At 39.8% G+C, this 60,948-nt stretch overlaps 3 protein-coding genes across 3 annotated transcripts; 2 read left to right on the top strand and 1 right to left on the bottom strand.

Annotated features, from left to right (window-relative positions):
• Window positions 1-388: 388 nt before the first annotated feature.
• LOC129368411 (T-box transcription factor TBX2-B-like) lies at window positions 389-5,885 on the top strand. Its single transcript, XM_055043351.1, has 7 exons — window positions 389-968; window positions 1,859-2,126; window positions 2,205-2,351; window positions 2,434-2,510; window positions 2,599-2,735; window positions 3,612-4,144; window positions 5,475-5,885. The coding sequence occupies exons 1-7, from the start codon at window positions 709-711 to the stop codon at window positions 5,877-5,879; spliced, it is 1,827 nt and encodes a 608-aa protein (XP_054899326.1). The 5' UTR covers window positions 389-708; the 3' UTR covers window positions 5,880-5,885.
• Window positions 5,886-9,735: 3,850 nt separating this feature from the next.
• LOC129368413 (acetyl-CoA carboxylase-like) lies at window positions 9,736-45,274 on the top strand. Its single transcript, XM_055043355.1, is given in 56 exon segments — window positions 9,736-9,936; window positions 10,947-11,205; window positions 12,358-12,490; window positions 13,527-13,665; window positions 14,003-14,112; window positions 14,217-14,298; window positions 14,387-14,485; window positions 14,716-14,822; window positions 14,917-15,027; window positions 15,115-15,324; window positions 15,414-15,584; window positions 15,689-15,850; window positions 15,980-16,143; window positions 16,488-16,638; window positions 16,802-16,905; window positions 16,989-17,216; window positions 17,359-17,509; window positions 17,590-17,724; window positions 18,308-18,454; window positions 18,539-18,727; window positions 18,874-18,974; window positions 19,072-19,160; window positions 19,289-19,413; window positions 20,203-20,316; window positions 20,676-20,789; window positions 20,867-20,956; window positions 21,047-21,165; window positions 22,389-22,412; window positions 22,719-22,859; window positions 23,639-23,782; window positions 23,900-24,002; window positions 24,088-24,195; window positions 24,312-24,368; window positions 24,632-24,676; window positions 25,809-25,850; window positions 26,364-26,579; window positions 27,105-27,260; window positions 27,334-27,558; window positions 29,785-29,940; window positions 30,038-30,184; window positions 30,555-30,585; window positions 30,588-30,823; window positions 31,082-31,179; window positions 31,334-31,454; window positions 32,668-32,778; window positions 36,385-36,528; window positions 36,610-36,734; window positions 37,541-37,636; window positions 37,736-37,832; window positions 38,311-38,446; window positions 38,527-38,704; window positions 39,085-39,197; window positions 40,668-40,822; window positions 41,559-41,729; window positions 43,527-43,663; window positions 43,746-45,274. Coding segments are annotated over 55 exon segments (7,215 nt in total). The 5' UTR covers window positions 9,736-9,936; window positions 10,947-10,975; the 3' UTR covers window positions 43,873-45,274.
• An 8,459-nt stretch (window positions 45,275-53,733) lies between these two features.
• LOC129368407 (LIM/homeobox protein Lhx1-like) lies at window positions 53,734-58,857 on the bottom strand. Its single transcript, XM_055043345.1, has 5 exons — window positions 58,174-58,857; window positions 57,349-57,569; window positions 56,983-57,257; window positions 55,165-55,321; window positions 53,734-55,022 (listed from the first exon to the last, which is right to left on the bottom strand). Exons 1-5 carry the CDS (start codon window positions 58,341-58,343, stop codon window positions 54,622-54,624), a joined length of 1,224 nt encoding a protein of 407 aa, XP_054899320.1. The 5' UTR covers window positions 58,344-58,857; the 3' UTR covers window positions 53,734-54,621.
• Between the last annotated feature and the right edge of the window lie 2,091 nt (window positions 58,858-60,948).

Below are 60,948 nucleotides of genomic sequence, written 5' to 3'. Positions count from 1 at the left end.
GACATTGGCAAGGGACAAGAAAAAAAAAAGTGTTGAGAATACAGGAGTCACTTGTTTTGACATCAGGTGTTCTAAAAGACTCACAAGATGAAGCTTAAATAACACTTTTTTTTTTTTTTTTTGCTCCTCCAAATATGTTTTTTTTAAATCCCTAAATATGTCAATTTGGCTCGAGGAATTTTAATAAGAAGGGGAAGCAAATTACGCGGCTCCTTCAGGGACCACTTCCAAGCGGACCCTGGCTGGAGTCTCCTCCATCACCACTTGTGTGGTCCTTTCGTTCACTTCAAGGAGCGGGTACTTAGACCCGAAACGTTCGCAGCCGACCTGTCGTTTGAAATCAGCCGCGGGTCATTTACCTGCCGTTTCTTGTCTTTCCATCATGAGCCAGAGGGCTTAACACCGCCCCCACCTCTCCTCAGTTTGTCTAAAGACTGTGACGCGCTGTCCTCAGAGTTTGGATTTATCCAGCGAAGACTTACAAGACACTGCAGATACGCGAAAGTCCACGTCTCTGGGAAGAGTTAGTTCGGTTTATTTGTTTGTTTGTTTTTTCACCGGCTTTACGCATGGTCCTCATATGCGCCCTTCTCTGAGACGTTTTCTAATGGATCGATTCATCTGTAAATGCATACAAAGAAGTCGACGCACCCCTTCAACAGTTGCTGTTTCAATCGCACTCACTGAGTGTCTTCTGCTTCGATTCCCATGGCTTACCACGCCTTCCAAGTCGACGGAGCAGACGCATTTTCTCCCTTCATTCCCGTCGCAGAGTCCTCGCTCATCCCCTCCGTAGCCGCGGGCGCACGGCTCCGGGGCCGGCCAGCAGCACAGCCGCGCACCGCGAAGCGCCACGAACAGCCCGAACCATGGCTGGATGACGATCCGAGAGTCACGCTGGAGTCAAAGGATTTGTGGAGTGAATTTCACAAGATGGGGACCGAGATGGTTATCACGAAGTCTGGGAGGCAAGTAAAATCTGACACGCTGGGAAAAAAACAGGGGTCATTTTAATGTGGAAATTAAGTTCTGGCAAAATGAATGACTTTGAGGTTACCAAAACCTTGGCAGGGAAACGTACGAAATGTTTGTCACCCAATTGTACCTCTGTGGTGTAGCTAAGCTAACTGTCAAAGTATAAAATGTTGCCGATAAAAACAGCATTTAGAATCTGTTCTAACAAGGTGGCGATGTACACAATGTACAGCTTTTGTATTACACCGTGTAGATAAGTCGTCATTGGGCAAAACTAAAATAGTGACGAACTTTTTAATTTCCTTCTAAGAATACTAAATTCAAAGTTATTCCCTTATAACCGCGCAGAGATGTTTCAATCGTAATAACTGCTTCTGGGTTAAAAAGCCCGGGTTGCTAGCTCCACGTTAGCATTTGCACAGTTGCTAAACTAGTTTAGGCGTAAAATATTACTGAAAGAGTAATTCATTTTTTAAGTCCATTCAAAAGAGGTGTAGTTTCAACTTCGCCATTATAACTGCAGCTAATATGTATTATGAAGTGACAAAAATGGTATTGGGGACAGGAAGTCCAACTCACTACCAAGCTAAACTATGATATATGTTAGCACTTTTGCTAACATAGCTAAAACTGGGAACAAGCTTGATTTCAAGCTTGAATTTACTTTAATCGTCTTTCAAAACTGTAACAGTACTTACAATTTTGAAATTGTGCGACTTTATATTTTGAAATTGGTAGGCTATAGATTTATAATTTAAGTATGCAAATGTATTAGCTAATATTATTAGCATGTAACAGTTAGCTCATTGATAAAATATGCTTTCAAGACCTGCCCACTATTTTAATTCTTGCATCATTTTCCACACTCAATTGTCAACCACAGGAGGATGTTTCCACCCTTCAAGGTGTGTGTGGATGGGCTGAACGAAAGCGCAAAGTACATCCTGCTGATGGATATTGTTGCTGTTGACGACTGCCGTTACAAGTTTCACAACTCCCACTGGGCAGTTGTTGGAAAAGCCGACCCGGAGATGCCAAAGCGGATGTACATCCACCCCGACAGTCCGTCCAAAGGGGAGCAGTGGATGAGCAAGCCTGTTGCTTTTCATAAGCTCAAACTCACCAACAACATGTCGGATAGGCATGGATTTGTAAGTAGTATTCAGTTCCAAAGTTTAAGAAATTGTAGGTACTGGTAATTTTGCTTATGACCGTTGTTGATTTTCCAGACAATCCTAAATTCCATGCATAAGTATCAACCGAGGTTTCACATTGTAAGAGCCAATGACATTATGAAGCTCCCATACAGCACCTTCAGAACCTATGTTTTCCCGGAGACTGAGTTTATTGCTGTTACAGCCTATCAGAATGAAAAGGTAACTCTTAATTTTGGATATAGAAATGTCACTTGTGCTTATTTAAGGAATAAGTTACATATTGTTTTCCTTCACCATACAGATAACGCAGCTGAAAATTGACAACAATCCCTTTGCAAAAGGGTTCAGAAATACTGGAAATGGAAGACGGGAGAAAAGGTAGGTATCCTAACATTTTGTTTTGTGAACTTGGTACAACAGTTTTTCCACATTTTAACACATGGAGTTTTGGTTCTTATATTTACAGGGGGAAACAGCTTAGTAAATCAGACCAGGACGGTGACGATTCTGATGACTCATCTGGACAACTCAGTGCGAGCGAGCCATTTTATTCTCCTCTGGAACTGGTCAGCAGCCCTCTGATGTCCACACCAACCTGCCAAGGTGTGTTAACTTACAGAGTGACTGCGTGGTTTTAAGTAGACAAGCTTTTTTTTAAGAACTATCCTGCTAACTAGCTAGTTGTTGTGATGGACTCAAAAGCCAGCAGGAGCTTATGAAAAGCAACATTTGGTTGCTCATCCACTGCTCCCCTTTGGATGGCAAAATCCCCAAAAATGGTGTTTATATTAGATTGTCAATGAGCACAAATCCAGAAAATAAAAATACAGGAGAACTCAAAGTCCATGGTTTTATAACCATTTTTAGGAAGGTAAGAAAAACAAGAAACCAGGTCACTATGAATGGACATTTAGGTGGCTTGTATGTAGAAAATATTTATTTATTGTGTTTTTTACTGCTTGCGTGTTTTGATTTTAAAGGTGAAAAAAAAAAAAAAAAAAAATCAAAATGATGATTAAAAAACCAGTTGAAATTAACAAAAAGAAAGATTTGGAAAAGTATACAATCGAGTAAAAACCTGCAAATGCCATGCCTGGGTTGAACTAGTCAATTTAAACTTTAGAATAGGCTTTAATAGCAAATATATTCTTTCTCTTTTAGCAAATATGCTGTAAATGCACAGTGAGCACAAAGAGCATCCATATTAAATTTGTTTGGAAAGAAACTAGAAGTTTCAGCATTCAGCTTTTCAATATTTTAACTCCATTCTGTTACAGAAATTCACCAAAAACTCAAAACATTTTTTTTTCATGTCACCCCAATATTTGAATTTATTAAATCTTCTGATTCCAGTGTCTTGGCCACACCTTTGGATCTAATAAAAGCTCAAAAAGTTTCAGCTTGCTTACCCTATCACACAATGACACACATTACCAAAAAATGTCCTCGTCTAAAGCTTTTTTATGTGCTTCCTTACAGATGCAAAAGAAATTGAAAGCGATTCAGATATTTACCCTGAAGATGACGACGTCTTGGAAGTCGGCCTTCCCAACACTGCACCAACATTAACTATGAACCCGATGGATGAGGACGCTCCGCAAAACATGCCTGATTTTAGGCAAAGCAACAACAAAAAGGATGGCTCACGGGAGATAATTATGCAAAGAGCACATGATGACAACCGATACGTTATGAAAGTCGGTCACCAAAGGAGTGTAATCAAAGATAGAGGGCTACCTGCAATGTCTCGATCACAAAGCCTAACCTGCTTCAGTAATTGTCACGGTCCGGCTTTAGATTTCTCGAGTGGCTATAATCAACCACTTGTCACTCTACAAGAATCTTTTCAAGAAAAAAGACAGCTGCCACCGATGGGAAAGGCGTTTTCGTCTTTGTGTGTGGGACCTGGATTTACACCCTTGACTGGAATTAACAACTTTGAACAAGAAGAACTCTCAAGTCAAAGCATCCAGGCTTCATTTCCCTTCTCACAACACACATTGGGATCTCAGGTAGGCTTTCAGAAATGCACTCAATTCTGTCATTGCACACGATTTATTCCCAGATATCTAATATATTGTAAAATAATTCTTAGGCTGATAAAAGTAGAAAGCATTATCTTGTGGAATCATTTTCTTTAGACTTTCCCTTTAGCACCTCTAAATGCAACTACATAAGTTTGAATTTAGTGGGTTTTTTAATCTCCAACAAAAAGGTTCCCCAGTTTTATATCTATGTTAAAGTATCGTCTATCAGACTCATTGAGTTTTAGTCATAAGCATCTCAAATATAACAAAAAAACAGATTATGCCATGGATTCTTTCATAGAACATAAGTGACATTTCATAGAAAGTGAAAACCAGAACACCTAAAGTCTGGGTTATGTCATGGAGGGTGATAAGTTGATTTGTAAAGAGCGAAAATATGATTAACCAGACGTAACTGTTTCTAATGTTTCTCTGAGGTAGTTAGATCTTTTAAGTTATTAGATGCTCATATACTATATTTTCTATAGCTATCCCTGGCTAACTCTTCACTTTTCCAGGAAGATAGATAAGACAACTTTGTACTTTTATCACATCCTTGAGATGTATTCAAGACCATCATCATTGTGTTCAGACAGATTTAAATGAAAGACGTTGAAGGAGCACTTCAAAATGTCAAAAGGGTACAAGCCAGAAATGTCTGACATGTAGGAGGTAATAATCTTGTGACCTTTGTTTAGTTTAGATTCAGATTCGTTGGTCTCAGTAGATAAAGTTAACAACTAGTACGAGAGAGACCAAGGTTGAAGTGGACATCTACTGTGCTGAAAACGTTTTAACTCTTAGAAACATTTTAGTGGTGAATGCAGACACAACTTTATGAACCTCTAGCCTAAACCATTCTCACAGTTGACGGTTGTTCAACTTTAGTTTACAATTATTAGGACAAGGAATTGAGGAAGGATGTATTGTGCTACTAGTTATCTTCCTATTTGAATCAAGGATTCCAAAATATGTTAAAAAAAAAAAAAAACATCTTGAGTGAGTGAACAGCTAATGGAAAACTGGTCCTGCTCCCTCTCAGAATAGCCATTAGCTTCATCCTTTGAGACAAACTCATTTGGGTAAATAATGCCAAGAGAGGTTGTCTACTGATTCAAAATGTTTAACAGAACTCAAAATGTTAAACTATTCTTTAATCCTTGATAGCTTGTGGTCTATTTTTGATTTGGTATTTATGTCAATGTAAGGTGCAAGCAAAGCACAAGTCTGTAATCTGAAGAACGATTTTTACTGAGTCGCAGCACCATTCTGAGGTTATGACGCAGTTCTATTAATTAATTATTTTTCCAAACAGGGAGTCACTCTGTCATCTGTTGATGGAATGCCATCATATCCATACCACTGTGTGGTACCACTAGGAGCGAGTGTTTCGGCTCTCCCAACCAGCTCTGCCACGCCGTCACTTTCTGGAATCCATCATCACCGAAACCGTCAGCCTTGGTTGAGATTAAGTCCATATCAGATCCCACCATCTTTCAGTTCATGCCAAAATTTCCTAACAACCATCTTGCCTGGAAGGTCACCGTCCCAGCCTGTGCTGTCCAAATATGGAAACAAAGGCTGGAGTTTGTCATCTGGACACGACAGTTACCACCAAGCAAAGGCCACGCAAAAAACTGTTTCCCCAATTGTTATGGGGTTTGCTGATGAACTGCAGCACACTTTCAGGATTGGCAAGTTGCACACGAATAGCAACTAAAATAAATAACCATTGGAAAAACAACGGTTTTGTTTTTTTTATTTTTTTATTTCATGAGGATATCTGCATCCACTCAATTCCAAGTCAATATGATGCATTAAGATTTAAATAGCTGCTTTAAAGTTTTACATGATGACGTGATTACAAAGATTTTAAAATATTTAATATATCAACTTAATTGTTTCAGATGCATTCATGTAATACACTACAGAATTGAGAAGCCAGTAACAGACCTGATGATCATTTGGATCGATTAGATTAAGTTGTCGACATGCAGTCCTGTTCCAAGAGTTTTAATTGGATTTGGGAGGAAGATTCCGCTTCCCAGCCCGGATCAGAATGCCTCTGGATGTTAGGCCTAATCCTTTAAGTTAATTTGGGTAATTAATCTGTCTATTTCATTAGAAGACTTCCGTACAGTTTTTCAGTAAGGACAGCCTACGTGGTTGTCCCGGTCTCTCCATTTTCGTCTGAGTGGTGGCATTAAGGAGTACGGAAGATACGGAAGAGGATTAGGGATACTAAAAAAAAGTAATAAAATAAGCAGTTCTGACGAATTCTGAGGAAAAAAGTCAGAATTCTGACTTTGATCTTAGAATTCTGAGATTAACGTCAGAATCTTTGATTTATTTGTTTACTTTTTCTCCAGTGGCCCTAATCCTCTTCCGTAAAAGAGGCATTTTAAGTCAAATTCTTGGGCTGACTGCCTTAATTAGACTAAGACCTAATCTGAAATTTCCTTCACTCTGAAGGAAATTTCAGCCTTATCACTACAGTGTCCGTAGTGATAAGGCTGGGCGCTCCTTTTCTCCCTTTAACTGGACATCTGCTTACTGCGCACGTCACAAAGCACAACGAAATATCAACACAAGCTTCATGAATTAAGTTTGTCTTCCAAGCATAACAGGGACTTCAGAATCAAACAAGACAAGACACAAGCCACAATCTGCATGCTGCCAGTGTTTGGCACTTTATAAAACTTAAGCCGTCCTACACAGCTGTTCAGTATAAATTTACAGTAAAACTTTAGGGTTCAAACAGTTCTAACTTTTTATTGTCACTCAGATCTTTGTGCTTGCTCGGTTTTGCTTCCACTTACCCACTTGTGAGTTTGCACACGTCCCAGTGCGTCCCATCCATCCCTGGGCGGCTGCCACTGTAATGAAATAGTCAATGTTAATCACTTCGCTATTAAGTGGCTCAAATGTTGTGACGGATTGTTGCATGAGTACATGTTTGCAAACAGCTTGTTGGTGCTTACAGAACACACAGAGGATGAATTGAAGATTTAAAACCCATCTGAAGAGTCACGGGAATCACAAGTGCATGGAACCGGGGAAACGCGGGCCTCTATCTATCCCGGCAAAGGTGAAGAAAAGTCACAATGTGACAGTTTTATTCTGTCTCAGATACTGACACAAGCTAAATTATTAATTCATATTTTACAAGTAGCAGGCTGAAACCCAGCAGCTTCTTCCTGCCACCTGGATTGCAAACAGGATACAGCGAGAGCAAACAATGGCAGCCGAAGGGATGCGTTTCCAGGAAAATAAAAAATAAAAAGAAAAGTGACAATTATGTCATTTTATTCATTCAATTTGATTATGTGAGGATTTTTAAACTAAACTCGTTTTAGTTTAGTTTACCACTCACTAAACTGAGTTATTTATAATTGCCTATGAATACCACTGAGTTAGGTCCAAACATTAATGTTAGACCTGTACATTTAGTGTCCCAAATAGCTGAGTATTAACAGGAATCTTATTTTTCAAACTAAATGTGAGTCGAAGCAAAAGCAAATGAACAATTCTTATACTGCCCAGCCAGAGCTTAGAACTAAGTCTGTGTGGTCATCGGAAGAGGGGTTAATAGTCTAATAAATTTGGAGAAAAGGCATGGTAGGGCTAATACTACCAAGTTGTGTTGGGTGATGCCGATCATCTTCAATCAAAAATCTCTGAGTCCTGATGTCAACGCAAAGGAGAAAGTGAGGTAAGCATAGTATTATTTCCAGGGTGTGCAGGTCCATCCAGCCATCAAACATGGATCCATGGTCATATGTGGGAGTTTGTACCAATCTGCAGGACAATGCAGGTTTTCCATCTGCAAAGTACATATTGGGCATGTCACCAGTCCAGAACAGCAGCTTTTTCTCCTTTATCTAAGGGTTTTTTATTATTATTTTATTTTTTATTTTTTTTGCAGGGTGACCTAGGGTGAAAATGTAACCCCGAAAATTGTCTGACAAAAACAACAGCACAAATAGAAAAGTAGAAACGTTCTAAATAACTGAACGCTTCTGTTGCCATCTAGCGGCCCATAACTGCATTGACAAATATTTTATATTTAGGTCAAGGATTCAGTTCCTTAGGCTCCTTCTCAATGACATATATTACGTTATCGACAAAACATGAGCGTACACAATTATTTGCATAAAAATTTACTCATCATTAATCTGAATAAGATGAGTTAGCTAGTTAGGACATCTTGCTTATTTTCCGTGCATTTGTCGTTTTAACATGAATGAATAAGCAATACGAGCGATATGTTCTACATTTGACGCGATCCTCACAAAGAAAGTTAAAAGTAACTTGCTTCCCTGGACATAATACTGTGACGTATTTGGTGAATGGCAGGTACATTTTCACACCAACATGGGTTAAAACGGTTTAGCCCAGCTCGAGACTGAAACCAGATCACAACACAACCGGCACACGACGCACGTGCGACTGGCAGTTGACAGTCCGGCTCTTCCGGGTGCATCACCTCGTGCAACCGCTCGAACTCCGCCTACAAAAGCGTTTGTAATTTTGATTGGTCCGCCATGGAAGGGGCGTTTCTAGATGTAGTTGTAACAGATATGACACACTGGAAGGTACTGACTTATTTAGAACTCAGTTCAGTTTAAGAACACTGCACTGTTTCACATTTATAATGATAATAATAAGTTAGAGGAACCAAAATCGGCAAAGACTTAAGTGAGTTTCACAAATGATATTAACCATTATTTAGTTTAAAAGAAGGCATTCAGATCAACAATAACAAATGCAGTTCTTAGTGTAAATGTGGTCAAAGAGGAGATTTAAGAATGAAGCATGAAATCTAGTGCTTACGTAACTACAAACCATAAATTTCCAAGGGCGACTGAAAACGTTAATAAAAATAAACTCAACATAAATGGCACTATATTATATATTTCATTAGCTTTCAAAATTACTGTAGATTTAGAGCACTTCTTGTGAGATGTCTTGATTCTTAATTTTGAGGATACAACATTCCAAGAATGCTGTTTTTTTTTCTGAAATTATTCAACAGGAACTGGGAAGTCAAAGCAGTTTTATACACTTGTAAAATATGACCATATTTTATTATGCTTACCAAGAAAAAGCTATATTTTTAGCTAAAATTAGACAGTGACAGAATGAGTTTGACTTTTTTTAAATCTAAGATTTTAAAAGACATTTTATGGTTTGACATGATTTTAGTGTAGTTCGCCCTGATCACTTATTTCATTTAAACTAATCAACATCTTATGGCATTGAGAAAGGAGAAAAAAAATGTTCAAAGATTGCAGGTGCTTTTCTAAATTTGAGGTTAGTTTTTAAAGGTCTGACTTCATGAAAAATACTGATGTTCTTCTTTCTGTGTTTTTGATATGTGGTAAATGTAATCTTCACACTTAAAAAAAATACTAATAAAAATAAATAAATAAGGCTTAAATGATATTTTAAAAATTCTTTTAAAAAGGAACTTTAATTATTTCCCACGTTGAAAACCCGTTGGGAGCAACGTTATCTATCGGAACTAGTTCTACAGCGGAAGAAGTTGTCATAGGTCATTGTCCCGGAGTAACCTCCCTGCGCATCATCACATCACCCCACTCTCTGCTGTTGAAGCGGCTGCGAGAGCGGAGTGACCTCACCATGATGTGATTTCTCTCTCTCTTTGTGTTGTCGTTTAATATTTGCAGAAGAAAGACATGTCCAAAAGAAACCGCTAAGTTATTGATGTAATTCCGTCAACCTTTCCAGGATTACGTGTCGGTTTATCTCCACCGGTAGGTTTCATGCCGACTAGATGTTATCCCAGATTATGTTCTGACAGTCTACGCTGTGGGGGACTGGCGTTTTTACGCTATAGGATTCGCGTTCAGGCAGCACCGCTGTTCATTGTGAGGCATACAATAGCTTCAGCTGTCGCCTTGTGAGCTAGCCATGTTAGCATCCTCTCCTTGCTGCGATAGTAGAGGCAGCTAGCTTTGACAGGAGAAGTAAACTCGAAGCGAGGTTTTAATGAAGAGCTTTAGTGATGCCATATCGTTGTATCTGACTGGGAGCTAAGTTAGATAGCAAACTAAATGCAGCCGCCGTCGTCGTTTAGTGATGTTTCCCTGGCTCACCTTTACCGTGTGTCTGGCTGCTGTGTTCGGCTTGTTTTTCTGGTCCCGCAAGTACTTATCGATAGGTAAGGTGTGCCCTGAGAGACGCTCCTTCCCCCTTTTAAACGAACAAGAGGAGTTAGTGAGTTGAGCTTGTTTTCTCCGCTCGGTGTTTCATTTTAAGTTGGACATTCTTGGTAATTTAGACACCTAAAGCTTATTTTAATTTATTTTTTATGTATTTGTGTAAAACCGTTTGGAGTATGTACCACTGTAGATTTTTTTTTTTAGGTTCATGTCCCACTTTTGTTTAACATTTTATATAAATATAAGTTTTAAAAGCCAATTCTTAATTGGCAAGGTTTTAGTTGCGTTAGTTTGAATTAGGGCCTCTAATGTATTTGGTCTCCTAACTACTGTTGAATGCATTGCAGTAATTTTATACATACATTGTATCTAAGAGTGGCGTGTTCAATAAAGTGTATCTTTCCAGATGCTGTTGAGAATCTGGGTCACTTTCTGTTACCCAAGTGTTGCAATGTCAATAAAAGTTACGTTTATGCAATCCACTTTTGCAATTTAGCAAACAGCACCTTGCTGCGGCTTGATGTGATGCGAGATGTTATGAACTCTGACCCCACTCCTCCCTTTAAAACTCATTCTGCCTCTGCTTCGCTTCTCAATTTCAGTATTCGCAGCCTGCTCGGGTCGGCCGGCCATGGCGGAGCAGGACGAGGCCTCCAAGAAGAACCCGGCCGTCGGGTCCTTGCAGTCTCACTTTCTGGTGGGCTCCATATCGGAGGAGAACTCCGAGGATGAAATCCACGGGAGGGTAGACGGGTCGCTGGAGGACAAGGAGATCAGATCGCTGTCGCCGTCTTCCTGTAGCTCAGACAGCACGAATGAGATGGGTTTCGATCACATTGACGGCACCATGCACAATTTAAGGTTAGCATCGATTTGTGTTTTACTTTTTCTTACGTTTGTCTTCATTTAGAACTCTTTCTCCCATTGGAGTTAATGTGTAAGGCATGCAGATGTGAATAGTTCTGTGGTCCAGTGTGAGTTAGAGCATAGCTGTACTTTTCCATTCGTGCACAAGGCCTTTTTACAGTACATGTGAAAAATGCGGTCTCCATGTTTGCACAGGGGTTTCTGTGTGTGTGCTTTTCTAGGAGATGGCGCAAAAATTTCTGAGTGTGGGTTTGGAAAACATGAAATACTCGCACACAGAAATCTTTTAAGTAGGAGCCGGAAGGAGATGCTCAGCACCGATGGACATTTGTCAAAAAACTCCCTAAAAGAACAGAAGCTTCTTTTGACTTCATGTAACTCCAATTATTACAATAGTCAAAGCTGAGAACCAAAAACTTCAGTTTTTCTGAACATATCTTTTTTTGTTGAGATATTTTTTTTCACTGTTTTTCACTTAAATCTTATTTCTAACTAGTATTCAAACTCAAAACCTGGAGGATGAAAACTCTAGAAATGGTTGTACAAATACAACTTTAAACACTGGATGAGGATCCCTCAGGTAGCCATTTACATCTCAAACTGCCAAAATAGATGAAATTTATTCGCCTCATGCCGTGACTGCTGCAGTGATCCTGCCAGTGAGCCAATCAGGATCACGCCACAGAAAGCCAACCAGCCATACAAGCTCAGTCCTGCCACACCTGCTAGCTGATAGCAATTCCCCACTCATCTGTCATAGCTCTTATCCTGACTGATAATTCAAACTCGTAAATCTCACTGAGCCCATGTTGTTACGTCTGTGTTTTAATGCCGGTAAAAGAATTCCAGTTATTGTTTTGCACATTGTGCTTTCTCTGTTGCTTTGGTAGTCCCTTCCTGCGAGTGTTTTTCAGGTTTTTCGCACAGACATTTATGGCTGCTTGTGGAATTCACCCACAAGCAATTACCTGTGAGATACAGCAGTCAAGTATTTTGCAAATGCAGATAAATTCCTTATTAAAATGAGGTGATATGAATGCTGGGCTTTAAATAGATTTCTTTTGTACCCAAAAAGTGCACACTGAGGATTTGTCTGTTTCAGTTTATGATTTTGTGTATTTATTTTTCTTTTTTTTAAAAAAACAGACCAAGCATGTCAGGGCTCCACTTGGTGAAACAAGGCAGAGATCGCAGGAGGATTGATCTTCAGCGGGACTTCACTGTTGCTTCACCTGCTGAATTTGTCACCCGCTTTGGTGGAACCAAGGTCATTGAAAAGGTAATTCATGTGATTTGGTGCTTTTGAGAATAGTTTTTCAGTGTCTTCATGCCTTTTGGAACAACTGAACTTTTTATATGTTATACAAATCTCAGAGTTTATATTATGTTTTGATTGCTCTGTGATATACCAATGCTAAGATGCCCCAAGTTTTGAAATGGAAGAAAATGTGACATATGGTTAACAATTTGTCATTTATAAGTAAGAAAAATAAAACATATATTGTGTATACATGGATACAATTTTGGTTCTTATTTTGACAGTGAGCTTCATTCAGCAGCCCTCCTTTTTTGTCATAATCCCTCTAAACATTCTTTGCATTAGCCCTGAAACTTTTAAATTCTCCAGGCAATAATTTGTATCTCTCTGCAATCTCTGATTTATGTTTTTTTCAAAGAACCCAGTATGTCCTAATGGTATGTACTAGAGCCATTGTCAATCACAAAAAAAATGGCTCTGGAAAAGTAAATGTCGCCCAAAACATGTCCGACTTTACAATGTAGGAGAGTTTTTTCTTGTTTATCTCTCCTGCTCTAACCATGTAGCACTTTTTTTTTTTCTCCGGGACAGGCTTATATTCAGCTTTCACTCTTCTTTCCCTTTTTTGCTTACTTTTGCCAGTTCCTCAAAAACATAATACTGCTGCTACCACATGTTTGCTTAACACCACAGTTTGTGCATTGTTTTCTGTATATTTGCTGTGTCACCTACTAGGTTTTGTAGCCAACGTCATTCTGGTATTTATGTAGCATTCTTTCCACATCTAACAAATTCTCAGAAATGAACTGTGATACTCTCATTAAAAACAAACTATTGCTTCTTTTCCTCACAGTTACTTTAGATTTACCTGCCAGATATCCAAACAAAAAAACTTCTCAAGTTTTTGCTTGTAATGTGAAAAAGTTCAGTCAGTATGACAACTTTTTAAAGAATCTACGGTACTTAAATGTGCAATATTTTCATTCCATCATTTTTTTTTGTTTTTATCTCACTGACAAAATAAACTTTAGTTATCAAAATATTTTTGCTCATTCAGGTGCTGATTGCCAACAACGGGATTGCTGCAGTCAAATGCATGCGCTCCATCCGCCGCTGGGCCTACGAGATGTTTCGCAACGAAAGGGCAATTCGGTTTGTTGTCATGGTAACCCCAGAAGACCTGAAAGCCAATGCAGGTCAGCGTTTTTTTTTGTTGTTTTTGCTCACATGGAGCTCGTCAATAATTGAAGCCCACTAGTTATAGGTCATGACCTTGAATCATTAAGAAGTTAATAAACAGGTTTCTGAAACACTGAATTTGATGTATATCCAGCATAATCATTCAGTAAAAAACAGATTTGCACATTTACACATGCATGTTAATCCAGTTTTAGTAGTAATCTTTGCATCTAGTCTTGATTACCTTTTTGCAGTGGAATGAGTGCAGTTAGCGACCAGGAACTAGACTGCATCTGACTTGTTTGACTTGTACTTTTGAGTCATTTCACAAATCAGGTATTTTGTATTTCCCAGAATACATCAAAATGGCTGACCATTACGTTCCTGTACCTGGAGGAACTAACAACAACAACTATGCCAATGTCGAGCTCATTCTTGACATTGCAAAGCGCATACCTGTTCAGGTACAATGAGTTTGCTGATTTTTTTTTTTTTTTTCCACAGTTAACTAAAGATTTTCCTTTTAGCTGTGTGTCTTTTGTCACTGTTGTTTATTTACATGTTGCAGGCTGTGTGGGCAGGATGGGGTCATGCCTCAGAGAACCCAAAACTCCCAGAGCTTCTTCACAAGCATGGCATTGCTTTCATGGGTAAAGGAGTTTTGGGTTCCTATTTTTTCTACATTTTTTCCATCCACTTTTGTTCATTCAGATTTTCTTAACTTCTATGGTCTTCTAGGTCCACCAAGTCAAGCAATGTGGGCTCTTGGAGACAAGATTGCCTCTTCCATTGTAGCTCAAACCGCCGGTATTCCAACTTTACCCTGGAGTGGAACAGGTAACTAGATTTTATTTTTTATACTGTTAAAAAGATTTTTTGAGCCCAAACTAGAAGTAGTGAACTGAGTTTTCTTCACTCAGAAAAAACTTCCACACTTTCAGCAATTATAGATGTTTTTCACTGATTGCAGGGAAATAACTGCTACTCTCAGCTCATTTTCCTCTATCTTACTGGTGTTTTAAGGCTGTTTATGGTTTCACTTTAGCTGTTTGTCTGTATATTTTAAGGCCTGACAGTGGAATGGTCAGAAAACAATCAAAAGAAGAAAATCATCAATGTACCTAACGAGCTGTATGAGAGCGGCTGCATCCACGATGTAGAAGAGGGCCTTCAAGTAAGCACGGTTTCAACACCATACAGTTGTTTTATCTGTGCAGAGGTAGTGCATGCTCAGGGGGTTTCTTTAAACTCCCGTGTCCGATTACCAGGCTGCAGAAAAGATTGGCTATCCAATAATGGTGAAAGCCTCAGAGGGCGGTGGAGGAAAAGGTATTCGTAAAGTCAACTGCGCTGATGACTTCCCTAACCTCTTCAGACAGGTAAGCATTCATTTACATGTCTAATTTTAAGCCGAGGGGTGTTTTGTTTCACCTAATCAGGATCACACTCTCCCTCTGGCGTTCTAGGTCCAGGCTGAAGTTCCAGGATCGCCTATCTTTGTCATGCAGCTAGCCAAGCACGCCCGTCACTTAGAGGTGCAGATTTTGGCAGATCAGTATGGAAATGCGATTTCCTTATTCGGCAGAGACTGTTCTGTGCAGCGCCGTCACCAGAAAATCATAGAGGAGGCTCCGGCCACCATAGCCACCTCGGATGTGTTTGAAGATATGGAAAAGGTTCAGTTGAACTTGCTAGGCTTTTAAACATGACTATGATTGGATTTAAGCCTTAATTTATTTGTTTTGGTTATATATGTTTTCTGCAGTGCGCTGTGCGGCTGGCTAAGATGGTCGGTTACGTCAGCGCAGGAACTGTGGAGTACCTCTACAGCCAGGACAGCAGTTTCTACTTCCTGGAGCTCAACCCCCGTCTGCAGGTGGAACACCCCTGCACTGAGATGGTGGCTGATGTCAACTTGCCTGCCGCTCAAATGCAGGTTAGTAAATCTTGCAAAAAACCCTGCGAGTTTGCATGCTCCCTTTTCATCACAGCTTTGATGCCCAAGCTAACATTTTGGCATAAACATGAACTTTTTTTCAGATTGCGATGGGTATTCCTCTTCATCGAATCAAAGACATTCGGATGCTCTATGGAGTTCAGCCTTGGGGAGACACTCCTATTGACTTTGAGTCTCTGTCGAACACACCGTGCCCACGGGGACACGTCATTGCGGCGCGGATCACCAGCGAAAACCCCGATGAGGTACGACTCCGATTCTCTTCTCACAACCAAATGTCTGTGGTTTCTCTTTTCAGTTGTTTACAGTTTATGAACATTTAGCCTTTTAAAGGTAAATTACAGTGTATCTTTTATGTGACTGTGCAATTGTAGGGTTTCAAACCAAGCTCCGGGACGGTGCAGGAGCTGAACTTCCGGAGCAATAAGAATGTGTGGGGCTACTTCAGTGTTGCAGCAGCCGGAGGCTTGCACGAGTTTGCTGACTCCCAGTTTGGACACTGCTTCTCTTGGGGAGAGAATCGTGAAGAAGCTATCTCGTGAGTTAACATTAAAACATGTTAACTCACAATGTTAAAAAGATACCCCCACTTGGATTTAGCTAAGCAAATTAGTAAAAGGCTCCCTTTGGATTAAGAAAAATAAACATTACAACATGTGGAGCTGTAAAGAAGATCCATTATAACTGGTTTAGTCTCGGCACAGTTGAAAAATTAACCTTATTTTTATTTGCAATAGGGGATCCCTTTAATCAGTACATTTAAGTAATCAGTACATTTAAGTACTGATTAAATGTACTGATGGGTTTTGGTTAAATGCAAGAGAAGAATGTCTTTATGATCATTCCTACTCTGATTTTTATTGGTGTTTTGTTATTTCTCAGCAACATGGTGGTTGCTCTCAAGGAGCTGTCCATCAGAGGAGACTTTAGAACAACAGTCGAATACCTCATTAAGCTGCTGGAGACAGAGACCTTTCAACATAACAGTATCGATACGGGCTGGCTGGACCGTCTCATTTCAGAGAAGATGCAGGTATGAAGCCGTCGCCGCCCACTGGTCGTGCAGAAAACAAATCAAGTCACAGGGCTGAAACATAAATCCATGTCCGTATTGTAGATTTTGGTCAAACTCAGCTCCTTAGCATTCACTGATTAAGGTTTTCATGACTGAGCAGTACAGCACTTCTTGCATGCAGGCGGAGCGTCCTGATACCATGCTTGGCATTGTGAGCGGGGCTCTCCATGTGGCAGACGTCAATCTAAGGAACAGTGTTTCCAACTTTTTGCATTCTCTGGAAAGGTAAAAAGATACAACTGGAATGAACTTTTAAGAAATGAAACAATCTCGTTGGGAAACAACAAGCCTTTGTTCTCTTTCATCAGGGGCCAAGTGCTGCCAGCGCACACACTACAGAACACTGTGGACGTGGAGCTGATCTACGAAGGCACCAAGTACGTCCTGAAAGTGACACGGCAGTCTCCCAACTCGTACGTTGTGATCATGAACAGCTCTTTAGCGGAGGTGGACGTTCATCGTCTGAGTGATGGAGGTCTTTTGCTGTCTTATGATGGAAGCAGCTACACTACATACATGAAGGAAGAGGTGGATAGGTAAGACTGTACATAATTATTATTTTTACAACATTAAGTGGTCACTTGTACATTTTTGTTTTTTACAGAAAATACAGCTTGTTATAGACTTACAACATCATTGACCTGCTTTTGTCAAAGTAAAGGGTGTCTCCTTACTTAGGTATCGGATTACAATTGGGAACAAGACTTGTGTTTTTGAAAAGGAGAATGATCCGTCGCTGCTGCGATCCCCCTCCGCAGGAAAACTCATTCAGTACTCAGTAGAGGATGGCGGACATGTGTTTGCTGGACAGTGCTTTGCAGAAATAGAGGTAAAATGTCCATCCAAAGCATGAAGAAACCAAGAAAGATTGAAACTTCTTCAAGCTATAAATGTTTAGGTGAATTTCAGGTGATGAAGATGGTAATGACCCTCACTGCTGCAGAGTCGGGTTGTATTCATTATGTGAAGAGGGCCGGAGCGGCGTTGGAGCCTGGCTGCGTCATCGCCAAACTGCAACTGGATGACCCAAGCAGAGTGCAACAGGTCGGACAGATGCAATATACCCAAGCATGCAATATGTATCTGTTTAGTTTGGATTAATGTGTTTTTTTTGTTTGTTTGTTTTTTTACAAAGTCAACAATTTTGTAAAAACTGTATTAACTGTCCAGATTAAAGAGTGCAGATATATACTCTGCTGCATATTGAAGACATTCTACAGTGGTTGTTGAGGTGTTGATACATCACTCTGGAGTCAGAACATCAGTGAGACAGTAAATCAATGCTGCCAACAAAGATGACAGCTCCATTATCTGATGAAAAAGAGACATCTTCCTTCTTCAGTGTGTCTGCTGCAGTGTCCTTAGAAAAATTCAAGACATATCTGACTTTGGCCAGGTTTTCATGATGGTTATCAAACAACTAACAGGACAGTATAATAATTACAAACCCTCCAGCATGCTTAAATATGTGCATGAGGTCCTTTTCCACCCACTCTGACTAATTACTGTTCAAACGGCAGAACATGCACATCCTTAAAATGTCTTAAATTCACGTATATAAAAATGTCTTTTAGTCTGTGTGTGGTCATGACAACAGGGTGCGTTTTGATACATTTCTTACCTGCAGGCGGAGCTCTATACAGGGACGCTTCCTTCAACCCAGGCCGTGGCTCTGAGAGGGGAGAAGCTGCACAGGGTCTTCCACAACACTCTGGATCATCTGGTTCACATCATGAACGGGTACTGCCTTCCTGAGCCGTTCTTCAGCGCTAAAGTAAGGGTTTGGGGAAATGCAAGTGAACGGTCAGATTGTTAGAATGGTAGTTTCTAACCAAAATGTGCTTTGTTTGTCTCCCAGCTGAAAGAGTGGGTGGAAAGGCTCATGAAAACCATGCGTGACCCCTCCTTGCCCCTTCTTGAGCTTCAGGATATCATGACCAGTGTTTCAGGCCGTATCCCTCCTGCTGTGGAGAAGTCCATAAAGAAGGAGATGGCTCAGTACGCCAGCAACATAACGTCTGTGCTGTGCCAGTTTCCCAGCCAGCAGGTACACATTTATCACATCAACTATGTACGCATTGCGTTTTTCAGCTGCAATTCCTGCTTTGAAATGAATCCTAATCTATAGGAAAATAAGTCTTTAGTTTTTGAGTCTCTGGTACCTGCATTAAGTACTCACTCCATCGTTTCCAGATTGCAAACATCCTGGACAGCCACGCTGCTACTCTCAACAAGAAATCAGAGAGAGAAGTGTTCTTCATGAACACTCAAAGCATCGTCCAGCTGGTGCAGAAGTAAGCCTTGCATTCCACAGCTTATTCTGTTATATACTCTTGTTTTCTTGCTTTGTTGTTTACGCAAGGCTGTACGTGTTTGTTCGTCTGCCATCAGGTATCGCAGTGGCATCCGAGGCCACATGAAGGCAGTGGTGATGGACTTGCTCAGACAGTACCTGAAAGTAGAGATCCAGTTCCAGAGCGGTGAGGTGACACACATCGGAGTCAATTTAAATTTTGCTCCATGTCCTCTGAAGAGTTGCAGTGGCTTTCTCTTTTCATTTGGTGGAGTACTTTCATCTCATTTGCCCCATGCGACGGTTTCTTTGCAGGACACTATGACAAGTGCGTGTTTGCACTTCGCGAGGAGAACAAAGTTGACATGGTCAATGTCGTCAACTACATTTTCTCCCATGCACAAGTAACCAAGAAGAACCTGCTAGTGACTATGCTGATTGTAAGTGTCCAGCCTTTTTGTGAAAAGATTTGTGTGTCGTCGTATTAATCTTCCCTGATGTCATATTCCAAGATGACAACGCCATCTTGGAATGGCGTTCAGGGTTCAGGGATCACAAGACTCCATTTCCAAGCAAATGTTAAAAATATGCTTTATGTATGTATGCAGACTAGTTGGTAGCAATGGTGGCATATAATCAGCTTCCCTCTATGTTGTTTTTCCAAAATTATCAGAGCTGCAGCATGTACAAAAGTGTGATTAAAAATGCCAAGACCCTACTCCTGACTTTGATTGGATGTTTCTGACCAGGAGTGGCAAATTTCTGCAAATGGCAATAGGACCACAAGAAACAGGCAGAGGAGCTTGATAATTAATTTTTTTTGTTCGCCATAGATTACCTGTCTCTTGTTATACCTTCACGACATAGTGACAGTTTTAAGAAATCAATTTAAAAAGCCACATATTGCAGCTTTAAAGATCTTTGATCAGACTCTCCTATCACCAAAACAAGATCTTGGTGAAAAATTAATGTGACCCTGGATGCAAATAAATATGCTAATAAATAGCTGCCGTATTTTTTATTTTTTTGTATGTTAAAGCCAAAAAAAACAGAATATAATCTATTTAATTTCTTTCCTTATGTGTATTTTCAGAAAAATTAAGTAGCATAAAATGTTTATTACAGTTTCTTAATGCATTCACATAGAATTTGATTGGCTAGAGATGTACATTTTATTATGGTTATTATTATTATTACTATTAATTTATGTTTTAACACTGTTTGTTTAGGATCAACTATGTGGTCGTGATCCCACTCTGACAGATGAACTGATGACCATTTTGACTGAGCTCACTCAACTCAGCAAGACAACAAATGCCAAGGTGGCTCTGCGCGCTCGGCAGGTCAGATGTTGTTCTTAGCTCCCTTTTTTCTACAGCAACAGCACGCAAAATTCTAAAAACAACAAACAGAAATTTGGACGTGTGAGCAAAACGCAGGACTTTTCAACTGCCTTACTTTGCCACTAGGTGTCACTAAAGGCCTACTACAGCAGCAGAGACAATATAGTGACAGGAATTTTTAATGAGTATGAATTTAGACATAGATGGATAATTACATGCTTCACACTCTATAGCCACAGACAAATTCCGGGGGTAAAACTGCATGAAGGTATATGCTGTTGCAAGATGTCATAAGATAAGTAAAGACGTATTGTGGTGTGTCACATGCCTGAAGGACCCCATTAATCTTCCTCACCCAGGTTCTGATAGCGTCCCACCTTCCCTCATATGAGCTACGACACAACCAGGTGGAGTCCATTTTCCTATCTGCCATTGATATGTATGGGCACCAGTTCTGCATTGAGAACTTGCAGGTAGGTAGCAAACAAGATGGTTGTTCTTTCCATTATGCCAACAAAATGGGTAAATGCATAACATTTTTCCTTCGTAGAAACTCATCCTTTCAGAAACGTCCATCTTTGATGTTCTGCCCAACTTCTTCTACCACAGTAATCAGGTGGTCAGGATGGCTGCCCTCGAGGTGAGACGAACAATGAGCTCAGTCCGACAGTACGTTTCCTGTAGCTGTAACTCAACAAACTTACAAACGCTTCATCTTGGTTGAACTCAGGTGTATGTCCGGAGAGCGTACATCGCCTATGAACTCAATAGCGTTCAGCATCGACAGCTGAAGGACAACACATGTGTGGTCGAGTTCCAGTTCATGCTTCCCACCTCACATCCTAACAGGTAACCCATGCCAGTATAATCGCCAAAAGATGTGGATTATTTTTCTAATTCTTTGCTATTAGCAGCAGTACAAAGTATTTGATTATAAAAAAATATAGTACAGTTTCTTTCAAAAAAAGCTTTTGTTCTTTGATTTCTTTGGTTTTTTGGGTGGGATTTTATACAACAAAGTAGCACTGGTAAAGTCCCCTTGAATCTTCTAATCATTTTTTGCTTCAGTTATAGCTTCAAGGTAGGTAGATTTGCACTTCTAGATACTGCCGTCTTTTGCATAATTTGGGTAATTATGCAAAGGTGGACATTATTATATGACCTTTTTAAGGAGTTAGTTTTACTGGATTTCATTTAGGGTGAATAGATGTAAATTTCAACAGAATTTTATTTGTATAAAAGCATTAAATGATTGTAAATTTTCCTTTCGCTTCATATTTATAGATTATTTTGTGTACGATTTTATTACATAAAATTACATACTATTCCAACAAAATATATTGGAATATGTGGTTTTGATATGATAAAATTGAAAAAGGTCAAGAGGTTGAAATATTTTTGAAGAACTCTGTATATTTGGTAATTGAAATAAATAAGCTCTCATAATTAATGGTTTCTTAGTGATTTGTGAACATTTCATCCATGTGACACACACACACACACACACACACACACACACATATATATATATATATATATAGAGAGAGAGAGAGAGAGAGAGAGAGAGAGAAAAAATCCTAATGACAAAAATGTTTGATTTGCTGTATTCCAGGTTTGATTGATTTTTCGCTTTGTATGTTTGCTTGGCCCTCTCCTCCTTATTGCTTATATTTTTTGTGCTTTACTCTTTGATTTTGCTAATTGTATTTGTAGATGTTCTGTTTATACTATTCTATTCTCATTCTGTTGCATGATATTTATCTGACATGGCTGAATTGACCTTTACGTTTGGCACAGAGACGCATAATTTTAGATGACACAACAGCATGAGTGTTAAAGGATTATCTCTTGAGAAAAATTAGGTTTATAACATCTTATTACGCATGTTTTACAAAGGAGCAGTCAGGAAGTGGGATATGTGTGTATTTTGTTTTTTTTTTTCCATTCCTCATTCTTTTAATATGACTGTAATTCACCCAGGGTGGCATTCCCACACACTTCTCAACCTTGACTGTCTTCTTCTGCTAATGCTTGATACTAACCACATTGTAATCAATGTTGTTTGATTGCAGAGGGAACATCCCAACTCTCAACAGGTATTGTGAACATTCTTTTTATCGCATAAACTAATGACTGTAGATTAGCTAGCTGCACGATAAAGTAGAAACTACATACCATTTTAACAAAGACCTTCAAGTGTCCAAAAAAAACTTGTGCAATTTTTTTAGTGCAAAGTTGTTGGCCTTTATTTGTGCAAATGTTTTGTTTACGCTTGTGTGTTAGAGATTATGTGTTTAATACAAATTGTTACGCAAGTCCTTCAGTGTTGCTTAGTTATCACGGATACCAGTAAATTTATCAAATACTATATCAAATACTAAAACCTCTAACTGCCCTGTCAGGAAAATGTCCACTCCTATCCCGGACTATCTTAAGACCTGGGATGATAAAGCACAGGAACCAAAACCACAGGAGCTTAAATCCCAGGGTAGTGAAGCTAAGGATGAGAATGCTGAGAAGAAAGATTTGGAATCTGAAGAAAGGTTAGATTCAAGAATGTCTTTAGTTATCAGAGTTGGTGCAACATCTGGGAAATCTTCTTATCACCTACTGACTAACAACCTAACCAAAGGAAAGGGTCCAACGGGTCTTTCTGGTGGATCTAGCTTTTCTTTGTCACGTGAGAAGTATATTTTCCCTCCTTTAATGTAACTGACACAGTCTGTATCAGTTACATTAATTACATGAAAGATGATTGTTCTTCTCAAGTCCATTGCATCTTAGATGGGAGACTTTCGACGGCTGTAACAGAAATTAGAGATGCACCGATCCAAGTTTACATCTCACAAACACAAAATCTTAACTATTTTTATGTCTAATTTCTAGTGCAGATTATAGGAGCTTGTCAAGACTTCCTTAATATGGATAAAAGAAAAGTACTGGTTTCAGTAACAATTTTTTTTTCCACTTGTAACAAGATTTTTTAAAATGTTATAAGTGGGAAAAATGTAGAAGAACAGACTTGTTTCAACATTTTATATTAAAGTCTTCTTTACTCAGTAAAAGTGTCCAGAGTGCAGTTGTTTTGGCGGAAGAGTACGGTGCATTCACTGAGCAGAAATCATTGGATTTTCACTCTATTCCATTCACAAGTCGATTTCTCGGTGCATCTCTAAAATTACGGTGACTTTGTTTCCAGCCCTGCCAGAAAACAGAGGGATTAAAACTGAGTTGGTTTTTAAGGTGGACCGGGGTAACCCTCACCCTCAATTATGCCAAACTGGCAGTTTTTCCTCAACATTGTTTTACGTCTACATATTAGGATGTCCTTCTCATCCAACCTGAATCACTACGGCATGATGCATGTGGCCAGTGTAAGTGATGTCCTGCTGGACACGTCTTTTACACCACCCTGTCAACGTATGGGAGCCATGGTGTCTTTCCGCTCCTTCCAAGAGTTTACAAGGTCAGTATCTTTTATGTTCCTTTTTTTAAGAAAAAGCTCTATCCCTGGTATCACTGAGAGACAAATAAAATATTAAACATTTTTAAAATATATTTTATGATTTTTGTCTCCTTGCAGGAACATTAATGATGTCCTGAGCTGCTTTTCTGACTCACCGCCTGCAAGTCCTATGTTCCCTGATGGAGGCAACCCTGTCCTGTACGGTGAAGAGGACAACAAGGTGATGACTAGAGACCAGCACAGCCATGTAATTGACCCGTATACTTGTGTAACCTGAAATAAATACCGCTTGATTTATCATACAGAGTGTCCAGGAAGAGCCTATCCATATCCTGAATGTAGCGATAAAGACAGACGGCGACATCGACGACGATGGTCTGGCAGCCTTGTTTCGGGAGTTCACTCAAACAAAGGTTAGCAAAGGTCACTGTTGACGAACAAGTCTCAGTCTCAATTTCAAAAGCTGCATTTACAATTTGAAATGTACAAAAAAAAAAATTCATGCAGCGTTGAAATTGTTTCATTTCAGAAATCATTGCTCTTTGAACACGGGATCCGAAGATTGACATTCCTAGTAGCTCAGAAGGTAGGAATTTTGATTTCCATGGAGTACACCGTTTGCTTCTTCGCATGTCACCAATTGAGCAGTTTTAATGGCATTTCACAGCATATAACAAATGTATTAAGTCTTGCATGTTTCTTTCTGTAATTATTTGTATTTTATAAACAATTATATTGAACTGCATTACTGTGGTAATTACACTAATAAGTTGAAATTTAGCTTGTCTTCCCTTCTCTCTTTCTCTGTATCTTTCTGCATGCGCCGCTTTTGTTCATTTTTGATGGTAGGATTTCAGAAAGCAAGTCAACTGTGAGGTGGACCAAAGGTTTCATGTAAGTACTGAGAGACTAGTGAAGTCTGGTTTGTTCTTGCTCACCTTTACTGAGGAAGAGCATACTAAAAATCAAGTTAATGTCAAATCTAACTTGATTCTAATAATTATACATCATTAAATAGTCTCTTGTAATAGACAAGTGGTCGTTTTTCCAGTATTATCATGTCTTTCCATCTACTCTGACCAGTTTCCATATAAATGCTAATGAAAAGCCTCTCCACAGCATAATGCATTCACCACCAAGGGGGTGAACGGGGTGTTCAGGGTTATATGCAGGCTAAGTTTTCAGTCTCCTATAGAAGTGTCCATGTAGGCCAAAGTTTAATCTGGTTTCATCTAAGCAGAGAACCATCTTCCATTTTTTGGGGTTTGTTCCTATCAATGCTGATGAATCTACATTTATATTAAAAGGAAACCATGTATCATTTTCTTCTTGTTTGTCAAATTGGATTAAATTTGAAAAGATTTGCATGTCTTCCACCTCTGTTATTTCTTTTAATTTGTCTTTTTGCAGAGGTATAACAAGAATCCAATCACACTAAATGCCACATTTTACATAGAGGGTATTCCGCTAGTTTTCCCTCCTGTGTGAAGTATATATTCATGCCTAGGTCTCGCGTTGTAAAATATATTTTTTCTATAAATCTATAATGTTAAGTAGAAGCGATGTTTAATCACAGTGCCAAATCATGTCTTCGGAGGTTTGCCGCTCTCTCATCATAGCATCAACTGCGAGTTGATAAGAGCATCTCCAATCACCCCGGCATTGTTTTGGCAAGTGGGACGCTTCATCTGATAGTGTCAAACAGTGCTACCAGGCATTATTCAGAAGATCACGTCTCTGAGGGAAGAAGATATTTTATTCATCAGCATAGCAAGTGCTGCATGTATACGTGGCTTGTCAGTGCACCAATGATAACTTGCTGCTTTTGTGAACACTCTGATTGTATGGCTGATAAATTATAGCGAGAAAACATCAATGCACCGCATTAGGAACGCAGCAGACTTACTGCGGAGTTGTGAAAGCTAGAACCAGACTATGGCTTTTCACCTGCTATGAAGTTTGAATGCTTTAAAGTTTACCTTCTATTAATGTATGTTTTTTTTTTTATCAAAAATTTTATTCACAGAGAGAATTCCCAAAATTCTTCACATTCCGGGCGAGAGATAAGGTAGGTGTTGACCTAAAAGGGGTTAAAGTGTCCTCTCGGTTGCTAACATTAAACTGATTAACAGTCTTCCCTTCACATTATATTTGGAAAGAAAACAGATTTACCACTCGTACCCCTTCCTCTGCGCTCCTGAGTTTCATTCTTTCCGAATCAGTGATGACTCGTTTTGTCCAGCACGCCTGATAGTTTCTGTGCAACTGCACTCCACTAAAACTCATTAGAGTAATGAACTCTTTAATTATGTTCCCCATTTAAGAGAAATGACACCCATTAGCAGCTTCCTGAGATTAAGATTGTTCGGGATTTCATTTACTTAATACATTGTGTTGCTCCAAGGCGTCTCTCTACTCTTATATCAACTCAGTGCTAATATGTTCTCCTGCTACTTCTCCTACTAAAAGGACTGTTAGATGTTATAACTAGAGAAAATGTGTTTAGATATGAGTAGAAAGAAGCTTTTTCAAAACTTTCTTGAGTCAACTGTTGGTGTCATCTCTCTGCTTTTCCTCTCAGTTTGAAGAAGACAGGATCTATCGCCACCTGGAGCCAGCGTTGGCTTTCCAGTTGGAGCTCAACCGAATGCGCAATTTTGCACTGACCGCCATTCCCTGCGCCAACCACAAGATGCACCTGTACCTGGGCGCAGCTCGTGTGGAGGTGGGCACAGAGGTTACCGACTATCGATTCTTTGTCCGAGCAATCATCCGCCATTCTGATCTGGTCACAAAGGTGAGAAAAGATGAACACTTTTTTTTTTTTCACCCCATCTCAATAATCAAAATCTGAATGATAAGAGCAAGATTTCAATTATGAATGAATTTTGTAGTCTACCTATAATGAAGTGTAATTTACTGTACATATGTCACCATAAAACAAGGCTTTATAAAGATGAAGACATAAAGATGATGAAGTTGACATTTTTAATTGTCTTTAGCATTCGGTTGTAATACTTTGTGCTTTAAAAATAACATCTAACTTTGTATTCTGTCCTTCATAACAACTTCCACATTACAGAGTGGGAGTTTATGTGGACCTGGTAGCATTTAGTTATGGGGTGTACTCTGATCAGAAAATAATTGGACTTTTGAGTTTCTTGCTAGCTGTTAACCATGCCAGGGCCAGTGAATGCAGGAATGGGAATGCACCAAATGGTTTTATAATAACCATTTGGTATATTATAAAACTGTGTGGTTTTATAATATATAGGATTTATTTCTTAATCTCATTCAAAGTACTGTTCTGTTGACTTAATAGGAAGCTTCCTTTGAATACCTTCACAATGAAGCAGAGCGTCTTCTGCTGGAAGCCATGGATGAACTGGAGGTGGCTTTCAACAACACAACTGTGAGGACGGACTGTAACCACATCTTCCTCAACTTTGTCCCTACAGTCATCATGGACCCATCAAAGGTTTGTCAAACATGTGACACGCAGCACAGATTGTCATATGCTGCTTAGTAATTTAATTCCGTACAAATATCAGATCGAGGAGTCTGTGCGCTCCATGGTGATGCGCTATGGCAGCCGTCTGTGGAAGCTTCGCGTCCTGCAAGCTGAACTAAAAATCAACATCCGCCTGACTCCGACGGGAAAGCAAATTCCTATCCGGCTCTTCCTAACTAATGAGTCAGGCTACTACCTGGATATCAGTCTGTACAAGGAGGTCACGGACTCCCGAACGGGACAGGTGGGGCCCAAAGATCGACAGGTGGGGCACTCATCCATTTTCCATCTCATCCTCTTTATATTGTCCAGTCTTTGGCATGGGACTACAAATTATTCCTAGAAAGCTGTGGTTCTGGTTGCACTTTTTGAGTAAAGAATTTTAAAAAAATGTATTTAAAAAAGTCACTTTTAAGATTTGTGACAATCCAGAGGGGATCCTCTATTTGGTTTTGTGCCCTTTGCCTGGTGGACAATTTTTTGTGTTGTTTTGCTTCCTGCTACAGATGAGGTAAGACTTGCTTCATCCAGTCATTGGGTCATCATCCTTTCATCCCTGTGATTCATTCATTAACTTTATGTTAAAAAGAAAGAGACTAAATCCATATTAAACCATCATCGAACATTTACTTTGGTTCACATTTCCATTTACTTATTTCAGAGGGTCGGGGGGTTTGCTTATCCATTGATTTCTTTGTGTATTCCTTCTACATGACTAAACAGTTACTGTTTTGTTTTTTTTAATTGAAGATTGGAGAAACTCGTGAGAGAGATCAGAAAAATTTAAATAGGAACCAGTCTTTTACAGTTTGAGTTTATCAAATCCTTAAAAAAGGAGAATATTGTCCTGATTCAGCCAATCAGTTTATCTGCTTTCTTTTACAGAATAAGAAACACATTGTGGGACTGGATGATGTATGATAGACACGCGATCAATACCTATTGTCTGATGTAAAATTTAGAATTTCGCTAAACTCTGATCCAGAACCGCATGTTGATGAAGGCAGAGGAAAGGCTTTAACTGCTCAAACTCTCACGGTTAGCTGAGAAAGACGCGTGGCATCAACTGACTGTCTCGCTCTTTGGTTACCTAGCAGCAGTTTAAGTAACATGCCAGCAGCAGTTCCATGTTGCCCTCGACATATTCGGCCATACTTGACTCCTTCTCGGAGTTCCGCGCGTGCTCAAGCCGAAGTCGTAAAGGGAACGTCCGCGAGACACGTTTTCACAAAGATATTTGGGTTTTTTCTTCTTCCTGCGGACGTGTACTGGTGGAGAAGAAAGTGTTCTAGACGCCCGACTAGCTCATGCAACTAGCTAGCATCCATAATGATTGTGGGAAATGAAGGACGTGTAAGAAAACGTAAGCTTGAAATCGCCGTCCACCGACAGTGCACACGGAGTCTGCGTGACATGCGCAGTATGTGAAGTGGGAGTCGTTTCATTTTGTTCCATCATTCGGCGTTTTTGAAAGTTCGCGATGAGCGCGAGAGAGCCAAGACGGTGTTCTGTCAGATTAGCATACGCTGTCAGGTCGTCATACGCTTAGCACTAGATGATGGCTATATCTATCAGACAAGTATACACTGTCATTACCGTAGGATTTTATTATTTTATTTTATGTCAGATCGTCATACAAGTTGCCATGAACAGCTGTATGACATCCTGACTTTAACTAAGTAGGTTAATGATTTTACATAGGCGTGTGTTGGAGTGGACTGCAGCTAGACCCTGCTTTAAATCCATATTGAAATCACGACAATGCATGTATAGCTATCTAATTATCGTTGAAAACAATTTAATGACTTATTTTCGTTACAACTTGTCGGTATGCTGAACTGACAGCTCCGCTGACGGTCGGACTTTCTAATGCGCATGCGTGCTCACTCCTTGTATGCTATTCTGACAGCGTATTAAAATCCGATAGAACACCGGAGCTACGGCGTTTATAGTAACGCGGGCGCCGGAAACAAAAACGTTGTTGGCGCTTTAGGTGCGCGCTGCCATGTGTCAACTCTGAACCTAGCTTTACTGCGTGAAAAATAAAAACAAAAACGTCTCGGTGTTAGTGAAAGGAGAAAATGAGCGACACAGCTTACGAGGAGATTGTGGATAAAAGAGGAAGGGTTACGTCAGGGTTACGTCAGTAGTTTGGGAGTATTTTGGACAAAAAAGTAATCAATAATTGTCGATATGAAATTTTCTGAAGTCTTTGTTTATTACAAACATGTAAAATGTCAAAGAAAAATAAAATGGAAGATAAACAGAACAACAGAAAATTAATCAAACGGGAAAACAAAACTTTTATATCCAGTCCAAAAAAGGGATCACTGCTTATAGTTGCAATTGAATTAAACTTCAAATGTGATGTCAGTGGTACTGTGATATGTCATAATCATTAAATAATTATTACATTTTTTCCATTTTAATCCCAAATTTGAAGACAACAGTGCATAAGTAAATTGGCTAATTTTATAATTTGTCTTTCCAGATTATGTTCCAGGCATATGGTGACAAACAAGGCCCCTTGCACGGCATGCTAATCAATACACCTTATGTGACCAAGGACCTGTTGCAGTCCAAGCGCTTCCAGGCTCAATCTTTGGGCACCACATATGTCTACGACTTTCCTGAAATGTTCAGACAGGTATTGTACAGAAACTTGATTCTTATTAAAAATGTTGCATATTTCTTAAAGCCCATTTCTGTTGTTTGTTTGTTTGTTTTTTTTTGTTATTGCCTAGGCTTTGAAAAAGCTGTGGAACTCTACTCAGGCATATGCTTTCCTACCTGAATGTCCGCCTCCTCCTGAGCTCCTCACCTTCACTGAGCTGGTTCTGGATGCACAAGGTCAGCTGGTGCAGATGAACAGACTCCCAGGAGGAAATGAGGTCAGTCAGTTAAGCTGCATAGATGAACATGTACAATAAGTTTTTCTGTCAATATTTTGACATACTTATTTTTAAGTATGTAATTCATAATTTCCTCTGTAGGTGTCTCTATTGCTTTGTCTGTCTGTTTGAGTTGTCGCGCACTTTCTTCCCTGCAAAACTCAGGATTTTAGTCTATAAAGTCAGAACATTTTCAGATGATTGTATTTATATCAAGCAAACAAACAAATATAAACAATTGATATAAAATCCTGTGTCCAGATTTGTAGCTTCTTTTCCAATCAGTCTTAAAACAAATCTTGACTCTTAAAATTTTGTATGTTTTTTTTTTCCCCTTTATCACTCTTAAATTGTCTATTTGTCTGTGCAGATTGGCATGGTGGCATGGCGGATGACTTTGCGAACCCCGAGTATCCAGCAGGACGTGAGATCATAGTCATTAGCAATGATATCACTCACAAGATAGGCTCATTTGGACCTGAGGAGGACGTTCTGTTTCTGCGAGCTTCCGAGATGGCGAGGGAGAGCGGCATCCCTCGCATCTACATTGCAGCAAACAGCGGCGCCCGCATCGGCCTGGCGGAGGAGATCCGACACATGTTCCACGTGGCCTGGCAGGATCCAGCTGATCCATATAAGGTCAGGAAATGTTTCAGGCATCATAAGCCAACTCAGAGTTGTTGGGAGTTTTTAAAATCTATTGCTAATCTGCAGAGAGTATTATTTATTTGCAAAAACAAATGTAGTTTTCTTCTTCTTACAAGTTTTTTCTGTTTTAGAAGGGGAAAAGTCATCTGTATTTCCACAACTTCATTTTAAAAATTGATACTACTTGTTTTCTATCAACATTTTTGTCTATTTATGTTTAATTTACTATGAGTTCTATATTCTCTGCAGGGTTTCAAGTATCTGTACCTCACACCTCAGGACTACAAAAAGGTCTCAGCTCTTAACTCTGTACATTGTGAACATGTGGAAGACGAAGGAGAATCGAGGTAATATATATATATATTTTTTTTTTTTGTCGTTTTTATAACAACAAAATCTTGCTACAGAATGCAAGAAGTATGCATCGTTCTGTTGAAATTGTGTGAAATTCACAAAATCAGCCGGTCACATTGGATGTAAACTGTAGATTCTGTCATGCAGGTACAAGATCACTGACATTATTGGAAAGGAGGAAGGGCTTGGTGTGGAGAACCTGAGGGGATCCGGAATGATTGCTGGTGAATCTTCTTTAGCTTATGAGGAGATCATCACCATGAATCTGGTAAGACTAAAGCATACATGTTTAACTTGAGCAAAGGCTTGAGTACTACCTCAAACTTATATGGGTTTCATTGGGATTTCAGGATATAGCTGTAAAAAAGAAAGAGAATGACCACATGTATAAATCTGAAAAGTGTGGCAAACATTTCACTTGGTACTGAAATAAAATCCAGTGCAGCCAATTACTTTCAGAAGTCATTTAATTAATCAGCACCGACAGAATATTGTCATGATTTTCAAAATGTCGCAATCAAAATTGCAAATGTCATTGCAAAGCTTTCTTTTTGCCATCACTTATCTTACAAAAAAATATTTTCCCAAAAAAGACAGGATTTTAACATACCTAAAATTTAAAGTGTAGTTAATATTTGCACGTTCCTTCTTGCAGTAGCATCCTTAAGACACATAAAATCATGGCCTGTGCAGTTGTGTACATGCAAAAGAAAAATTAAATATTGATAATTCAACTTAACATGAACTGTATACACAGTATAAGCAAACCCTACAGAACATCTCAAAACGTTTTTAACCGTTTAGCATCATATATCATTTCATGTTGTAGGTTTGACTTTCCAGAGATGTCCTAAAACATCTCTGAATTTGGACCAGGCACTGGTCCATATTCAGTCCTAGTGCAATGATTGGTCAGAAAAGACAGAAATACAGAAAAATGCTACAGTGATTGGTCAGACTTGCGAAAGAGTCGCAATGACTGAATTTCTATTGACAGTTGAGATCTCAAATTTCTAGAGGGACTAATTATTAATTAAATGTGTTGAAAGATAATGGTAGTGGTGGCATCACGATGGTTTGGGAGATTTAACAGACAAGAAAATTAAACCTGCAGCCAGTAAGACAATAGAGCAATTTAAATCAAAGCATATGCATGTCTTAAAGTGAACTTATGCCATAAGACTTGCAGCTGCATGCATCTAAAGGTGATTCTGCATAGCATTGACTCAGAGGGTCTAAATACAAATAAACATCACACTTTTTAGATTTTTACTTTGGAAAAAAATTAAAAATTGTTCTGTTTCATATATGATACTCTGTGTTGGTATATCACTTAAAATCCTAAGAAAACGTATTGAAATTTGTGACGCGAACATGACAAAATGTGAAACAGTCCCAGCCTCAGAAATACTCTTACTCTATTAAAGATGGCATGTTGCTACTTTGAAAATATCTGATATTTTAGGACGCTTGTCTCACAGGTCACATGTCGAGCCATCGGCATCGGAGCGTATCTGGTGAGGCTTGGACAGAGAACTATCCAGGTGGACAACTCTCACATCATCCTCACTGGAGCTGGGGCGCTCAACAAGGTAAAAGGAGCTCAAATGCACAATCTATGCTTCGGCACAAAGACAATTGACTTTTTTTGTTAGTGGAATCAGTGTGAGCACCAAATGAGCTGTTCCTTAAATTAGCACCAATAATGAATCTGCATTTTAATGAGGAAAATCTCTTAAAGGATTTACTAGTTGACTATTAAAATTTCAAGCTATTAAGGAGAGAAGTTCAAAGAAATGTTAGTGAAGCACTTTTTTTTTCTTTTTTTTTACTTGTTTTGCGATATAATGAAGAAATCCTATAGAAGGGCATAATTAGAGGACGAAGGAGTTTTTTGTCTCAAAAAAGAGAAAAGGATTTTGCTCGGATTTTTTTTTTTTCGTGGCTTGTTCCGACTCGCTGATCCTGCAATTTTCAGGCTCGCTCCTCTCTGCTCTGCTCTGTTCTACAAGGATTCCCTTTCCGACGGCAGCCACGGGCCTGCCTGCCACTCAAAGCGGAATAATTGAAAGCGAACCATGAAGCTGTATTTGCATAGAAATAGAGTGACATGCCAGAGGCTGCAGTGCAGGACACCCATATCATTTGTTTTTAATCAAAATGAAAAGTTTTGCTGATGCAGATTGTTTTTCTGCACACAATTGATGTGTGTGTGTGTCTGTACGCTTCATTGCCTCCTGCTGTCTTGCTTTCCATTCTCTGTCCTTGTCAGTGCATTAGGATGACTCCATTTCAAATTATATGACACGCTGCAACATGGTAAACCATGCAAATGGCCAAATGATGGCATTCAAATATTCCTGGAAGCTCAGTTATTAAATCGCCCTGCTGTTTATCTCCATTTGTGGGAGCAGTGATTGTTATTTAAAAATATTTGCAGTCTAGATGCTGCATATAGGTATGCAGCGCAGTAAAATAGTATTTTCCATTTTTGTTTTTGTCACATTTACAGACAAAAATAACCTGAATATATGACTGACAGTTTCCAAATGAAGATCTCATTTAATGCTTAAAAAAAAGTTCTACCTGAAACCTAATAACTTGGGGTTCTATCGGTGACAGCATCTAGCTGTTTTTGGCAAACGATGAGTATTTTTGCATCGCTGGGGAGAAATTGGAGTGTCAAAGCCTCAGAAATCTTTTGATTTTTTTTTTCTGCCAACTTCATGCACTTATTTTTTATTCTACACATGAGACTGTCATCAGAGTCGAGCGTGGATTGGGAATTTCAGCCATTAAATTTAGTCATAGTTTGTTCACTATTTAGGAAAATTAGAAATTTTCCTTTGAAAAAATAAATAATTTAAAAGTTATTGTTTGGGTTTACCCGGGTTATCTACGTCGTCTGATATTAGGGCCGCAACTAACGAGTAAAAGATGTTTCTGTTGATTTTTTTTTTCTGAATATTAATCAGATAAAAGATTGGCACATTCTGCAGATTTTTTTAATTTAACCACCTTTTTTTAATACAACATTAGAAATACATTCAAATAAATAACTAATTCAGTCCCTTTATTTTAAATAAAAATATAAACATTTTATTGCCTATTGAAAAAATGAAGCATTAAATTAAGGGATGTTTGGTTATTTGTTGCAAAGGACTCATCTGAAGCTAAAATAAATAGATACGTCCAAGATCAACATGTGAATAGTTCAACCCATTCTGCTTAACTTAGCATCATCATAATCATTTCATAATTGGATGACAAAAAAGTGCCTAATGTGAGTTGTTCTATTTCTTTTTGGATTTTTTTACTACAGAATTTGATCCAATTAAAGCTAGAGATATTCCACTTGAGGATTTCTAAGTAAAACTTATTTATGGAAGCAGTTTATTTACTGACTTCAATGAAAAATGTAAATATTTTTTTAACAGTTTTGCCTTAATTACTGCTCTGAGTATGTTGTTCTTTCAGCCAACAGCCTAGTTTTAAATATATACTGCAGTTAACTCTAGTTTTAAACTCTATATAAAACTAGAGTGTTAATCTAGAGTTGAAAACTCTGGATTTAAACAATTATATATAGAGATTCATCACAATTATTCCAATTGTTCCATCCCTATCTGATGATAAAATACCTTTTATGATCTGCAACATTTAAGTGCAACAATTAAACAAACCTGATATGTAAAAATAAAGTATTTATTTTTTATTTTTTAAATGGAGTTGTATATTTAGCGTCCACTCAATTTTGAGGAAAGTGAGGAATCTCTTCCAGCTAATCTGTCATGTGGATTCTTGGCTATTAGCTGAAATGTAATAGGGAGCAGCAGGCGGCCACCCGCAGATCATCATTTCATTAGCTGCGAGAAAACGCTCCGATTTTCATGGGGAGTGGATAGTAACTACTACCACAAATACCCCAGTGAGCTGTTGCTACCAGTTGGCCTCTAGTTTTTCTCCTCCCAGTCATCCCACTCTGTCCCTCGTCCAATATCTCCTCCTCCTCCTGCTCTTCCTCTCTCGGAATCTTAATGAAGCAGGCGATGGCCAGAGGCTCAGAGGTTTTGTGTATGTCAAGGTGACTGTAATGTTTCTTGGGGCTGCCGCCTCTCCTGACAGCTTTAGGAGAGTGCCCCAGATTTGTAGCCAGATACATAACCATTAATGGTAATAAAGAAAGTAAATGATGGCTGAAAAGGTGAGAGCTGAGGGTAGGGATTGAGCTCCACTCTTGATTTTTATGGCAGCATGTCAGCGCACAGCCACCTGTTCTGAGCTGCTTATGAAAATAGGGTGGGCTGACAGGGGAGACTTTATGGCTTCACCTGAGTGACGTGGTGAGAAAAGAAGTTCGAAGCTTCAAACTTGCTCCTTTATGAGGCCTGTTTGCCGGTTCCATCTGGACAATTCACAACTTATAACATGCAAAAGACTAAAATTAGTTTTTCATCATCTCTTTGAGGCAGGATCTGTTTCTGAGAATACGGGCCTGTTTCTGCTGTGATGCTGCGCTCTGCAGCCTGTTATCGCCTCTAAAAGATGCTGCTCCTTGGAATGTCTCATCTGTGTCAGATCTCATTTAACTCAGCTGAAAATACCTTCAGCTGTTAATTTTTGGGTATTTCTTTGAGAGCTTTTGGAAGAGGTAACCCTACCCTCAGGATTATGAAGTAATCATTACTTCATAATCTTTTCTAAGAAAAACTAGTTACCCTAATCCTCTAAGAAAAACTAAGTTTTTCTGAGAAAAGTTTTTTTTTTTTTTTTTTTTATAGGATCAAAAGATCCTATAAATCTTTTGATCCTATATAGTATAGTATAGTATTCCTATACTGCAAACATATATATTAGTGGGATTTTGATATGATATGCTGACTCAAAGTTGTGCATCATTCTGAAGTGGAAGGAATTGGCTAAATAATTTCACACATTTCAATCAAAATATGAAAATATTGTTCTTGGACTTTGACTGGGTCATTTTATCTCGTGATGTAAACAACTTATTTGACCTTGTTTGACTGAAAGTGGAACCTTCACTCAAGTGTCAGAACTTGAGTGAAGGTTCAGAAACAAGTTCCTTTTTACTGTGAACGTCTTGGCCAGTAAATCTCATTCTGAATACAATTCTGGGATTGAACCGATTAAAATGTTGTATTTTCCTTCTTAAATTTGACAATCATTTGTGTTTTCAGGTGCTAGGCAGAGAGGTGTACACCTCCAACAACCAACTGGGTGGAATTCAGATCATGCACAACAACGGTGTGACCCACAGTACTGTCTGCGACGACTTTGAGGGAGTCTTTGACTTGTTGCAGTGGCTGTCCTACATGCCCAAGGTAATCTTACTCTTGTTGACTTTCACACAAATGAAATTGAAGAGCTGTTTTCTGTACATTTATAACATGTGTGTTCCTTAGTGTAAATCCAATCCAGTACCCATAATCAGTGCAAAGGACCCCATAGATCGTCTGGTGGAGTTTGTGCCGACCAAGACGCCTTATGATCCTCGCTGGATGCTGGCAGGACGTCCTAGTCAAAGTAAGTCCCTTATGTCTCTGAAATAAATAAATAAAAAAGACATCCTATAGGCCTCTCAAATAATGCCGATCTTGCTAAAGAAAGTAAATATTTTAAATCCATATCACCCTTTTCTTCATCCTGTTTATGTTCTAGTGGAAATCATGCTCTGTTACATGTGAGGCTTAGAATTTGATAGTATTTACTCTTCTGGCTTCGAAGCTGTGATGATAAATATAACTTATCAACTTGATGTTGCTCCTCTAATTATTAATGCTGCTTTATCTGCAACTGATAAAAGTTGCAGCCTGATTCTCTGCGTCTTCTGAAGCACACCTACAGATTTAGCATTTCAGACCAAGAGTTAAAGGTTGGAACAATTCGAATATATAGAGGCTATCAAGTAAATAAAGTATGAGAGGCAAGGTCATCAGTAGAATGTGTGTAGTACATCTTACTCTGCAGGTTAAACAGTGGTGTAATTACAGAGGATTTGAGGCACGGTGTGGGAACTCTGTCAACTTCTCTGTTAGCGTGGAGTGGCGAGGCCTAATTGAACGGTAACCTCAAAGCCGGGCATGTTCCTCGGAGTGTGCAAGCAGAAAAACCGCTGAGCTAGGCAGCTTCTACAGTCATCCATCATGGGCGCTGCTAAGCACACAGAAGGAACAAAATGAGGCGAGACAGAATCCAGAAACAAATTGAGGAAATAGAGGGAGAAGGGATAATCATGTAGCGATTGATTTGGCTGCTTTTGGTGTACCATTCACATGAGGTCTGAATAAAGCTTTGTGTTTTGTCTTGACGCTCGTACCTCCTCTCTTTGTGAAGATCCAAGGGTTCCTGGCAGAGTGGATTCTTTGACCAAGGCTCCTTTATGGAGATCATGCAGCCCTGGGCTCAGAGTGTGGTGGTGGGCAGAGCAAGGTATATTTAACATTCACAGAAACATTTGCTTTGTGACATATTTTGGGAGTTTCTTTGTGACTGTTTTTCTGTTATGTTTTTTTTTTTCCCTTTTCTTAGGTTGGGAGGGATACCTACTGGTGTTGTTGCTGTGGAAACCCGGACAGTGGAGCTGTCAATCCCAGCTGATCCAGCCAATTTGGACTCGGAGGCAAAGGTAAGATTCACTCTGAGTAAAAAGGTGCAGTGCCTCACCAGATTTTTCCCTCCCTTCCTTTGTGACCTTCATTTCTTTCTTCCTTGTCTCCTTTCTGGCTTCATCCTTCACTCATCTTCTTTCTGATTTTCTTTCTTCCTTGCTTGTTCCCTTACATCTTTCCCTTACGGTTTTCTTTCTATCTCTCTTTCTGTTTCTATCTGTCTTTCTTTCTATTTCTTCCTCTATGTTTGTGTGTTTTTTTTTCTCATTCTCTTTCCCTGTCTTTCCTTCCTGTCTGTTCTTTTTCCTCCCATCATTCTGTCTTTATTTGTCTGCTTCCTGTTTTCTTCCTTGTGAAAAAGTCTGGAATATTTACATAAAAAAATGTGGAGTGGAAAAGCTCAAAGGATGCGAAAACCTTGGCTGGAGGCTGTGTATTAGTATTAGATTACTAATTGGGGTATTGATGTTGAATATTCTGTTTTTCTATATGTAGATCATCCAGCAGGCGGGACAGGTGTGGTTTCCAGATTCTGCTTTTAAAACGGCACAAGCCATCAAGGATCTGAACCGAGAGGGTTTGCCTCTCATTGTGTTTTCCAACTGGAGAGGCTTTTCTGGGGGAATGAAAGGTATTTCTCCTCCTTGGTCATCTGCCACTACGAGTAACAGCAAACGTTCTGTAATCTAACTTGGAAACGATTCTTCCCAGACATGTACGACCAGGTGTTGAAGTTTGGAGCCTACATCGTGGACGGACTGAGGGAGTACAAGCAGCCTGTTCTAGTTTACATTCCCCCTCATGCGGAGCTGAGAGGAGGCTCCTGGGTGGTCATAGACCCCACCATCAACCCCCGTCACATGGAGATGTATGCCGACAAGGACAGCAGGTACGTTCATAAAGCTGGAAGATGGAAATTATTAACAGGGTTGCAAAAACATGCATCCCTTTTCAACTCTCACGTTTTGGAATGTTACAGGACAATCATAAATATCACTGGATTTAATGTGACAGACAGACGGGGAGAGGACGCTTTTCTTCTTTATGCTTAAGACCTCTCTTTAAATGGATGCCACAAAATACCAACCCAATCTTTGTAGCTTATTTTGTTTAAAATCTTGAAAGTTGCACATAATTTTCTAATGATTAAACAATCTTCTACTTTATTTTGGTCTATCACACGAAATCACAACATGATCTACTGACGTTTGTGGTCGAAGTGGAACAAAATTGGATTGAATTCTAAACTTCATTGTGTCTCTTTTTCAGAGGCGGCGTGTTGGAGCCTGAAGGAACAGTGGAGATCAAGTTCAGAAAGAAGGACCTGGTGAAAACCATGAGGAGAGTAGATCCAGTCTACATGGGCTTGGCCGAGAGGCTTGGTGAGTCCTCCTATCTTCACTCCTGACGCTTTTTCACTTGTAGCCCTCTTTTCAGTTCAGTGAATTAGTCGTACATCAAGTGGGACTTGTGTGTGCTTTCCCCACCCTGCTTTATTTTGGTGTTGATTGTGTCATCTTCGCTGCAGTCCCCCGGGAGATGTGTCAATCACAGCCCACAAGGATCAATCACCGGCTCCCCTGTGCAGGCTATTGATTTTGGTTTGCTCTGATGCTGCGCTGGTTTGGCGCTTTAAGCAAAACATGATGGAATAAAGGTGGGCTTCTGGAGGGCTGGAGAGCTTACAGATTGGAATTGACAGAAATCAGCAAGGGGCTTGGGAGGGGGGAGGTTGCAGCTCCAAAACAAAATGCTGTTGATTCTTTAGATTTATTCACATTGGGAACTTGAATTGATGGTAACGGGATAAAGAGATGAGGAAAGGTGAATACACACTGGGAATTCTTTTTGATTGTAGAATTTTTTGTGTTTTAGGTTCAAGCTTCACCTTTATTGGCTTTGGCAGCAATGGTTTATGCAGTGTTTATCAGCCACATTAAAGGACATTAGTGTTGATGAGTCAGTCTAAAAGTTATCAAGAATCTATTTGACTCTAATATGTCAAGAGGATGGTTATTCTAATGGTCTAATTCTCATTTTTATGGTCTAATTTAATCTATAGTGGTTTATTAAAAGAGGCCAGCAAAACAAAGTCCGTTTCAAAGCTACTTAGATAATCCAGCAGCCTATGGTATTTGTTAAAATTGAGGAACTTTTTTTTTTTATTGCCTCAAACTAAACATCTCAGTTTTCCAGGTTTTCATCCTCAAGAAGATTGAAAAAAGTCTTTTTGTTTCAAACAGTATTTAGAAATGAAAAGAGGGAAAGACGTCCTGCAAAGGAAACAGGACGAGAGTCGAACTCGGGAGGGCCGCACTGAGGTCAAACATGGTTTTCTATAGAGTACAACAGTGCACAGTCCCAAACGCGACTAAAAAAATGAGCAGAGAAAGTCTGAATTTCACTTTAACAACATAGCAGTTAGAGCAAGGGCTGTGCATACTGAGGCTATACACACTGATTTATACTAACCCTTGGTGACAGAGAGGCTTTTAGGTCAAAATGGGTAATGCACTTAATCTACATTATGTAATATTTTAACGTTTTAGGTTAATCGGATACTTTAATGTTGACAGTCATATACATAATGAATGACTATTAATAGAATTATTTTAAAGCATCTGAGATCAAATTTGTGCTTCTGCTGAATATCAATGGTGATGATTTTTTCTGGGGGTGAGGGGGTTTATCATTAAAAGGTTACTCAGCAGTTTAAAAGGTCTGAAAAAACTTTTTTTTTTTTAAAGGAGAACTATGAACTACACCACAACTTTGTCTATATCCTAAAATCTTCTCTGACTCTTTGGGTTTTCACCATTTTTCTTCAAATTGCGTAATTTGAATCTGAACAGGAACTCCAGAGCTGAGCCCTGCTGACCGCAAAGAGCTGGAGACCAAACTGAAGGAGCGAGAGGAGTTCCTGCAACCCATCTACCATCAGGTCGCTGTGCAGTTCGCCGACCTCCACGACACGCCGGGCCGCATGCAGGAGAAGGGCGTGATCACGGTGAGAGCTCAGACCTCCATTTGTTCATGTGTGGCGTCAGTGGGAGCGTGTTGTAAGTGAATCACCTGAAAACCCCCCAGGGCAGCATCAGTCTCGCTGCTGCTGCACCTGTCCAGTGAATAATGTTTGGTCTTACCAAGCTGCACGACTCGTCTTCATAATTATCTTCTGATGACCCTGGTCAATCACCTCACCTAGTATAGAGCAGCCTGAGGCAGGCCTCGGCTCATTCTGCACCTCCACAGTCCCATCCCTCACACACACACAGACACACATTCTTTGCTCACATTACCAGAAGGGTGTTTCACAGATGGATGGTTGCCAGTGTTTTATTACACAAAGTATTCACCCAAAAAGATTATTATTTGAACCCGACTCCATGTTTACCTTAGTCTGCCTAAAGAAATCTATGATTGAGTCTTTGACTGATATTGACCACTCAACTCAGAGGTGTGCATTTCTTTGATAAACGTTTAGAAAATGTGCCGCAAGTTTTATACTTAATGTTTTAAAAAAAAAAACAACTAATAAAAACAAAATTTTGTAAATTATTATCTATTAGTCTTCTTGTATAGTCCAACAGAATTCCATTTTCAGACTTTGAGTTTTTCCAAGTCCTCTCCAATGTAAAAAGCAGAACGTTTTATGAAACTATAAACACATGAGTCTATCTATAGTATCTAAAAGTCATATTTTGATACTGACATGCTGGATCTTTGCCTTTTTTCCCCCACAGGACATCCTAGAATGGCAAACTTCCCGTCAGTTCTTCTACTGGCGTCTGAGGCGCCTGCTGCTGGAGGACACAGTGAAGAGGAAAATCCAGGCAGCCAACAATGAGCTGACAGACGGCCAGATTCAGGCGATGCTGCGGCGCTGGTTTGTGGAAGCAGAGGGGACTGTCAAGGTAAAAACCATAGATATGTGATCCCCAGCTGATTTTGGAAGTAAAGTATGAAAAAGTTGTTTTTTGTTTTTATTATTCTGATTAATAGTCAGACCATCAAGAAAATAACTATTGAGGTAGCACAATTTTGCTAGTCTGTGGGAATGGTGTTCTTCAAGTCATGCTTAGCATTTTGTAGATGTTCACTGATTAACTTAAATAGGATTTTACATGCAACTTTTTGAAAGCAGGAGTCTGCAGGATTTTATCAGTAGAAGAAAAATGGCTAGGACAGGTTCTCCGAGCCAGTTTTCTAGTTTCATTTTATAAGCTTCTGGGATTTTCAAAAATATATATATATTCTCTCTGTATTAGAATTAAACTTGCAAAACTGTTTGCTAAATTATCAAGTGATCAAAACCAAATTCCCACCATCATGGACATGTTTTTATGCATTTATAAGGAAACTCTGCTAATTCTCACCATATTAAAAGTTTTCTATATGAGTATTTTATTTGGAAAATTTGGTCTCTTATTTAGCTACCCATTGTCTGTGTTAAGAGTTATCTCTCACTTGAAATGAGCCAGTTGTCCAGCATCTGTAGGTTGCTGACTAAGAGACTGCGCGGAAAGCCAGCTGACTCGCATCCGGATCAGCCACAGTAGCAGCCTTAATAGACCTCATGAAGGGAAACATCAGATGAGATGGGTCGGTGCTTATCACCAAATAATCAGCCTCAACAGATTGGTCAATAAACTAAAACGTCCCTCAAAGGTCCAGAAACGGCGCTTCCCTCCTGGGCCGGTCTGGGTTTGAGACGAGCAGCTGCTGCTGTAACGGGAGCCAGCTCAGCAGCGGAGATCGCTCAAGAAAAAGGCCTTGTTAGCTCATACGTTACTCTGGTCCCGCCCGCCTGTCTTAAGCCACAATTAATCACGGCCCTGGCACGCACAGATAGGAGAGCAACACACTGTTTCTTAATTAAAAGCAAACAGATTAAAAATGATTAATAAGGGCATTAAATGTTCTCGTGGACCTCAAGCAGGACTGCTCAGGAGCAGCAAGAGCCTATTAAGGCCTCCCTCCCCCCAAATCTTTGCTAAGCCCTGCAGCCTGGCTTTGTTTGGGAGCAGAAATAACTGCACTTATGAATGCTAATTTTTTTTTCTGACCAGACCAGTCAACAAGAAATGAAGACTTTACCTTTTTTGCTGCTAATAGTAATATTTATTTGTTCCCTTAGGAGGTGCTATAGTTTTTACTCATTATTTATATATAAACTGAAATTACCCTTTTTATTGTCCTTGTCACCACCTAAGGGGAAGGGAAAAATATATATATATATTTAAAATGGATTTTATTAGAATTTATTTTATTTTATTCAAATATGAAGCTGAAACATTTGGAAATTGCAATCAGCCCCATTTATAGATATTCCCATACATAAAACTGAATTCCAAGTCACTTTATTGGCAAGTAAATTCAAACTGTATGTAATTTAATCTTGAACTTGAAACACTGTCCCAATGGGGAAGCACGATAGTGGCAGAATCATGCTGTGAGTATGCTTTTCTTCAACTGCTTAAAATTGATGTGAGGATCTACCTACAAACCACAATGCCATGGATTTGAACGAATCATAGAAATTTCTTGCATGGCCCAGTCAAAGTCCAGCTCTAATCCCTTTGAGAAACTGTCGCAAGTCTTAAAAATGTATATTTATTGATGCTTGTTATTGAACCTGATTGACTTTGAACTATTTTAGAATGGAAAAAAATAACATAAAATTTCAATTATTCATTCTTTTTTTTGCTCAGGCGTATCTGTGGGACAACAACGAAGAGGTGGTGGCCTGGCTGGAGAAGCAGCTCGCTGAAGAAGAGGGCGCCAGGTCCGTCATCGACGAGAACATCAAGTACATCCGACGGGATCACCTCCTCAAGCAGATTCGCAGGTGATGACTCGCCCGATTCTGCTCTGGAAATGAGTTAAAGACGTGACGTCGTTTGAGCTAAAGCCTTTTTTTTTTCCTCCAGCCTCGTGCAAGCCAATCCAGAGGTGGCTATGGACTCTATCGTACACATGACCCAGCACATCTCCGCCACACAGAGAGCTGAGGTTGTGCGGATCCTGTCCACCATGGAGGCGTCTACCTCGTCCTAACTGGAGCCCCGTCTTCATCTTGCTCTCTGTTGCAGCTGTGGGAGAAATGACTCTGAGCTGGAAACACTGGACCAGGAGAGCCGGGTTGATGCATCGGCCAATACGGGGCTGCCGATGAAATGTTGACAACGATTCTCACTCAGCAAGACGGTAGATCGTTGACATTAGCTCTAAAATGTTGGAAATTGTCTTTCCTAAGTCTTAGCGTTTGCGTAAGTTGATTTTTAAGTGCAATTTTAAGAGAATTGACAACGTAGAAATAGCAGGTGATTCATATTTAATGTTTAGGGTTTGTTTATGGATGGATTTCGTCCTTTGATAACAATCAGTGGCCTCCAACCTTTTGATCTGGAGCGTTCACATTAATATAGATATATGTATTTTTAAAAGAAGCGATACTGCTGTTAGAAAAGCTCCTTGGTTTGTGACATATGCTTGTGAAGGTTTACAAGTGTTTTGATGACCAGCTCAACAATGACAACGCGTCGCCTGGGGAGTTGACCAAAGAGGAGTTTTCGCCCTGCTAAATAAAAAGCACTTAGTTACTGAACAAAGACGGGGGGGGAAACGCCAAAGCAGATTTTGGCCGTGGAAGCCCAGCGGGGAGCGGGACGAGGTCCCTTTTAGACCCCGACTGTTTCGCAGTTACCCTGCGGTGAGCAGTGGGCAGCTTGCCTCATAACAAAACCACAGCTGTCCCTTCTGTTCTCACCCACACACGCTGCTTAACAGGCACTTTAGCGCTTACTGTTCCCCTCGCACTGCACCGAGAACCTCTTCCGCGCAGGACTCCCTCATGGACAAACGCGCGCGCACAAAGTGGCACAAACTCTGTTGCACAGAGTGGATAAAAGCTTGAAACACAAATCGGTAATGGCTGCGTTGAAAGAGAAAGCAAGAGGACGTGTGTTTGAAGGGATTAGCTTGAGATTTTTAGCCAAAGATGTCGGTTTGAATTTAGGACAGATAGGTAGCCAAATCAATAAATGTCTTAGAAATAACAAACGCTGCTGTTGACTTCATTCGACATGTTACACGTCTGATGTTTAAATGTGACCCGCAAACACTTTTCTGTCTTGTTAATGAATGAATTGTTACTGATTGTTAATGTTCTTGTAAGCACTGTGGGAGTCACATGTGACTTGAGTCTGAATCTGTTTTAGACAGGAGAACATAATACTAGCTAAACGACTGTATGATGATGAATTCAGCTGTAGAAGTTTGTGTCATTTTTGCTCTGTTGAAATCTTTACTCCTGCATGGATCAGTTCTGTGCCTTCAGTTCCGTCATTTACACGCTGACCAGATGTTTTACATGTAACCGTTTACCTACAGACATGGAGAAGAACTTACAGTGATGAACTCTAAACGTGTCTGCAAACTGAATAAAACTTTACTAATTCCCGTTTGTTTTTATTGCAAACTTAACATTTTGATATGTATTCCTTCAAACTTCAACTGAACCTGTGTTTTAATGGAATTTTACACAATTTGCCACCAGCACATTGAGCAGCACATATATGCGTATGATTAACAGCACCAACACATTCCTCCTGGTTCCGATTGGTTGTTTCAGACTTACTTATGGTCTGATTTATCCAGCTGGCAGTAGTTTTTTATTCATTTATTTTGTTTTTTCACATAATTTTTTGTTACAATATATTGAGTTTTAACAAATATGTTAAAAAATATATATATTTACAAAATTTACATACTGCAGTCTTAGGGCTTTTTTTTCAATAGCATAATAAAATGTTAAAGTTTTACAGAATATAAGTACATTTGCAGAGCGTTTGGAGGTTTAAAAAAAATATCTCATTAATTTAATTTGTCAAATGCGTTCATATATTGATGATTTTACGGAAAAGATAAGCACATCACAGGAAGTCTCATTAATTTTTTTTCCGTCAGGAACAAAGTCCGTCACTCCGGAGAGAGACTCGCTCCTGATTACTGTAAAATGATAGTCTTCCTGTCCCTCACACCACAGATTATTAAAGTGGCATTTTGTTTCTGGGTTTTAAACTTCAACAGTATTAAGAAGGATGAAGCAGATCAAACAAATATTGAGGGATCTATCATCCGTTTCCCCCACCACCCTCTATGTCTGATTCTTTTAAATCATCCCCTTGGCTCTGTCAACTCTATTACCATCCAACCAACAAATATGTAAGACAAATTGAGTTGCATGCACCCAATACCCACCACAATTATAGAAGGCCCAATAAGAAAATGAGTCATTTAGAAGTATAATTGGAAATGTTCTTTGCTTGGTCTCTCTGGTTTCCCAGAGGGCTCTCCTCATTTGGTGGCATGCAAGGCTGGCTAATTCAGCTTTTAATCACTGACAAACTGCAGAATCAGGTTAGTCCTGAGCCAATCAAAAGACGCGCGGAGTTTGGTAAAACTTGCAGGGAGCTGCTTAATGTCTTTAAACTTGTTAACCATCTGGACCCAGAGCACCGAATTTGCTTTTCGTCACATCATCACTCCACAGCAGCTTCACTGGCTCTGAAGCGCTTCATGTTACAGTAAAAGATCCAGTTTAAATGTATATATACATATATATATAAATCTCAAAAGGCTGAAGCCCCAGCAATGACTGCCGGTTGGGCACAAACCTTCTCAACGACTGTACGCAGGAACAGAGAGAAATCCTAATGGAAAAAAAAAAAAAATCAGCGTCTGCGCTGAGACTGAAATGGACGCCTCAATATAACGCAGAGGGGGAGACATTATCACGCATCTGAGGCACCCATAATTCCACATTCACGCGTCTCAATGACTTGACAGCACTTGAGAGACAAAGCCTGTGACCCAGTTGCAGGATTCCAATTAGCAGGGTGTATGCAACAGTTGATATGAAAGGAGAACAGGGTCTTTACAGAGCCCCAGGGCTGTCTGATTACTGCCTGAAAACACAAGTCTTTTGCCCGTGACAAAGGCTGGAGTGACACAGAGGGAGCGCCAGGCCTCAGCTGCTCTTCAGGCAGAGGATTCTGAAGAGCTCATCTCATCTCATCTAAAGCCCGCACTGCCAGGCTTTTTACATTTCAACGAGAGTTAAAGTGCGGAGCGGCGGCCCTGCTGCTGAGATGCTTTTCAGACGTGTCCGGTGGGTGAAGTGGTAGATTTTTCCTGCCAGACTCGGGTCAAATGGATGACCTCCAACTCATCTTCCTGTCAAGGCAAAGAGAAACTGATTTTTTTATGTTCGAAAGTTTTACAGAACAGAACATGGCAAAAATTCACTGACCTTAACTGGGCTCTAAAAATAGCTATATTTAACTTCATCTATGCAAAAACATGTAACAAACGCCATGTTTTTATTACTTATTAAATGAAGATAAAGTGGTTGTTTTCTGTTGATGGGAAGCAACAGTTGCTTTTCGCTTTGCAGATGTCCTTCCATCTTGGCATTGTGTAAACACACAACTTTATGCTCAGCAGACTACAAAGTGCTGGAACTCCTGCCTTTTGCAGCTGTGGTCACACTTTCTAATGAGCAAATGGTGACCTGCATTCATGTACCATCTTGAGAAAGAAATCCCATTTTTCAGAGATTTGTGTGCACAAATATTGACTAAAAATCATTGAGCTGCTACTTCTCTTTCATTTCCAGTTTCCCTTTTTGTTTTGATGATAAAAAAAGAAAATGGCTGCTGAAATACTTTGTGTTTTGTGCCCTTTGCGTTAACCCTCAACAGTTGTGGCACCTTGTCAAGACCTGATTTTTGTTTGTTTGCTTGTTTTCTTACGGTCTGAAAAAATGTTTAATAATCAAAACAATAAACAAGACAGCTTCCAAAAGTTTCCACATCCAGACTGAGATTTCTCGAGTGTCTGAATTTTATCCGCTTTACTGTATTTGGCCCAAAAAAAAAATGTTAGCATTTAAGAAGAAAAGTCTTAGCTCTGCATCTCAGCATTTTGTTACAGTGCAATTTGAAAACATGAACGACTTTTTCTAGGCAGGTTAATCTATCGAAAGCTGATTCATGCGGAACTTGAACTTTATGGAACAAAATAAATCCCAGAAAGAACCCAACTTATCTGTAGTAAATTGTTGGATTATTTAACAAGATTTCCACAATAAAAGCAGGGAACTAATGAGACAGAGATTAAGACAATAGAAAATTAATAGATGCAATGAGGAAAGAGTGCTGAAACTGAAGCAAGGCTTTTCCACCTGGAAGATGACCTTTTATGACTGATGTACCTACAAGTGAGACTCAGAAGACCTTCCGATTATAGATCTAGATTTTTTTAAAAGAAATAAATCCTTGTATCGTCCCTGCGTGGATGTCAGAGAGCAGAGAAAGCCCTCTGGGAGCAGAGAGGCAGCCTGTCAAACAGATGCAGGGGTCAGAGATTACAACACCCTCCAATCATCATCATCACCACCTAATGCACACATTTTCAGTCAGCGGGCGCTGAGCAAATATTAGAAGAACACAAATGGTGTGTGTGTTGGCTTTTCCTGAGAATATTCACAAGTAAAAAAGAAAAAAGCATTGAACAGGAAAAAGAGGCAGAAGACAAACTCTAGAGTTTAACCTAAGTGCAAAAGAAATATAACTATTTTAATGGCCTCGACTAAAACGGAAAAAAAAAAAAAAAAAAAAAAAAACGGTTCCTCGTTTATTTCTTTTTAAATTAGGTTTCCGGCAGAACACAAAGTCTGCCGTCCCGCTCTCTTATATCACACTTTTCCCGCTATCCATGCGGGTGTCGGTATTTAATATTAAACGTGATAAATGTAGCAAATCCAACACGAACCGTTATATGCAAAGAAGCTCATGTGTGCACTGCAGACCAGGTGAAGCTGCAGCCTCCCCCTGTCTTCCCCTCCCCTCTCCTCCCAGCATTAACATTCATGGAGCCAGTGGAGTGTGGCGAGCCGCATACATCGAGCCGACCACGAGATGCAGCATGATGCTGTGTGTGTGTGCATATGTGTGTGTGTGTGTGTTGGCTTTCCTGAATGTGGGTGGCAAAAAAAAAAAAAAAAAAAAAGAAAGCAGGGGGGAGGGCTGCAGAGGAATGATGTTGAAGGTTGCCCAACGTTGGATGGTGGAAAGGTCAGCAACCAAAGTGCCACGCCTTTACGGTCATAGATCACAATTATCACTGGGGGTCATTGAGCGCTGCAGGAATTATGGGAGCGGGGACAGGTTCACGGTGGAAGAGCGGGCAAGGCCAGGTTAGCTGCTCTTACTGGGTCTTGAAGTAAATGTCAGGAAAAATATGGCTCCGGCCGTAGCGGCGGTAAACCTCCAGGGAGGTAGAGGAGAAGTTGTTCTGGTGGTCCACAACCTAGAGCCACATGACATAAAATATTCCTCTCATTTTTTAATTATTATTTGTTTTAATGACGACTTCCAGTGCAGAGAGACGCATATATTTTTCAAAGTGCACCTTCCAAAAAATGCAAGGTTGCAAAGTTGTTTTGTCTTTGCGAAATAAAACCTTAAAGAAAAGCAAACACACAGAATTGGGACTGTAGACTCTCATTTGAAGGGTTTTATGAGTTCTAGTCTTGGCTTCAGGATGCGTTCTCCATAAAATGTAAGCGGTTACCAGAACATTAGCAGAGCGTAGAAAGTCAACTTCACGTGGAAGCGTTCGCTTGTCGGTTTGCCGTTGCCTCAGTGAAATAAATGGATTGGTGACCGCGTCCTCTGTCTTTGAAGGACAGAAGCATCCGGAGAGAGAAATCATTCTGCTTGATGGCACGTCTGCCTGGGTCATGGAGCAACCTTTGAAGGTTCTCAGAAACTTGTACCACTTCATAAAAACATGTAAGAGCAGAATTAGTGCAAACCCTGGGATCCGAATGATGCATGAATGAGTGAATGACAGACTAAACAAACGGCAAGATGGATGTAGCTGAATGCAGGACAATGCTGTAAGAGGTTGTGTCAGGATTTACCTTACAACAGAGGAATGGCTTTGAACATAATCTCGAGTGCAATAATTCAGTTCAGTATTGTCACGAGCCAGAACGACCTAGTTAAAGTTCCGTTCCAAACTGTGTGCAGCAAGAGTGGGAAATTGCAGCTTACAGATGCCAGACCTGTGTTTCAAAGAAGACTTGGTCTCTTGAAGTCCACATCTGGTAGAGATACACCCCCCTAAAAAAAGACTTGTGATGGAATGAAAGTAACAGCTGGTTCCACAAATGATCAACTCAGAGGTTCTGTGTACAAATGCACACATTTTATTTCAGTGTTTTAATCTGCAAAACATCCCCCATCGATTTTATTCTACTTTATTGGGCGCCACTTTGTGTAAAGTCTCAATAAAATTCACTTCTATTTGGACAAAATGAAGCAAAAATGTTGCCTGAATATTTCATGGATCCACTGTATAAATATTTGCTCCAATTAACATTTGGGCCGGCGAATAAGATGGACACCGTCCTCTTCGGGTCGGGGAAACTCTGTGCTAAAGTGACAGACAGAATAGCAGAGGGAAGTGTGGGTTCCTGCACCTTCGTCCTCCTCTTTCATCCCATTACACACATTGTAGCAGAACAGCTTTTTTTTTGTTTCTCCCCCCCATTACATAAACCTAAACTATACATGCTTGGATGCAAAAGAGAAAACCATAGTCTTTCCGAGTTGTCTCTTTGTCAATAGCTTGGCGATTCAGTTGGTAAAAGTAGAAAGAAACCAAAAAAAAAAAAAAAAAAACAACTGATGAAGCCACAAAATGTTTCAGAGAACTGGTTTTGTGTAGACGCCAGGCATCATCTCTCTGTTTGCTGCTTAAGGCAAACCCGTGAGAAGAAAGGGCATAAATTGCTAATTTCATGGATTAGAGGCGACAACGCTTGCAATCACTTTATCTGACGGGCAAAACTGGGATCTGTGTGTCGGTTTGCATCGCTGCCGTGGAAAAAAATCCCAATCTCATCAACATATGGTGGAGCAAGCCTCCCAAACACCCCCCACCTGCTCCCCCACCCCACCAAAAAAAAAAATGAACACTAAGTGATGGGAATCTTAACAAGCCAAAGCGCGGCTGCTTTTTCGCTCAACGAGTGGCTAGTCAGCATCTGTGGCTGAAATCTGCTCCCGGGTCTCGCAGATTAAACACCAGCAGAAGAGACAGTAGGTGGGGATACATAATTCTGTCCTCTTCAACTTTAATCAGGAGTACACTGACGCGCCGCAGCCCCCCCCCACCCCCCCACACCCCCTCCACGTCTCTCATAATAATAGGCCGCTAAAAATTCAGGAGGCAGGCTCCACATCAATCACTCGCCAGATTTGAGTCCAATGCAATAAATATGTAAATGAGCAGAAGCCAATGTCTCATAGCTTTGAGATCTGCACAAGGAAGGGCGGGAAGGGAGAAGGGGTGTGTGTGTGTGTGGGGGGGTGAGGCTAGAAGGGAAAACTGTATTAATTGCCCGTGGCCAGAGGAATCCTATTACTGTGGGCATTGATTATAAAATTGTACGTGTGAATGATTTTCATGCAGAAAGTGGCTGGCCGAGCCTGGGGCAAGAAGCGTAGACAGAGTTGAACTGGTTTGGATTGTGTGAAAAAAAAAAAAAAAAAAAAACATTCACAACAAAAAGGCCAAATATAAGTTGAAGTAAGATTTAGATTAAGGAATGAAAAGGATCTGGCTCCAATTACAGAGAAGGAATTTTTCCACCATGACTCGCTCCATTGTGCCGTTTTCCAGAAACCGGTTACGCCTGCAAACTAAGCATTCCAACATTGTGGGTATTCTTCCACAAAAGTAGCTCTAGTAAAAAACCGAGGCAGGTCTGCAGGCCACCTTGCTGCCACGCATCTTTTCAGCTACAACCCAGACTTTCTTACGGAAGAGAGACCATGCCTTTGAAACAGACACTCCAAAATGTCAACCAAATGTGGTGCTTAATATTTCAGTCTATACGGAAGATCCATTATGCACGAGCCAGAACTTCCTGTCTGATGTTGTTTCAGTGTTTCCACGTTACTTTGTGAAGTGCACCAGTCACTTTTGCAGCACAATGTGATGAATGCTGTTGGGATGGTGTTTTAAGGCTTACAAGTTTCCCTTCATTGTACCAATTGGTCATTATGGCCAAATGCTTACATTTTAGTTCAATTAGAGCACAGGGAATGTCTCCCAAAGGGAAGGAATTTACCCTTGAGTGTATTTGCAAATGGTAATCTTCATTTTTATGTTGTTTTAGTAATGATGACTACTGCTTTTCAAGTTATTTCACAGTGGTAAAGTGACTCTCTTATCGCTTCAAGCCATTATCTTCACATTGTAGTTTGTTTTCACACCACAAAAGTAAAAAAAAAATAAAACAAACAAAAAAACACTAACCTTAAAACTCCACCAACTCCTTACTGAGAAGTATGGTACTAAATATTCTAGTGCCTTTTATTTTTACATTTATCTATTTGAAAAAAATCTACTGGAAATTGCACTCGAGGGTGAACCAGTCTTCTGGAGATCCACAATTCTCTTCCTGATGTTTTGACTGATTGATTTTGTCTGTGACATTATGTCGCAAAACAAAACAGTTTGCTTGATTTGTTGCCTTGAAACAAACATCCACAGGCGCTGAGATCCTGTTTGGTTTTTAGACACTTGGTCTTATGTCGTTTCGGCCAAACATCGGGTCAAAAATGCAAATCATTTTATTAAGTTGGAAGAAAGACTAAACAAATCTATTTTTGAAATCTGCTTTTTCTCAATGCCTCGTGTGGGTGTATGCATTGTTTGCTCTCGCATAAGTGAAGTTTTACTTACTGTCTTGTAAAGATTAGTCGTTCTTTGCAGACCTCCACAACGTGACTAGACTTCACTGAACTTTTGCGACAAGATCGGATAACAAATAGTAAAACAGCACCATATATTAATATTCATTAAAGTCATTCATCACCAAACATAACTTTTTGTATTTTTACTGCCGAGTGGCAATTTAGTTGTTGGAGAAAACAAAAAAAAAAACATCTTTGAATTGTTTTAAATTTGACTATATATAATACATTATGAAAATATCCAGGATTCCTGCTCACCTAATAGTTTAAGTTTGGATCTAGACTGAATGGAAGGCTCATGCATTTTGATCCAAATATTCCCTGTTCAGAACTTTGTCCTATGGATTATTCTCTTCACCTTGGTAGCTAAAACATTACACACTAGTCCTTTCACCCTGTTTTGAGGGTTAAAAACTGACCACTCAACCCCATCATCCAAACCTTTAGAGTTAAATCCTTGCAGGCCAGGCGGTTAGGCCGTTCTTAACCCAAGTCGAGTTCTTACCAGCACATTAGATATTAGAGTGTAAAGGATACACGGAGCATATGTAAACCTCTATGCTCAGTAATATGATCAACAAGCTAAACTGTAGAAAACAACTAACATTGTATAATCAAAGACAGATAATGATTTTGTTATAAACAGCTTGACCAGTTCCACTACCATAATAGTTTCAGTATGAAGTGTTAGGGTTAATGCTAACCCTAACCCTATATGAACTGGGATATTCCAATGTGTAATATCATCAAAGGTTGATATGACCTTAGAAATCTTAATGATAAAATTAATATCAAGCATTTTTCATATAATCAATGAGGAATAAGCTGATCCAGTAGTAGGGGAAACATTAGTATGATAGAAGACTATCAAATCCAGCAGTTTTATATTTGAATTTACATAGAAAAGCCCCCTTTTATCACTTACATGTTCATTTTTTTAGACAGAGTTGTTGGAACTGTATGAGCTGGAACAGCTAAAAATCGAAGGCTGGGTCCATGTTAGCCTTGAACTGTTTCTCAAACCAAAAGACAACATATCACTGAAATCAAACACTCGAGCAGCAGAGCTTTCAGAAAACCATTTACTGTTCTGTAGGCTACAATATTTCTTCATCACTCCACTTACAGCTGGACTCATATCGAAGCCAAATCGTCGTTCTTCACCAATATAAAATCGTCAGACTTACAAAGATATCATTCTGAAGGCAGACATGTAAAGACGTTACAAAAGAACCAAATCTGATCACAGTCCTGAGAGACGTACTGTATTGATCTATTGGGCGTCACAGTCATAGTTTGTGATTTGTCACTAAATGATAAAATCCTATCTCACATCATTACAAAGAGACAAAGTTCTGTGAATCAGTTTGTATAAAACATATGCAGTACATCATGCATGTTCATGTCAGAATCTCAGACAAGTACATATTAGAGTAGACGGTGCTGCAAAAACCTCCAAGACGGTCATGTAAAATAATACTCTAAGACTTCTTTGCCAATCAACTGAAGACAAAGTGCAATGTAAACAAAGGGAATAGAAGGGCTTCACATCTTCCTCTCGAGACAAGTATCACATTTATTCACTTGGGACACGGATTTGAAGGTTTGTCACCGGTTCTTCAGCCGGACTCACCCGACACCCTTTTAAAAAAACCCAGCGGACCGACTTGGTACGGTTGAATTTTGATAAGGTTGAATTTTGAGATTGCTTCCAATGACTTTTGCTGCACCAAACTTCGGAAACTAACCAAAGTCCCTGAAGCTGCTCTTTGCTTATTGCTTGATCAATGAGGCCTGGAGCTTGAGAAACACTGGCAGTCATTCACATTTGGACTTTTTTTTTGATAAGTGTCTTGTCAAAAAAAAAAAAAGAAAAAAAGAAAAAAAGTGCCTTGATGATGAATAAATAAATAAATAAATAAATAAATAAATAAATAAATAAATAAATAAAGTGTGCTTTGTTTCAGCTGGATTACCAGGCAGTGCCTTCGCTCAGTTCCGAGGACGGCTGTGACAGCTGGTTGGTGTATCCGTTGTCGCTGAGGGACACGGCCGCGAACGGCGTGCCGGGCCCGCACAGCTCGCTGGAGATGCTGTGAATGGAGCCGGGCCCGCTGGGCTCCGGGCTGGGCGAGTCCGCGGGGTGGTGCGACGCGCCGTCCGAGAAGCACTGCGCGTCTGCGCCGCAGTGGTGCTGCCCCACTCCTGCGTGTTGGTGCTGGTGGTGATGATGGTCCATGGCTCCTAACGGGGTGCCGGCGGGGACCGTCGAGGGCACAAAGCCCAAGTCTGCGGGGGTCTGAGCCTGGGACGGAGGGGGGCCTTGGAAGTAGTCGTAATTCCCACCTGGGCCGTAGTATTCGCTCGGATAATCTGCGTTTGTGAGAGGCGGGATTAGCGCACGGATCGCGTAAAAAGACAGAGAAAGAAACAGTTTTGAAACGTTTCTTTCTTTCATTCTTTCTTTTAAGCTTATGACGTTTCATCAAACAAATGACTCCGTCGAGCACCTGACCTCCATAATAAGAGAAATGGCCGAGCTCTCCTGGTTCCAGTCTCTCTCCCAGAGACCTCATTCTCCTCGGACTCCGGAAAAACACGTGTCTCCGTGCGCTCAGCGCGCTCAGCTGCTTCATGCGTCGCTCTTTGGACCTCCGGTTCTGGAACCAGACCTTAAGGGGACACGAACGAACACTTTTGCTCCGAGAAACCGTGGAAGAATGAACAAAAAGGTGGACAATCTTTCACTGACGAAAAGGTTGTTTCGATTGATATCAAGAATCTATTGAGGAGTCTTAAAATAACAAACAAAGCAGAAAATATTAAATAAGAAAGCAGTAGAAAAAAAACATGCAAGTTTCTTTTCTCGCATTCTTGAGGTTATTAAATATTAGCAGTTCAGTTGCTTGAGTGTCATCCAATCAATCATGTTAATTTCTAAAGGTAATTTGCAACTTGGTAAAAACAAAATCTATATTTTGGTATAAGGCCCATTTAGATTAGGGTTTAAATTGAGATTTTGGCTCAGTCAACAATTTCTCATTTGTTGTGTGAAGGACCATCACAGACTGAGAACCAATCTGTTGATGAAGAATTTCAGCAACACAACTCACTGGAAAAATGTGCCCAAGTTTTTACTGGTTTTATCATTGTTTGTGAACAGATGTTTGGGAAGTTGAACACCTCTGGAACACCTACATAACCGTTCTCAGCTTTAATGCACTTATGTTTTCAAAAATATCTGTGCCGAACCGAGTTCTGACAAATTATTGTGATCATTTTTTGTTGTTTTGGGGGGTTTTGGGAAAATAAGCAAACCCAACCACAGGCTGGGAAGTCGACTGACAAGTTTGACTTCAACTTAAGCGCTGTCACTAAGCAATGCTAAAGCTGGATGAAGATTGTGTTCCAACGAACACAATGTCTCGCCCCCACAGCAGGGATCTGTGTTTATGGAGTTGATGGAATCCACTAGAATGTATAGATCCTCACTGATATCTGTTGAGAACAAGACAGGCTGACAACTGACTTCAGAAGCACTCTTCTTTCACTATTTAGGGAGGATTTGTCACCAAACCAAAATAGTAAACCTTAGCAAAATTTAGGCATAAACTAATTAGAAGTGGTTTATTAATATTATTTTTTTTTACAATTTGAATGGTTGATAATAAAAACAAAACAAAACAAAAAAACAGTGAGATGTGTTAATATGAATGGCATTTTGAAATATAAGAGCTCCATAAAAAACCCAAAAAAGACTAATGACTGACATCAGACTTAAAAAAAAGAAAAAAGTTATTTTGATAGAAACAAGAATAATGACGTTTGTGTGACTTTGCATAAAGTCAGACTTACAAGCTGGGATTCTTGCCAATGAATGTGACATCAGGGGTCAGATTGTCACTACAGTAAGAGTTGATCCTCAATCACAAAGCGATTCTTACTTTTGCTTTCAGTGAAGAACAGCCAAAACCTCAATGATTGCTGTTCATTCGCCTGTTCATTTGAGTGTCTTCTGGACCCTAAGCTTCCATAATCGCAACTCAGAAGTGTGCATTTATTAGAAGACTGTGTCAATTAAAATATGCAAATTGCTTCTCGGATCTCATTGGTTGAATCCTAACAGTTTGTTTTATGAGTGTTGTGAAGTGTTTTGATTGGGGGACCAACGAAATAAAGGAAAAGCTTGAAATGCAGAAAAAAAAAAAATACTAAAAACAAATGAAGGCCAACACTATGACGTTTGATCTCGTTTGAACCCAACTACTCTTCACACCAAACTCTGGGTTTTTAGACAACTTTTTTTTTTTTTCTGTCATCGCCGCCTCCTCACCTGGATCACCCTCATGTTGAGGCCCGTCTCCCGGGACAGCTGCTCGCGGATGTGCCGGGTGGGCTTCGGCGTGGCCGCGAACGCAGCCTTCAGCGTCTCCAGCTGCTTGGCCTTGATGGTGGTCCGGGGCCCGCGCCGCTTGCCGACGGCGCTCTGCTCGTCGTTGTCGGGGCCGCACGCCTCCTTGTCGGACGCGTGTCCGCCCTCCGAGTCCTTCCCGTCGTCCCGCGGGTCCTGCGAGTCCGGGGAGAGGCTCGGGTCGCTGCACGTCGTGACTGTGTCACGAAAGGGAGCAGTTAAATATGCATAGGCATACATATATAAAAATAAATAAAAACCCAATAAGGTAAGATTCGAGGAGCTCACCTGACAGGAGGATCGTGTCCTTCCCGTTGTTGTTCTGGTAGTCCTCCTTGCAGACGAACTTGAACTCGTCCAGGATGTACAGCTCCTCCCCGGTGGACAGCTGCTTGTTACACATCATGCAGGTGAAACAGTTGAGGTGAAACACTTTGCTTTTGGCCCTGCGGACAAGATCGCTGGGCAAAATCCCCTGTGAGCAACCTCCACACTTGGTCCCAAATCTCCTGTTCGGGGAAAGATAAGGTAAGAAATAATAATAATAATAATAATAATAATAATAATAATAATATAATAATAATAATAATAATAATAATGAAAAAAAGAAGAAGAGAAAAAAAACAGGCCAAAGTTTCAGTAGACTATAACTTCATCAATAAATATAAATAAATATAAATAAACATTTTAATAATCGGAACCGGAAGCAGAAATGGACTTACTTTTTTCCCAACAACATGGTGAAACTACAAACACACAATCATTCTCAGGCCCAACGTTTCCTACAATTTCCACTCGATTCTTAACAGAAAATGACACTCAAACAATTAAAGAAAAATGCCAACACCAAATAATAATAATATAAAATAATAATAATCGAAGTATAAAGCGATCAATCGATGTTTTCAGATCACTCATCTATTTAATCGACTTTTCTCTTCTTTTTGGAGGGGTTCATTGAGGGAAATTCTCAATTGTCAAATATTGTAGTGTGTCAAAAGAAAAAAAAATCTAAAATCAATTAAAAAAAAGAAAGGAAGAAAGAAAGAAAGAAAAATAAAAGTGCCTTTCCTTCCTTCTTGACTTGAGGAAATAAACGCGTTGGAGGCTCACCTGAAGAAGTCATTCTTGCAGTACAGTCTCCCGTCCCTGGAGAAGCACTTCTCTGTCAGGCTGCATTTGCATTCGCAGCACTGGACACACTTGATGTGCCACGGTCTGTCCAAAACTTTGAGCAGGAACCTGTCCAGAATAGGTTTCTCACAGTCGGCACAGTGCAGCATTGTCCCTGTCCGGCTGATCAGACTTTCACTGGTCGTGTCCTCCCGACACCAACCCCCTGCCCCCCGCACTCCTCCCTCAACAATCTTCGATCCTCCGAGTGTTCTTGATGTTCGATCAGGGGGATCCACTGGGTCCAAAGCTGCTCTGGAAGACCAGGCTATACATCATCGTCCGTTTGCGGGCGTCCTGTAATCCACATCCACGCATCGGCTCCAAACGAGACATTGTTTTCATCACGTGCAGAGAAGCATTTCTTTGATCAAATTATTTATTGTAAATCAAAGTGGGGCCCGGCAGGATCTTCCAGTGTTTGCCATTTTATCGAAAAGCACAGAGGGTGGTGGGGGGAGGAGGAGAGGAAAAAAACAAACAGGTTGAATTAAAAACAACACTGATAAAAGGTGACAAGATATCCCCAATGTCGTCTGATGAAGAGGTAAATAATGCTGAGCAGCAGTCGGAGCGCTTTGCCTCGCCGTTTGCGCTCCGCTTTCCCTCTGATGAGCCTCTGAGCCTGAGAGGAAGGCTGTAATGAGCTCACCTTGTGCCGCTCAGCCTATTGCCTAATAAGGAACAGCCTACGTCATCGCCCCAGGAACCTATGAGGAGTCGTTTCTGTTTTTGTTTCACCTCGACACTTCATTTTACGACAAATGAAAACACAGGAGCAGTAGTTCAAAATCACCCGGTGTATTTCCTTTAAAACAAACAAACAAACAAACAAACAAACAAAAAAAAAACTGTTCTAGAGTTACACTATAAAAAATAATTTTTGAGGTTGTCGAGCATTAGACAAACAATACTGACATTTTAAAAATATGCTAGTTTGCAAATATAACGTTTATTAAAAGATAAAAATAACATAGCATAGGCTACTTAATTTTTGAACACTTCTCGCCCAAATGTTTTTATCTGAATTGAGCAGATGTTTATTTAGTCAGGTGTTAGGTTGATTCATCTAGCGTCGGAGAGAGCAAAGTGAGCAAAGTAAGGTTAATATGTTTATGAGCAAACATATTATGAATAATACGAGGTATTATGAATTTAAATAAAAACAGTAAACATTGACTAAAACTTATTAATGTTTTGGTTGTGAACGTTTGTGTGTTGGGGTACAAATCCAAGTTTGTAAGCAGCCTTAAGTAGCTTAGCAATAGCGCTAATGCTAAACCTAAACTTTTCAACAGGTATTTCCAACAAACAGCAAACGTTAGCTGTGGCTAATTGCCCGGTAGGCTGTGCACGTATCAGCTCGTTATGATAAATTCAAAACCTTTGCCTCATCTTTAATTGTTTAAAGATAACTCTGAAGTCAGACGTGCTAGCAGGCAGATCCTTAAACGTTTAGCTGTGGCTATCAGGAAAACAGTTCTCGTGCCACCTTATTTTATGACCATTTCAGCAGCCTGCTGTTTTCACAAGTCAGTTCTTGCTAAGCTCTAATAACATCCAGTTTTTTTTTAATACTCTCAAACTTCGATTTTATAGCTTCGGTTTTTTCAGGCTGAGGGAACTCTAGTTTTAGAAACATTATTATTATTATTATTATTATTATTATTATTTTTGTTCATATCAATGTTAGTTTTAGAAACGATCATAGGTTCATCCTGAGAGTCAATGATGATGTCATGAATATGTTCTCCTTGGCAAACAAAAAAAAAAAAAGCCTGGAAGTGGCGGCAGCTGACTGATGATCAGCAGGTCTGTCCCTTCAGCAGAGGAGAGGACAGATAGATTAATGTTGTGGCCCGGCATAATTCTTCATTTCTCTGAAAGGACGAGATTCACTAATGGTTATAATCTGAGGCCGATAGGCCGCCTCTTACAGATCTTATCCGGGTCGTGTTGGTGCACATGGGGGACGGAGATAGCGCACTTCCCCCTCCCGGCTCCCGGCTCTGTTCGACTCCGATAGCTGCGGGTCCCGGCAGCAGGGGGAACTGTACTGTGGGGAAATTAAAAAAGCCCAGATGCTATGCAATTTTTTTATTTTTTTTTATTTTTAGTAAAAACAGAAAACAGATCAGAAAGTTGTAGCTTTTCCTTTATATTTTAAGATGTTTTTTTGTTGTTGTTTGTTTTGTTTATGTTGCTCATTATGGCGCAGAAACGAATTGCAGGATAACATTTGTTCCAGGATCTCTAGTACTATTTTCTGTCTGAAATTATTTTGTTTAAAATATTCTATTGTTTTGATCTATTTACGTTCATTGAAGGTAATTGATGGGAACCTCTTCAGTTGGATAAGGAGGTGTTGATTCACTCTAAACTCAAATATTTGAACTTTTTGTGTGTTGTAACCATTATAGTCAAGAAACACACTGAAAACACAGCTTAAAACAAAGAACAACATTTTTGAATTAACAAAGGAATCTGATTGTCAACTTAATAGTCAATATTACTGTTTTATTATTTATAGCAATATTTTTCCTGTCAATCATTCACCACAAACAGCAACTCTGAAATGCAGCCTTTTCTTAAAAATAAATGAAAGATAAGGATGCAGGCTGCTGATTATTCAAAAAAATATTTTTTTTATTAGATTGCACTCTCATCTATTTATTTATAGATTCATCCATTCATTTGAGACTGGCAGAAACAAAC

This window comes from Poeciliopsis prolifica, unplaced genomic scaffold (genome assembly GCF_027474105.1).
Source record: "Poeciliopsis prolifica strain line A6 unplaced genomic scaffold, Auburn_PproV2 SCAFFOLD019, whole genome shotgun sequence".
NCBI classification, from domain to species: Eukaryota; Metazoa; Chordata; class Actinopteri; order Cyprinodontiformes; family Poeciliidae; genus Poeciliopsis; species Poeciliopsis prolifica.
The sequence above is the reverse complement of the archived record's forward strand: the minus strand, read 5'-3'. Positions and strand labels throughout refer to the sequence as shown.

Excerpts from the sequence above, each read along its gene's own strand:
- LOC129368407 (XM_055043345.1), bottom strand. The coding sequence starts at position 58,343 with ATGCTGCACTGTGCCGACTGTGAGAAACCTATTCTGGACAGGTTCCTG. Across the intron at positions 57,258-57,348 it reads GGACACGATCCTCCTGTCAG|TCACGACGTGCAGCGACCCG; the intron begins GTGAGCTCCTCG and ends TTCGTGACACAG. Across the intron at positions 55,023-55,164 it reads CCATTTCTCTTATTATGGAG|ATTATCCGAGCGAATACTAC; the intron begins GTCAGGTGCTCG and ends TCACAAACGCAG.
- LOC129368411 (XM_055043351.1), top strand. The coding sequence starts at position 709 with ATGGCTTACCACGCCTTCCAAGTCGACGGAGCAGACGCATTTTCTCCC. Across the intron at positions 2,127-2,204 it reads TGTCGGATAGGCATGGATTT|ACAATCCTAAATTCCATGCA; the intron begins GTAAGTAGTATT and ends TTGATTTTCCAG. Across the intron at positions 2,736-3,611 it reads GTCCACACCAACCTGCCAAG|ATGCAAAAGAAATTGAAAGC; the intron begins GTGTGTTAACTT and ends GCTTCCTTACAG.